This window comes from Hemiscyllium ocellatum, chromosome 23, assembly GCF_020745735.1.
Source record: "Hemiscyllium ocellatum isolate sHemOce1 chromosome 23, sHemOce1.pat.X.cur, whole genome shotgun sequence".
Classification (NCBI taxonomy): domain Eukaryota; kingdom Metazoa; phylum Chordata; class Chondrichthyes; order Orectolobiformes; family Hemiscylliidae; genus Hemiscyllium; species Hemiscyllium ocellatum.
The window spans coordinates 12315892-12387980 of NC_083423.1; the positions used below are offsets into that span (position 1 = coordinate 12315892).

At 43.6% G+C, this 72089-nt stretch overlaps 1 protein-coding gene across 3 annotated transcripts; it reads right to left on the reverse strand.

The window, feature by feature from the left end:
* Positions 1 to 16619: 16619 nt before the first annotated feature.
* LOC132826660 (ankyrin repeat and SOCS box protein 13-like) lies at positions 16620 to 54939 on the reverse strand. Of its 3 annotated transcripts, none has more exons than XM_060842692.1 (6): positions 54896 to 54939; positions 37872 to 38059; positions 28793 to 28982; positions 26764 to 26898; positions 25800 to 25991; positions 16620 to 20456 (listed from the first exon to the last, which is right to left on the reverse strand). In XM_060842692.1, the coding sequence occupies exons 1-6, from the start codon at positions 54918 to 54920 to the stop codon at positions 20329 to 20331; spliced, it is 858 nt and encodes a 285-aa protein (XP_060698675.1). In that variant the 5' UTR covers positions 54921 to 54939; the 3' UTR covers positions 16620 to 20328. The 3 variants fall into 3 exon arrangements, with proteins under 3 accessions (XP_060698675.1, XP_060698676.1, XP_060698674.1); XM_060842693.1 differs by lacking the exon at positions 54896 to 54939 and adding an exon at positions 53794 to 53877 and having other exon boundaries at positions 28793 to 28943; XM_060842691.1 differs by lacking the exon at positions 54896 to 54939 and adding an exon at positions 53794 to 53877.
* Positions 54940 to 72089: the final 17150 nt, after the last annotated feature.

Consider the following 72089-nt stretch of genomic DNA (forward strand, 5'->3'; position numbering starts at 1 on the left):
CTACACACAGTAATGCTTATGGAAGTGATTTGTGGAAAATGTGCTTTGGAACACACGCAATTTGTTTTGAACACAAATATGAATTAATTGGGATACTCCCAGGCTGTTCCAACCAGCCAGCACAAGCTTTGAAGTTTCAATGTCAGCCTGACGTAAGCTAACTATTGATGAGACATTGCTGTATTTATCCACGCAGCCCGTTGTAGGCAATGGGTTTATCTCAGCAATAATCATTCTGTACACAGTATGAGGAGTGTTAAATGTTCCTATCAACATTGACAATAAGTTACACTCTCAGAATCATTGCATGGCAAAACACCCTGAAGTCAGTTAATTCATTTGGCTGGATGGTTGATTTACAATAGAGTAGAACCAACAGCCTGGGTTCAAAACCCCCACCAGCTGAGATTATCATACAGATCCCAACTTTTCAACCTCACCTGAGGTGCAGTGACCCTCGGGTTAAACCATGACCAGTTGACTCTCTCTGTCTGTCTGTCTGTCTGTCTCTCTCTAAGGAAAGAGCACTCTACGGTCTGTTCAGCCTATGGTGACTTGCCTATACCTGTTTTGGCACTTGTCCATACTTTCCAACTGTTCAATTCAAACCTTTTTAAAGGTCATCTTTCCCATCCCTTCCCCCATCCATCCTAGTCTTGACCAATGATGAATTAACTTAATATTCCTTTATTAATTGTTTAGCTCTGACCTTTAATCTCCACACTACTGCAAGAGTAACTGCCTCACTAATTCTTACTGAAAAAACAAAGAAAATATAAAATAATCAGAAAATAGACCTTTGTCCCTTTGAATTTGATTGTGTGATGGTACTTTTCAAAGCCCACACAAAATGAATGTCTTTTTGACCAATTTTGGAATCCTTAAGGAAAACAGTACAGCAGGCTTGGAGCGTTTAAAGATGGAAAAGCAAGCTGTGGGTAACAATAGGAGAGGTGATTGAAGGTGCACTGGCAAAGGGACTTTATGGCAGAACGATTTGCACTTACATACAACTGTTTATGAACACCGGCAATCTCAAAGTATTTTATAGCTAAGGAAGAACTTCTGAAGGCGATTAAAGTAGCTAAGCAGGAAATGTGGCAGCTAATTTACACAAAGTTAAAAATCACACAATACCAGGTTATAGTCCAACAGGTTTAATTGGAAGCACTAGCTTTCGGAGCAACGCTCCTTCATCAGGTGGTTGTCCTTACACACAGTAAGCTTCCACAAACAGCGTTGTGAATAACACCCAGAGAATCTGATTTGTGATGTTAGTTGGGGGATAAATATTAGCCTGAACAATGAGAAGAACTAACCCTGCTCTCTATGGGACCTATTACAGTCACTGGAACAGAACAGTGCAGCCTTGGTTTCACATCTGCCTGAAAAAAAACGTGATGAGGGGTCAGCTGGAGGGGTTTAGGAAGATTTTCAGAAAGCAAGACTCAAATGGTTGTATGCTTCTTGCACTCCTGAATGTGAAAAATAGGGAGGGAAAGGCATACTGCATAACCATTCAGAGGGCGGAGTGTGAGTGGTGTGTTGTAGGAGAATGGGATGGTTTAGGTGGAGAAGGTGGTTAATTGCATGTGTGACAGAGCACAAGATACATGGGTGAGGGAGAGTGGCAAAGTCACCCCAAAAGAGTCCTGAAATTGTCCTGGCACATCATTAATTGGGGACAACCAATCAGAGAGAGGAGCGAGGAGAGAGAGTGGACGAGGAGCTGCTCTCCACTCAGACTGACTCTCTCTCTCTTGCTCTTCCCCCCGCTCTGGGTCCACTAATCACAGATTTCCTCTCTCCTGCTCTTGCTGCTCCTCCCCTGAAACAGGTCATGCAATTGGAGGAATGGCAAGGGCTGAAGAGAGTGAACCTGTGATTGGATGGAGTGTTGCTATGGTTGGACCCGAGGCCCACTGTGGAGCAATGCTTCTGGAAGCTGGAGTGGGAGGCAAGGAGGCATGGGAGCAGGCCAGAACTCGGGGGGGGGGGGGGGGGGGGGTGGAGGTGGGGGTGGTGAGGGGCATTGGTGCTAGAGGGATACTGAGGGTGGGAGAAGAGGGATTGATTAACACGGGCTGCCATGTGGCTTTAGACAAAGGATCTGCAGTGTTTTTAAATAATATATAGACGGCATGGTGGTTAGCACAGTAACCTCACAGCACCAGGGACCCAGGTTTGATTCCATCCTTGGGTGACATTGTGCTATTAAATGGGTCTAGGACAGGGGTCAGTCTTGAGGAGTCAATTGACAGATTCTTGCTGTCATGTTAGTATCATGTGAATCCTTCCAGGAATTGTGGGGACAGAAAATATTTAAGCCTAAACTTGCATGTAAAATCCCAACTACTCAGGCCCAATGTGAGAAGCAAAAGCTTTGTCCTTCATTTAAAAATCAGCCTAGTGGATACCACCAGGTATGGCAGCACAGTGGCTCAGTGGTTAGCACTGCTGCCTCACAGCACCAGGGACCCAGGTTTGATTCCAGACTTGGATGACTGTCTGTGTGGAGTTTGCACATTCTCCCCGTGTCTGTGTGGGTTTCCTCCAGGTGCTCTGGTTTCCTCCCACAGTCCAAAGCTGTGCAAGTTAGGGTAGATTGGCCATAGTGTCCAGGGATGTGCAGACTAGGTGGATTGACCATGGGAAATGCAGGGTTACAGGGATTGGGTAGAGGGGTGGGTTTGGGTGGGATGCTCTTGGGAGGGTCAGTGCACACATGTTGGGCAAAATGGCCCTGTAGGCATTCTATTCTATTCTACCCTAAATCCATGCACATCTAGAGATCCAAGCCCTCTGTGGCTCTTGAGTTTTCAAGAATACTGAGCTCAAATTTAACTTCTTAGGTGAAGAATTCAAATTAACTCCAAAAGATAGCTTTACAGCATCAGCTTAGGGGTCTTGGTCATATTGTAAAGTCATCGTATCTTGGCACTGCACAGGGACGCAAAGCTTACCAAAGACATTCATGAATGAACCGTCAAGTGGAACTGCTGAACAAATCTTCTCTAACAAGAAGCTTATTGACAAATTGTTTACGCTGAAGCAAAATGTTGCTGACCCTGAACCAAGGGAACTTCTGATTATTGCTGGTAGTTCTACACATGATTATATTGATTAAGCCAGTGTGGTTGTTGGGGTCGGGGTGGGATGGTGGGGACTGATCATATGTGTATATGATCCCATCTTGGAAACAGAGAACGGGCATTTATTTATAATATTTTTTTTAAAGTTCAATGTTTTAAAAATATCGCATTTATAGATTCAAGTTTATTGATGCGGCAGTATCCGCATTATCCTGGTTTTCTAGAAATCCCTGATAAAAATATGAAAACAATAGCACCATCTATCAAGGGAGTTAGCAAAAGTGAATAAAATAGACCCTGAAAATTCTAAAGGTCTCCTTGAGAACATCTCAGCAAGAGCCCGTGGATAAAAATAGATTTTGACCTAAACTCTGAGCACTTCTACACATTCCACTTGTTCTGGTATTTTCCCTCTTCACAAATAAAATGGGGTTTAATAAAACTTGACCTACTCTTGGGAAATAAGGCAGGGCAGGTGACTGAGGTGTCAGTGGGGGAGCACTTTAGGGCCAGCGACCATAATTCTATTCGTTTTAAAATAGTGATGGAAAAGGATAGATCAGATCTAAAAGTTGAAGTTCTAAATTGGAGAAAGGCCAATTTTGATGGGGTTAGGCAAGAACTTTCGAAAGTTGATTGGAGGCAGATGTTGGCAGGTTTGTGAGCCCATTCAGTATTCTAACAACAGTAGGGTCGAAACTGTTTCAAAACTGACTGGTGTGTGTATTCAGGCTTCTGTACCTTCTCCCTGATGGTAGAGGTTGTAGAAAAACATCGCCAGGATAGGATGGATCTTTGAGAATGCTGGCGGCCTTTCCTTGACAGCGGGCCTGGGAGATGGATTATATAAATGGGAGGTTGGCCTTTGTGATTGTCCAGGCCGAGTTCACCACTCTCTGTAACCGTCTCCGATCTTGAATGGTACAGTTGCCATACCAGGTAGTGATACATCCAGACAGAATGCTATCAATGGCGCACCTATAAAAGTTAGCAAGGGTATTCGCTGTCATGCCAAATCTCCTCAGCTGCATGAGGAAGAAGAGATGTTGTTGGGCCTTTGTAACCAGTGCGTCGACATGAAGAGTCCAAGAAAGCTTGTTGTGGATGACCACTCCCAGGAGCTTGACACTCTCCCCTTGTTCCACCTCTGTGCTGTTAATGTGTAGGGGGGTGTGAGTAACATCCCACTGAAAGTCAATAATGAGTTCCTTGGTTTTGCCGGCATTGAGAGCCAGGTTGTTCTCAATGCACCATTTTTCCAGGTCTTCCACCTCCCATATGTAGTCTGTTTCATCGCCATCTGAGATTTGGCTGACTATGGTGATGTCATCAGTAAACTTGTGAATGGCATTAGTCTGGTATTTGGTGATGCAGTCATGGGTATAAGTGAGTACAATAGGGGGTTGAGTATGCACGCCTGGGGGAGCTCCAGTGTTGAGTGTTAGTGAGGATGAAATATTGTCCCCTTTCTTCACTGATTGTGGCCTGTGTGTCAGGAAAACTGAGGATCCAATTGCAGAGAGTGGGGCTTAGTCTGAGATCACTAAGAGAAGCAAGCCATTCAGCCCCTCGAGGCTGCCTCTTCATTCAATATGGTTACGGCTGATGTTAACTGAGTAACCGATCAGTGTTTTGCAGTATATTTATTCCTCACACCCTCTCTACCCCTGTCTACCAACTCAGTACAGCCCAGTAGAGCCCACAAAGCAATGTTGCGCAATATTTCTTCACTCTCCGGGTTTAATCAGTTTAACTGCTGACCAAACTTCAAGTGATGGATTTTTTTTTCTCAAATCCCCTTCTCATTCGCCTTAAATTCCCTTGAAACAAAGTCAGAAATCACTGGAAAAATTCAGCAGGTCTGGCAGCATCAGTGGACAGAAAACAGAGTTAATGTTTCAGGTCCAATGACCCTTCTCCAGAACTCGTTTTTTTACTTCCTCTGACCAGACCTCGTACATTACCGCACCAATCTTACTGTGCCTGGCAGCTTATAGCTATCAAGTGACATTAGGAAATTGGACCGGAGAAGGCGTCACAATTACTCAAACTTGGGCTTCAGCCTAGGTGCATACACACAGACACACACATGCAAGCTTACACACAAACACGCATACGCATACACATACACATACACATGCAAGCATACACACAAACACGCATACACACACATGCAAACACACATGCACGCATACACACAAACACACATACACTCTCATGCACGCATACACACACATGCACGCATACACACACACATACACTCTCATGCACGCATACACACTCATGCACGCATACACACACACACTCATGCATACAAACACGCATACACACAAACATGGATACACACACACTCATACACGCATGCACACATACATACAAACACGCATACACACGCACACATATGCTCGCAATCAGGAACACAAATCTTTGCTCCTGATCTTCTCTTCCCTCCTCTCCTTAGAAACTACCTGATGTGAAATCAGGTGGTTCAGCTGAGGCTGGGAATCTTATCTGGGATCTTACTGAACATAGATCTCACACTGCTGCTGCATGTAATAAAAATGAAGCATTGTGTGACTGTGCACGAACACTCTGTTAAATCTCACCAATGGAGTTCCTCCTTTTGCCTGTCCAGATAAAGCAATGAGACTAAATAGAACAGGTCAATCTGATAAAATGTGAGTGAAAGGTAAGACCCACATTAGGCTCACTTGTTTGTCAGATTTCAATGAAAAGCTATTATTGTGTCAGTGGAACAGTCTGTAAGGGATTCTTCACCCTCATAAAAATATTTAAATGGAGACACCCCTTTGGTTGAGAGTCAATTGCCCACAGCCCTCCACACAACCCAACCTTTGTCTCTTAAAACTGCAGATGGACAATTTGAGTTGGGGTGAATTTAGGTGTGAGATTTATTTACCATTTTACTTCCACATGAACCTTTTTTGGGCGGGGTTAACGCTTCCACTGTAAGGTTGCGATTATTTATGTTACATTGGCTTAATGCCAAGGTCGGGTCTACAGATCAGAGAGATTCCAGTATTAATGCCAGCCCTAAGTTAGTTGATTTCAGGTTATGCAGGGAGACAGCAAAACATTGAACAGGTTGTCAGCTCCTCATCGCCATCCAGTGGAGACTGCTGGTAAATCCACATGTGTGGACCAGTAATTGGAGCAAATCCTAAATGACTTCGGTTTGTGTAGTGTGCTAACCCTCAGCAGACTGTCAGGAAGATTCACAACATCATGTACACAGCACATGGGGTCTTTAAACATGAGTTCTCCGAAAAGCAAATTACACATATTGGCAACTGTGAAGTTATGGTGCACCGTCAAGTATTTCAGAAGAGGGTTGAAAAGCAGATAAGAAATGAACGGAAAGTGTTTTGATGGGACAGTGTCAAGGGAGCTTTACTTATGGTTTAAAAGAGTAGAGAGAGCTTTACTCTGTATCCAACCCTGTGCTGTCCTTGCCCTGGGAGTGTTTGATGGCAACAGTGTGGAAAGAGCTTTACCTTCTGTTTAAAATGCGTTTGTAGGCTGCCCTCAGTTGATTAAAGTAAAAAATGAGGTCTGTAGATGCTGGAGATCACAGCTGCAAATGTGTTGCTGGTCAAAGCACAGCAGGCCAGGCAGCATCTCAGGAATAGATGCTGCCTGGCCTGCTGCGCTTTGACCAGCAACACATTTGCAGCTGCCCTCAGTTGATTGTCAGCTGTAATCTCACTGGTACATCTGTCCAATTCAACTACAACATATAAGTCTGGAACCACATACAGCTCAATAAGGATTCATGTTCAGCTCCAGACCTTGAATAAAGTTTTGAATCAATCTTATTTATGCAAATATTAATATGTCCATCTTCTGTTTTGGGCATTCGTTGCATTTTTTAAAACTTTTTTTAGCCAACATAACACCTTTAGGTTTTTTGCTTTAAATACAATGACATTGCTACTAATTGCTAAAATGTGAATATAGAAGAACTCGGAACAGGTCTAGGCAATTCAGCCCCTTGAGCCAGTTTTGTCATTTAATACGATCATGGCTGATCTCATTTTGGCCTCAATTTTACCAACAAAACAGTTAACAAAATGCATGCAATATAAACATTTACAAACAAAAAATACATGCATCTATGTAACTCCATTCATCATCAGTAATATTTGAGCACCAAACTGCATTTCCTCACGAACTGACAGGGTTGATTAGAGGCCACCACAGCAGGTTGTGTGTGGAGTGCTTTTCATTGGCTGAATGGCCCATATTTGCAAGAAAATGTTTCTGTAGTATTGGATGACATAAACAATCTGTTTGCAACACTTTTGTATGATCTTATCAAATGCCTACAATATGGAAGTAGGCCATTTGGCTCATCAAATCCGCATCAACCCTCCAAAGAGGGTCTCACCCAGACGTCCCTCCCCTCCGACCCTACCCCTGTCACTCTGCATTTCCCATTGCTAATCCACCTACCTATACATCTTTGGACCGTGAGAGGAAGCCCACACAAACACAGGGAGAATTTGCAAACTCCACACAGTTTGAGGGTGAACGAGGCAGCAATGCTAACCACTGTGCCATCTGGTGGGCCTCAATAATAAGCACTCACTCTCCACATATTTCCATTCATAAGCAGGATGTTATGCATCTGTGCCTCATCATTTCAAAGTCACACATCAGAACAGATGCCTAGAAGACTGATGTTTTAAATCAGCACGTCTAGAGATGTCATGAAACAGCTCTGGAGCAGGTGGGACTTGAACCCAATTCTCCTGGTCCAGAGTTAAGGACATAACCATTATGCCACAGCCCATGTATATGATATCATAGTACTCCTGAGTGTAAACACATGTGGACCTGAGTTGGATGCAGTTGTGATGGCTCCTTTAGGCAAATTGCACTTAAAAGCTTTTGGCTAGTGGTGATACGTACTAGTCCTTGTTACTTGATTACAACCTCCAACAGCCTTCAAATCCGATGATGGTAAATTACCTTCACAAAGAGGGTACACAGAATTATGATCATACTTCCTTCATTTCTAGATTTTCACATCACATTTTTAAAAAAAATATTTTTATTGAATAAGAGATTTTTAAATATTACAACAAATGCGAAACAATACAAAGAAAAAACACAAACAAACTTTAAAAACCCAAAATGCCCTCATGTACAAATGTGTAAATATGTATAAAAATACATTTAAAAAACCCAACTAACTACTTAACTAACTAAATAAAAACTAACAACAGACTAATAAATAATATTAATACAGCTCAACAAAACAAAACACTAACTCTCGAATATAGACAGCATTAGTTTTCACCTGTTCATACGTTCACAGTTCTCCCTCTCTAGAAATTGGACTCATAAAGCACACTTTATACAGTTATATAAAAGCCCTTATTAGAGTGGCAGACAAATCTCTGTCTAGGCATTCCAAAAAGGGCCACCATGTTTTATAGAAATTCTCAGTTTTGTGGTGTACCATACTTGTAAGAAAATCGAAGGGGATATGCTCCATAACAATCTTATGCCAACCGACAGGCCCTGGGGATTTTCACACACCCAACCTAACAAGATATTCTTTCTTGCGCAGGAAGTGAGGATGTTGAAAAGTTTTTTCTTATGCGCCTCTACAGGGTACACACTGGGCAAGCCAAGAATAGAGATCAGGTCCTTCTCCACCCTTACATCCAAAATCCCCTCCACTGTACCCACCATAGCGCTCCAGTATGTTTGAAGCCTACCACAGGATCAGAGACAATGGGTAAGAGTGCCCGATCCAGAGCCAAGTGGAGCCTGTGGAGAATCTTCAAGTGGAAAGCATGGGTCCTATTGCAAATTGACATCTTTGTGGCGTTTTCCCAAATATCTTCCCATGCCTCTGAGGAGACCTCAATGCCTAACTCTCCCCCCACACGCTGCAGAGTCGACTGAACTCATCTGAGGGGGCCGCCCCCCAGTTGTTGATATAAAGTGCAGACAGAAAATGTACTCTTAGCACTGAGCACCCTCTCCTCAATGTTGGATAAGTAGGTATCAGTCAGAAGTGTAGTCTTTTTTTGAATAAAGTCCCTAACTTGAAAAAAATGCAAGAGGTCCCTGTTAGATAGCTTGTGTTTCCACACTAACAGATCAAAGGACAACATCATGTCTCCCTCAAGTAGATCGCTCATGCAAGACACACCCCTAGCTGCCCAATGTTTGAATCCTGAATCCATCATCGCCGGTTGAAAACCCGACATACCCACAGTCGATGTAAGAAAAGATGTTTTGCCAATATTGCCTTCCCTCTGCCAAATTACCCTCCATGCTTTAACAGTATTGATAACCACTAGATTATGGCAATATTCCCTAACTCTCCTCATTTTGTCCAAAACAGCAAACAAGTAGGGGGGCACCTTGCTGAGAGGTTTCAATATCTAACCACATTGAAAGAGGGTCCCAACAAGCCCAATCACTCACGCAAGTTAAAAGCGAACTTAGCTGATAGTTTTATTGTCTGTGAGATCCACTCCCCCCAGTCTGTGAGGCAATCGCAGTTTAGCTAATTTAATAAGGAGCCACTTATGATGCCAAATAAAAGTGCTGAACCAGCTATTTAGTCTCCGTAACGTTTGCTTCTCAAAAACTGGGAAAGTATCTGTATAGGATCCAACAAGCGAGGGAGAACATTCGTTTAATAAGGACCATCTGACCTAACCATGAGACCAGAAGCATCTCCCATCTTTGAAGGTCTTGTTTGATTTTGTCGAATAATTGAACAAAATTAGCTTTAAACAACCAATCGAGAACTGGTGTAATGAATATGCCCAAACACATAAAACCCCACCATGGTTACTTAAATGGGAATTGAAATTCACTCTCAAGACCTAGCACCTTCGTAAGACCACCCATAGGCATAACCTCTGGTTTTGCAAAATTAATCTTGTACCCCGAAAAGTTACCAAACAAGCCGATGCATTGTATCAAGCGAGGAACCGAAACAGCTGGATTTGACAAAAAAAATGAAGACATTGTCCGCGTACAACGGAATCTTATGTAATTTTGACCCCATTTCTGGAGCCGATATATTGGGATCCCTACGAATGCCCTCCGCCAATGGTTCAATCACCAAGGTGAAAAGCAATAACAAAAGGGGACAGCCCTGTCAGCTGACCCCAAAAATATTTAAATTGCTTGATCGTAGCCCATTGGTGATGACCGCAGCGAGGTGGTCACTGCAGAAAATCTTTATCCATCTTATAAAGGCTTCGCCCAAGCCAAACCGCTCGAGAGTATAAGAAAGATACAGCCACTCAACTCGGTCAAATGCCTTCTCTGCCTCTAGAGAAATCACCAATCTCTGTATTGACTGTTATTGATACACTTGAATTACATTAAGCAGCTTCCTAACATTATTGGAGGATCTGCAGCTCTTTATGAAGCCCGTCTGGTCCTCTTTAACCATAGAAGGTAACGCAGTCACCAGCCTTACCGTAAGAGTCTTAGAGAGGATTTTAAAGTCAACATATAAGATTGAAGTGGGCCTGTAAGAAGCACAGTCCTCCGAGACCTTCCCTTTTCAAAGAATAAGCGAAATATTGGTCTCTCTTGGAGATGGTGGGAAATGATCATGACTGTACCAGTCATTGAACATGTTGAGCATTGGGCCTGAAAATATGTTTGTAAATTCCTTATAGAGTTCGCTGGGCAGTCCGTCCGGACCAGGTGCCTTTCCACTCTGAAGCTGCTTCACAGCCTCCTGCACCTGTTGCTCTGATGAGGGGACATTGAGAAAAGACCTTTGCTCAGGAGTCACATCCAGGAAATCCAGATCCTTGAAAAAGGATACCATCTTGGCCCGCCCCTCCTCACAACCCTCAGATTGGTATAATTCAGAGTAAAATCTCTGGAATGCCGCATTAATCTTTTTGGAATCACACATTGGGTTCCCAGACCCTTCGCTAATTGACATGATGACTTGAGGGGCACTCTTTTTTCCTGACAAGATATGATAAGTGTTATGAAGATGTGGATGTACTATAAGAGAGCTAAAAGCAGCAGAACTACCGGATGCAGCACTAAGTATTCTCAATAAGGCAACAATGTTACACTTGCTCGAACAACTCAGTTAGCTGGTTGCCTGTAGCCAAAAACAAATTTGAATTCAGCCAATCAGTGTAAATTATACCCCGAGAAATATCAAACTCCTGTCAAGTTTGAATTGAGTATATTGACAATCTTAAACGCCCGTGACATGATCCAATGCTTTGGGGGTATAAGACTGGGGAAAATTGAACAGTTGAGAGGAGAACAGCCAAACCCAGCATGTAAATAGATTGCCTGAAAAAATAGCTCTCTTAAAACGTTTTTGATCAGTAACCTGTGATGAAGAAATTCATAAGAAGAAGAAAAGAAGACACAGGAAGATCTGAATAGATGAACGAAAGCTATCTGGTTCTGAGATAAGTCTTGTTTTGTAAATCTTAATTGGGAGTTTTATCGGACTAGTATTATAGAAGGGAAGGTAACAGATAGGTTAGAGTAAGGAATGGTAAATAGTTGTTAGCTAATTATTCTCTGTTATATTTTAAGAAATAAAGTTGTTAATTTTTACTTTAAATAGTCCTTGGCCACTCGAAATTTGACAGATTACTGCACAGGATAAATCTTTTCTGTGTTGCTGGTTTTAAATTAAGCAGGAGGGTTTACCCCGTGTCATAACACTAAGTACTTGCCTGGTTTGTCACCATGCTCATGCAACCTTTGCTTTGTGAATGTAAGCTCCTTCTTTGCTGTCTGTGTGAGCACAGAATTCAATGCAGACCGCAGTACTGTAATCCTCTGTAGCTTGGCCAATGAGGGCCTGTCAAAATAAGTCTTCTTGGCTGCCTTCAACTGTACTTCAAGGAGACATTGCTGCTCACCCTTCTGCTGCTTCCTACTGGCAGAGTAGGAAATAATAGACTCTGGCAGTTCCCCAAAGGGCAGATGGACTACTAACCAAGCCTGAGTTAATGTCTAGGAAAGCTCGAAATTCCCTACAGAAATACTCCACAAACCTGTGATCCTTGAGGATAAAGGGATCTATTCATCAGTGCCTCAAACCCCCTGTAATGTCCTTAATCTTAACCAACAAATACACTGGAGCATGATCAGAGATGGTAATATTACCAATCGTACAATCTGCCACCAAGTCCAGGGTTTCCACGTGGGTCAGAAAAAAAAAATCAATCTTGGTGTGAGATCTGTGTGGATTGGAAAAATATGCAAAATCCCTGCCTCCAGATGTCCACCAACCCTAACTTCACACACAGGCCCACTCATTGTTTAGTTTGTACAGAGGGTATCGGAGGCCTTTGGGCAACCTGTCTACTGTGTAATCCATAAGACAATTAAAATCTCCCCCTATAGTGATATGCCGCGACTCGAGACTGATCAATTTAGAGAACGCATCACCAGAAATTTGAGGGGATGGGCCAGAGGGTAATAGACATTTAAAACATCATATTCTTCCATCTTTATCAGGGCTTTGAGAATTACAAACCTCCTGTGTGTGACTTTAACATACTCTAGTAACTTAAATGGGTGATTTCTCCTAACAATACAACCACTTCCTTACTTCTGGAATTAAAAGAGGAAAAGTAAACCCGATCAAAACCATTCTGCTGTAGTCTCAAATGCTCCCTATCATCCAAGTGTGTCTCCTGTAACGAAGCAATATCCACTTTTTACTTTCTACGACTTGAGTACCTGTTTCCTCTTAATTGGTAGTAACTCCCCTTGATGTTCCAGGTACACCATTTACTCAAGTCATTCGCCATAACCTTCTGGAACAACATTTAGATTCCAGAGAGGAGGAACTCAAACCACAAATCAGCAAGCCTTAGTGTCGCAAGATTGTTTGAACATAAACACTACATAAACTAAACCCACTACTGGTAACAAACCAACAAAGCTATTAAAGAATACATGCAACAAAAACAAAAAAACATATAAAATGCCAACAGCGTTGAATAGGGGAACTCACCCCCTGCCCAAAGGGGGCATCTACATATCCCAAAACCCAACCTCCCATCCTGCTGCCAAAACTGCAGCCAGGACATTTAAATACCTGAACCGGGCATAAACTGCCCATAAGTAGGCATCCAGCCATCCCAACCATTTTCCCTCCTCCTAGCTAGAGCCACATCGCAAACACAAAGAAAGAAAATACACAATGGAATGACAATGTGAACAAAGAAATTTTTTAAAAAATGGTAAGTACCCCACCCAGCCTTTGGTATAACTTAGAAATTGAAAGCGCGCATCCCAGCCACCCCTGAGCATAGTTTAGACCAGATTATTACCAGTAAAAGGAAAAGGAAGCTCCAATCCGACTTCCTCTTTTTTTTAAGGAAAAACAGAGACAGCATGACTATTTGTAAATGCTAAATTGGTCAGATTAGTCTTTTGCCTTCTCCGATGTGTCAAAGAGATGTCCAGATCACCTGAGGTGATCAAAATACTGCCGGATACCTCAGTGAGTACTGAATCCCGAGCTCCCTCAGTCTTCTCTTAATGCCATCATAGGATTTCCTTTTCCAGATCACTGCTGCTGAGAAGTCCTAGAAGAACATGATCTTATAGGTATTTTAAACTAGGGCCTTTTGTCCTTCCCCTGGATTCTGGAAGCTTCCACGATTCCCTCCTTATCTCTATCATGATGAAACTGCACCAAGATAGGATGAGGATGTTGACCCAGACCTGACCTCCATACCATGACCTGGTGAGCCCTCTCAATCTTCAAGCCTCGCATTCCAGTTTCCACCTTAAGGAACTTTGGCAACCAGTCGTCAATAAATTTCACTGGTCGTTCGCCTTCCAGCAGACCGACAATCTGAATGTGTTTTCTCCTGACCCTGGTTTCGAGGTGATCAACCTGGTCAAGCAAATTACAGACCTGCATCTCCAGGGCCTAGATCCTACCATTGGAGAAATCGGTATCAGCTTCCACCACTGTCACCTTGCTTTCTACCTCATTCATCCTTTTCTCCAGGTCTCCCAGCTGCTGTTCATGCTTCTGCAGCAGGATAGAGATTGGGGCCCGCTTCTCCTCTGTCTGCTTGGCCAACATCTCGCGAGATTTTGCGAGCTCCTTCACCAGGACCTGGTAGGAAACCGTGTCTGAGAATCCTGCAGGCTGGGCCAGGGCCAGGCCTCAGACATACCTCCTCCCTTCTTTGACATCCCTGGACGGGTTGCTCTCTGACCATTTCCTGGGCCTCCACGACCTTACCAGAAGCCCAGGATATGGTGGCAGTCTGGGTAGGGCAGGCTAGGACTCTGTCCCACTTGTGATGCAGGGGGGAGCGCTGCAACACGATCTTCCTAGATCACCGCCATCTTGGATTCCCCCTTCACATCAGATTTAGCCCAGCCTGATATGTCAACTCCCTCCCTATTTGTGTCTCTCACATTCTGGTATCTGGGGCAATGGATCCTATTTTTTTAATTTCTTCTTTTGCTGCAACATCGCTAACTGGTTCCTGATTGCCTTTGAGAAATTGGTGGTGATCTGTTTTCTTGAATCACTGCAGTCCATGGAAGGCAAGGGCATCCAAAATGCTCTCAAGAAAGGTTCCAGGATTCGGATCCAGTGACAGTGAATGAGTGTCGGTATAATTTCATGCTCAGATGGTGTGCGACTTGGAGCTGAGCTTGCAGCTGGTAGTGTTTCAAAACATCCTTCATCCTTCTAGTCCCTGGCTTTGAAGTTGCATTTTTGCTTTTATCCAAACTCCAACCCCCTCAGATATACGAGCAACAGCAAAATCATGTGCTGAAGAGAAGACCAAGTCAGCTTTCTTTCTGCAGTAATTCCGACCCAAGGATTCCTGCCGTTGACCAACATCATTAGATACAGGTTAAGCAATAATTAGTTTAATTGGCAGTTGGTACGGTCATGCACTATATAAGCATTGCTCACCTACCCTCCAACAGTCCCTGCTCTTCAGAATGTTATTGGAATTAAAGAGCATTTACTAGCGTTGAAGAGCAATGAGACATATCTGTTGTGTGATGGTGATGCTCCTTTCACAAGGTTATGCTGCCCTTGGGTTTTTTCAGGAGGGGTTGTAAAAGGCAGAAGTTCTGATTTGTCTGGGTTTTGGGATCTTTGCTAATGGCTAACAGATACTGCCAAAGGCAACAATCAGGGAAAAGGCTTTTAGGTTTTTTTAAAGCAGTTGTACAGCGAAAGGGCAGTGGCCAGTTCTTCCAGTTCAGGGATTTTTATGGTTTGGTTTAGTCTCAGCAGTTAGTTTTAGCTGGGGACAGAGAAGCTGCTGCAGTGAAAAGAGATTCCATGCTTCAGCACATGATCCCTGGCTGATCCTCTCTCTCTCTCTCTCTGACCTCGCTCCTGTAAGAACCTGGGTTTGAATTTACATTTTGGCCAAGGGTTGTGTTTATGGAATGCTGCAGGACATTGGAACAGCTCTTTATTAAGTTGCAGGTAATATCATGTCTGTCAGTTTTTCCAAATCATGGTTATTATAAATTCTGTTTTATTTTGTTTGCGTTTCCATTGGTTTGTGTTTCCTTCAGTGATGTGTAAATAAATTCTGTTGTACTTGACCAGTTGCATCACTCCTGGGATATCCAGCTTACATCTGCCTGAAACTCAAAAAGTTAGGCTCTGGGCTTCCTTAAAATGCTTTGAGGGGTCTGGCCCAGTCTGTAACAGTTGTAACCAAGATTTATCTTTCAACTGACACCAAAAGCAGCGAGTCCCTTTATGATGATCCTCTGCTGGTTATGAGACTAGTGGTTTATGTTGCCATCAGGCTTAGAGTTATGTTCAGCCCAACAGAGAGACGGCATTTCCAGCCAGTAATGGTTTCCCCTAAAGTGACTGCTGACCAACTCTCAACTTCTACAAACTCTTTACTTACACTATTTTTCATAATACTACTGCCTGGATGTAAATCTCTCTCAAGTACAGGGTATAGAATGACACTGGTATCTGTGGAATAGTTTTCTGCAGTTTCAGTTATTCGCAGTTTACCACAGCCCGAACATATTATCAGGAACCTTCTGGAACTAGTTCAGAAGATAAATTTCCAGTTTAAATGGATGGGTTCGCACCTATCCGTGGTTTCTGGTTTCTGTGACAGGTCTTGGAATGTATTCGTCGGGGGTGGGGGAGATTACTATATACCATTCTTTCATTATAATCTCTTTTACATGTCTGAAGTCACTGTAACATCATGGTATGCACCACTCATTACAATATCTATTTGCCTTATATGACATAAAAACAAAAAAAAACTGTAGATACTGGTTGTCAAACAAAACCAGTAATTGCTGGAGAAACTCAGCAGGTCTGGCAGCATCTTCTGTTTTTGCACGTTATATGACAGTTTCTTCTGATTTTCCATAGATGCAGTGAATGATTTTTACCTCCACTGGGATGTGTGTACCTGAAGAATTGATACTTAGGTTAGCGTCTGGTGTATAAAGAACTAGACATGAGCAACTTGCTACTGAAAGATTCAACAGACATTTATTACAGCCATTGGTATCTACATATATTACAGTTACAGACACTTTCATGTCTGGGCTAGTGCTGAGCAATTCAGTTAAATCTGTAGCACAACTCCTTCAGAGTGTCATTCTGCAAGTGGATCCAGTAAGATAGAGACGGAGACCTTTCTACCATCAGGTCACATGCTATGCTATGGCGATGACATAATGAGCATGTCTCTTAGATACAAGGCATGCTAGCTGAGACACAACATAGCCAGCCTAAGTAGATAACTAGCATCTGATGATTCAAAGGCAGCACTGTCCTTTTAGAAATAGTCTACCTTAGGTACAACTTACTTGGTGCCTAGAAATGGCAGGAAATTACGAAGCAGAGAAAGGATTAGTTTGTCAGTTTCTAACATTTATGAGATGATGTCCTGTCAGTAGATTGCAACCCTATATCGAAACAGAGACCTGACTTTTTCGACAGGCCAGATTTTCATTTCTTGGAATGAGAGTGCAACAGAATTCCTGGTGTAGCATCCTCTGAATGAATTTCTGGGGAAATTGAAGCTTCTACGGGGCAGTTCCCCTATGCCTGGAATTCTCTGAAAGTATCCATTAAAAATCATAGAGGTCTTCTGAAGTTAAGTAAATAGTTATTCAGGACAACAACTGTCAAAGTGATGGTTTGTAATGCTGGACCTCAATTTACAGAACATACTGCTGGGAAAAAGGGGGCGTGACAAGGGGCCTGTCAGAATGGAAAGGGACCTTCACATTTCTGAAGGAGCCAGTGTTGGGGTCTTCCATCAGCAATACAGAATACTTCTGCTTTTGTTATATAAAAAAAAAGTGGAGTGGAAATCTGCCCAAGATTACACTCGTCAGAGAATCCAGCTCAGAATGTGAGCAGGACAAGGCAGGAATAAATGTACACAGCTTATCAAAGATTGGAGTTACACTGACAGTGACTGACACCTTATTGTGTTACAGATTGCAAATTTATACTCCCTGTCACACAAAAACAAACCACACAAGCACCAGCCAGGGATTCCAAAGCAAGAAAACAAAATGTGTTCTTAAATGTTTTAAATACTTTCATTTCAGTTTGGAAAGCGTTCATCTGGAATTCCGGTAAGCCCAAATATTTTTGAAAAATGGTTTAATATAGGGCAGCCCAATCGCTCAGTGGTTAGCACTGCAGTCTCTCAGCGCCAGGGACCCATGTTCGCTTCCAGTCTCGGGTGACCATCTGTGTGGAGTGTGCACATTCTCCCAGTGTCTGCGTGGGTTTCCCCCGGGTGCTCCAGTTTCCTCCCACAGTCCAAAGATGTGCAGGTCAGGTGGATTGGCCACACTAAATTGTCCATAGTGTTTAGGTGCATTAGTTAGGGGAAATGTAGAGAAATAAGGAAATGGTTCAGGGTGGGTTCTCAGCTCTCTTCGGAGGGTCAGTGTGGACTTGTTGGGCTTAAGGGCCTGTTTCCACACTGTAGGGATTTTAAGTATTGAAGGAAATGGAGTGGGAGGGGTTGACGGTTAGTTAACTGTTGTTATGATCATGACTACATAATACAAAAGTTTTATTAGGACTTTATTTCAACTGCCCTGGAGCTGACTTGTCCTCATTTTTCACAACATTAATCACAAACCTTCATTCAGCAACCGGAAAGATTAAAGATTGGTGGCGCGAAAACAACATACTGCAGGTGCTGGCAATCTGGAAACAGAAAATGCTGGAAATATTCATCAGGTCTGGTAGCGTCTGTGGAGGGATAAATAAAGAACACTGTGCAAATTTAAGATACTGGAGATGCCAGAAATAGTTTCTAATGAAAGATCACAGCTCCAAAATATTTACCCTCCACATGTTGCTGAACTTTCTGTTTTCATTTAAAAATACTCTATGTAATATTCTGCAGTTGTAAAATATTTTACTCCACATCGTGTAAGCCACCGACTCTCATCAGTCCTGTGAAACCACCAGTGAATATCCAACATGAAATGACTGCAGATTACCATTGTGTGTTTACAAACCAGAATGGCCAGATGTTCCAGGAAGACATTGAGGTTAGTGGGCAGCAATACAACTATGCTCGAATGGTTCCTAACGGGATCGTCAGGCAAAACGAGCATTGCAACAATTACCCTTGAACTAAGTGACTTGCTCATCCTTTTGTTTTCAAATTCATTCTTGGGGTAAGGTCATCTCTGACTAGGCCTACATCCATTGCCCATCCCCAATTACCCAGAGGGCAGATAATAGCTTACCACATTGCTGTGGGACTGGAATCTGAACTTTTGGATGCTGACTGATGGCAGTGCAATGCTAATGCCACTGGCTAGTAATCCAGAACCTCAGGCTAACGTTCTGTGGATACAGACTCGAATCTAACCCTGGTAGATGGTGACACTCAAAAAATGGAATTGAAAAAAAAAATCTTGAATAATGGCAACCATGCAAACACTGCAGATTGTTGTAAACACTCCATCAGGTTCATCATTCCCTTTAGGAAGGAACTCCTACTTTATACTGCAGTTAGCTGGATGGCTGGTTTGTAATGCATTGCGGTGCCAACAGCATGGGTTCAATTCCTGCACTGGTTGAGGTTACTATGAAAAGATTCCAGCTTCTCAACTCTGCCTCTTGCTTGAGGCATGGTCACCCTCAGGTTAACCCACCCCCAGTCTTGTCTCTCTAATGAGACATGGGACTACAGTGACTCCAAGCAGAAAATGTGATACAGAAAACAAAACCCTGAGAAATCTATTATATTAGCGAGCTTTGAGAAGGTTGATAACTCAGGTTGAGGTTCTGGATGTAGGGTTACTTGTTAAGCTGAAGGTTCATTTTCAAATGTTTCGTCACCCTACTAGGTAACATCTTCAGCAAGACTCCGAATGAAGCACTGGTGGTGTAGCCTGCTTTCTATTTATATGCTTGAGTTTCCTCGGGTGGGTGATGTCATTTCCTGTGGTAACATCATTTCCTGTTCTTTTTCTCAAGGGGTGGTAAATGGGATCCAAGTCAATGTGTTTGTTGATAGAGTTCCGGTTGGAATGCCACAATTCTAGGAATTCTCATGCATGTCTCTGTTTGGCTTGACCTTGGATGGATGTGTTGTCCCAGTCAAAATGGTGTCCTTCCCTCATCCGTATGTAAGGATACTAGTGAGAGTGGGTCATTTCGTTTAGTGGCTAGTTGATGTTCATATGCCCTGGTGGCTAGTTTTCTGCCTGTTTGTCCAATAGCATTTACAAAATACCATGCAAGAACTGTAACAAACACTACATTGGACAAACAAGCAGAAACTAGCCACTAATAAGCTTAGGGTTGCTGCTGTAAACACTGTTGCTGTCAAACGTGCCTCGTTTCATACTCCCTGATGGAACACAGTGGTGTCCAATAGACAATCTGTATTCATACATGGTAGATTTCCATGGAGCTAAGCTTAAAAACAACCGAATTGTATAGATGGGGTTTAAATTTATCCTTGGGAACAAGTGGGTTAACAGTATGTTCTGTTGCCATTAGGAAAGGTTCAACAATTTTCATGGCTAACAGTCACCATTTGCACTTGGAGGGAAATGTTGGAGGTTACTACCCAGTTTAATATATTTTGTAGTCTTCTGCCTCTTGTTGGCATCAAATGTAAGTGTATTAAATGTGTTCATAAAAATCATCAATTGGGCGTTTACATAAATACATCAGATGTGTCCGTTAATATTTTGAGTTTCAGCTTCAATCATAGCAGAGATAGTTGATGAGTCTTGGAGCAATGTTCAACTGGTGAATCACATGCAACTTTTGAGGACCAAGAGCTTTCCTTAAGACCATTCTGCAGTGGTGTGATAAACTCAGCGGCATTCCTAAAGTAAAATAAAAATTGTTTAAGAACAATTGCTAAAAGACAGATTGACACACATGCACCATCCTCCCAAAATCCACAATATTTGGTAAGAACAGGAGTTAGAGTCACAGAGATGTACAACATGGAAACAGACCCTTGGGTCCAATCCGTCCATACCGACCAGATATCCCATCCCAATCTAGTCCCACCTGCCAGCACCCGTCCCATATCCCTCCAAACCCTTCCTATTCATATACCCATCCAAATCCCTCTTAAATGTTGCAATTGTAACAGCCTCCACCACATCCTCAGGCAGCTCATTCCATACACGTACCACCCTGTGTGTGAAAATGTTGCCCCTTAGGTCTCTTTTATATCCTTCCCTTCTTACACTAAACCTATGCCCTCTATTTCTGGACTCCCCGACCCCAGGGAAAAGACTTTGTCTATTTATCCTATCCATGCCACTCAATTTTGTAAACCTCTGTAAGGTCACCCATCAGCCTCTGATGCTCCAGGGAAAACAGTCCCAGCTTGTTTAGCCTCTCCCTGTAGCTCAAAATCATCCAACCCTGGCAACATCTTTGTAAATCTCTTCTGAAACCTTTCAAGTTTCACAACATCTTTCCAATAGGAAGGAGACCAGAATTGCACGCAATATTCCAACAGTGGTCTAACCAGTGTCCTGTACAGCCATAACATGACCTCCCAACTCCAGTACTCAATACTCTGACCAATAAAGGAAAGCATATAAAATGTCTTCTTCACTATCCTATCTACCTGCGACTCTACTTTCAAGGAACTATAAACCTGCATTCCAAGGTCTCTTTCTTCAGCAACACTCCCTAGGATCTTACCATTAAGTGTATAAGTCCTGCTAAGATTTGCTTTCCCAAAATGCAGCACCTCACATTTATCCGAATTAAACTCCATCTGCCACTTCTTAGTCTATAGGCCCATCTGGTCCAGATCCTGTTGTAATCTGAGGTAACCCTCTTCACTGTCCACTACACCTCCAATTTTGGTGTCATCTGCAAACTTACTAACTGTACCTCTTATGCTCGCATCCAAATCATTTATGTAAATTACAAAAAGTAGAGGATCCAGCACCGATCCTTGTGGCACTCCACTGGTCACAGGCCTCCAGTCTGAAATACAACCCTCCACCAACACCCTCTGTCTTCTACCTTTAAGCCAGTCCTATATCCAAATGGCTAGTTCTCCCTGTATTCCTTGAGATCTAACCTTGCTAATCAGTCTCCCATGGGGAACCTTGTCGAATGCCTTACTGAAGGTACACATAGATCATATCTACTGCTCTGCCCTCATCAATCTTCTTTGTTATTTCTTCAAAAAAATTCAATCAAGTTTGTGAGACATGATTTCCCCCGCACAAAGCTATGTTGACTATCCCTAATCAGTCCTTGCCTTTCCAAATACATGTACACCCTGTTCCTCAGGATTCCCTCCAACAACTTACCTACCACTGAGGTCAGGCTCACCAGTCTATAGTTCCCTGGCTTGTCCTTACCACCCTTCTTAAACAGTGGCACCACGTTAGCCAACCTCCAGTCTTCCGGCACCTCACCTGTGACTATCGATGATACAAATATCTCAGCAAGAGGTCCAGCAATCACTTTTCTAGCTTCCCGCAGGGTTCTTGGGTACACCTGATCAGGTCCTGGGGATTTATCCACCTTTAACCGTTTCAAGACATCCAGCACTTCCTCCTCTGTAATCTGGACATTTTCCAAGATGACACCATCTATTTCCCTACAGTCTATATCTTCCTTATCCTTTTCCACAGTAAATACTGATGCAAAATATTCATTTAGTAACTCCCCCATTTTCTGTGGCTCCACACAAAGGCTGCCTTGCTGATCTTTGAGGGGCCCTATTCTCTCCCTAGTTACCCTGTTGTCCTTAATGTATTTGTAAAAACCCTTTGGATTCTCCTTAATTCTATTTGCCAAAGCTATATCCCCATTTTGCCCTCCTGATTTCCCTCTTAAGTATACTCCTACTTCCTTTATACTCTTCTAAGGATTCCCTCGATCTATCCTGTCTATACCTGACATATGCTTCCTTCTTTTTCTTAACCAAACCCTCAATTTCTTTAGTCATCCAGCATTCCCTATACCTACCAGCCTTTCCTTTCACCCTGACAGGAATATACTTTCTCTGGATTCTTGTTATCTCATTTCTGAAGGCTTCCCATTTTCCAGCTCTCCCTTTACCTCTGCCTCCAATCAGCTTTCGAAAGTTCTTGCCTAATACCGTCAAAATTGGCCTTTCTCCAATTTAGAACTTTACTTTTATATCTGGTCTATCCTTTTCCATCCCTATTTTAAAACGAATAGAATTATGGTCACTGGCCCCAAAGTGCTCTCCGACTGACACCTCAGTCACCTGCCCTGCCTTATTTCCCAAGAGTAGGTCAAGTTTTGCACCTTCTCTAGTAGGTACATCCACATAGTCAATCAGAAAATTGTCTTGTACACACTTAACAAATTCCCCTCCATCTAAACCTTTAACACTATGGCAGTCCAGTCGATGTTTGGAAAGTTAAAATCCCCGACCATAACTATCCTATTATTCTTACAGACAGCTGAGATCTCCTCATCAGTTTGTTTCTCAATCTCCCTCTGACTATTGGGGGGGTCTATAATACAATCCCAATAAGGTGATCATCTCTTTCTTATTTCTCAGTTCCACCCAAGTAAGTTCCCTGCATGTATTTCCGGGAATATCCTCCCTCAGCACAGCTGTAATGCTATCCCTTATCAAAAATGCTACTCCCCCCTCCTCATTGCCTCCCGTTCTATCCTTCCTGTAGCATGTGTGTCCTGGAACATTAAGCTGCCAGTCCTGCCCGTCCCTGAACCATGTTTCTGTAATTGCTATGATATCCCAGTCCCATGCCCTGAGTTCATCTGCCTTCCCTATTAGGACCCTTACATTGAAATAAATGCCGTTTAATTTATTAGTCCTACCTTGTTCCTGCCTGCCCTGACTGTTTGACTCATTTCTGTTCTCACCTGTACCCGTCTCGGATCAATCTCTTTCCTCACTATCTCCCTCGGTCCCACCCACCTACCTTACTCATTTAAATCTTCCCAAGCAAATTTCCCTGCCAGTATATTAGTCCCCTTCCAATTAGGTGCAATCCGACCTTCTTGTACAGGTCACTTCTATCCCAAAAGAGATTCCACTGATCCAAAAATGTGAATCCTTCTTCCACACACTAGCTCCTCAGCCATGCATTCATCTGCTATATCCTCCTATTCCTGCCCTCACTAGCTCATAGCACTGGGAGTAATACAGATATTACTACCCTTGAGGACCTCCTTTTTAAATTTCTGCCTAACTCTCTGTAATCTCCCTTCAGAATCTCAACCTTTTCCCTTCCAATGTCGTTGGTTCCAATGTGGACAATGACCTTCTGCTGACCCCTCTGCCCTGTAAGAACATTCTGCACCCTCTCCGAGACATCCTTGATCCTGGCACCAGGGAAACAACACACCATTCTGCTTTTTCTCTGCTGGCCACAAACGTCTGTCTGTACCTCGGACTACAGAATCCCCGAACACAATTGATCTCTTGGAAGCCAACGTACCCTTCGTTGCATTAGAGCCAGTCTCAATACCAGAAACGTGGCTGTTCGTGCTACGTTCCCCTGAGAATCCATCACCCCCTACACTTTCCAAAATACCTATTTGCAATGGGTATATCCACAAAAGACTCCTGTACTAGGTGCCTACCTCTCTTACACTTTCCTGCAGTTAACCCATCTAGGTGACTGTATCTGAGACTTTCCCCCCTTCCTATAACTGCCATCCATCACATACTGTTGCTGTTGCAAATTCCTTATCGCTTCTATCTGTCTCTCCAACCGATCCACTTGGTCTGATAAGGTTCACATCCAACAGCATTTATGGCAGGTATAATGCACAGTAACCCTTAAACTCTCTTTAAACTCCCACATCTGACAAGAAGCACATATCACTGCAAAGGCCATTTTTGCTCCTTCACAATCTACAGACCCAGAAAATAACACCGTCTAATTCCTCTACAAACACTGCCCCAGGTTAAACTAATAGTTATGGCTTATATTTTAAGTTTAATCAAGAGACTTATCTCCAAAAACATATAATCAAGAAAGAACCCACTGTACGCACTAATACAGCCTTTCTCTTGGACAGACTTGAAACAACAATTAGCTTATCTGATTCTGTGCTGTGAACTTCACCCAACAGTTCCTCCAAGATTAGTTGTGAATTTCACTGTTTGTTCATTTTCCCAGATGCACTCCGATGTCCAGCGATACACAAATTCAAACAGCAAAGGCAGTAAATGTGCAGGTTCTCTCTGTCCTGCACTGTCTTCACCATGTTCTTCCTTTTAAAACTGCTGTTGTTTTGACTTTTTTTTCCAAAGTTCCAAAACAATGTTGACAAACAGGATCCAGCAATCTCTCTTTGATTTGTTCGTGCAATGTTTTCAAATGTTCTACCTCAGTACCCTATTCATTACATTTCACTTCCAACAAATCATAAAATGCAACAAAATTGATCAACAAACAAGCAGGAATGACACTAAACAACATTAAACACTTAGCATGTTCTGATACCTCAAATTAAGCGACCAAGTGTTCTCTATTTCCTCTACTGGCCACACTGTGGCAGAATGTTCACATATTACAATAACCACTGATCTTGTATAGCCCTGATTCAACCAAAGGGTTGTATCTTATTGGAAGGGGGTGGATCAGAGTGACATATTGGCTGACAGCTGGTTTGCCCCCATGTTCTACATCAGTCTTTTAAGATTATGCCAGAATGGGGCTAGTGGGTAGCTGATTTGAATTAGAATCATTTGATTAGTAACAAGACACCCAGATTATGCCACAGGGATAGGAGTTCAAATCCACTATGGCACCTAGTGGGATTTCAATTCAAATAATGAGTGTGGAATTGAAAGCTGACAATGACCATTAAATCAAATTGTCATCAAATGTCTTTCAAACCCATCTGGTTCACTGAAGTCCTTTAGGGAAGGAAACTGCCATCCTTACCTGGTGTGGCCTACATGAGACTCCAGACTCTCAGCAATGTGGTTGACTTAAACTAACCTCAGGGCAATTCAAGATGGTTAGTAAATGGTACCCTGGGCGATGACACCCACATCCCGTGAATGAATATAAAATGTCCAATATCAATGAAAGGATTTTAAAAAAAACTCCCAGCCCAAATCAGTTCTTGGGATCTTCCCGATCTGAGAGACTGGGTCCACACTGAGCAGTGTATTCAGTCATCACTTTCAAAATCCATGGCACATCATTTCTTTGAATAAATATTCTTACTCTGGTAGTACTCCAGACACGCTGAGGAAGGTGATCCAGATTGCGTATAGTCCAAAGGCAGCCTCCCTCGGTTGTCCTGTGCATAAACATTGGCTCCATAGTCAATGAGCAGTTTGATCAAATCCACGTTCTTGGTCTTGGCTGCGAGGTGAAGTGCAGTTTCGTGGAGTTTAGCACTATTCACATTCGCCCCTGAAACAGAACAACCACATTCGGAAACAGAAGGGTTTGGAGGGATATGGGCCGGGTGCTGGCAGGTGGGACTAGATTGGGTTGGGATATCTGGTCGGCATGGACGAGTTGGACCAAAGGGTCTGTTTCCATGCTGTACATCTCTATGACTATGACAAGCCTGCGTTTGAATTGGGCATCCTCTGGCCGAACGCGGTTTGGCATATTCTATAATATTAGAATCAACGCAACTGGACTATCAAGGAGACGGATCATGAAGGACACAATGCACAGAGCAGACAGATTCAATTTGCTTTGAGGGAAGGACTGCGCTTCAGAATTTGCAATTCCGATAGCTCCCCGTGACAGAACAGGGAAGGAGACCCTTTCACATCCAACCTGCTCTACCACCAGCCAGGAGTTACATAGATAAAGCCCAGGTGTCTATGGGGTTGTGTTTTCATTAGAGACACATATAACTGGTGGTGGTTTAACTCCAAAAGGTGACTACACATCAAGGTGAGGGGAGAGGTTGAGGAGGAGAGTCCTTCATGGTGACCTCTCAGTGCGGGAATCAGACCCACGCGGTTGGTGTCACTCTGCATCGCAAAACCAGCCTTCCAGCCAACTGAGCTAACCGGGCCCAAATCAGGAGTGAGACACACATGGTATGCAGAAATGAGAAGCATGCGCGACATCTTAAGTGGCACCAAAATTAACCTCCAAGGAATCTCTAAATTTCCAACATGCCCACGGGAACCACATCCGTCAGGGCTCACAGAAAAACACGCACCTGCATTGAGCAGCAGCTTTGCGCAGTCCACGTGTGGTCTTGCACAAGCCACATGTAATGGGGTCCCAAAGTGGCAGTCGTAAGACTCCAGGTTTGCTCCGACGTCGATGAGCAGTTTCATGCACTCTACACTTCCTGAAAAAGGAAAACGAAGAGGCTGTAGGAATCAAAAACAAACCAGTCTTTTAGGTCCCCAATCCCCATTGTCCTTTCTACAGCTGATAGCACAATTGCATCTGTTCAGGGTGGACTTCTGTCGAACCTGGCCCCTCTCTGTATCAGACAGTCTGATATGATTGCTAGTCCGCGCCGCTGACACTGCCTGCCTCAGAGGTCAGTAACGCGCATCACGGAGTATCGTCAGTGAGAACGATTATATTGTGGTGCTGCCTCTCCCACTGACATCCAGTGCACTCATCAGCCTCCAACAGCGCCCCAGTACAGAACACAATCAGCAGAGACCCTCCCGTTATGCTAATGAGGAAGATGACATTTAGCTTCAACAATTTCCAATGACACACAATTTTTAAAGGCACAATCAGGCAAACCATGAGAAAAAAAGTAAAAAGAAATTTCAGGGAAGATGAGGTGCCACGCTATTGGTGGAACTGCCAAATTTATACCATATTTTGGACAGATTCAGGAAAGTGCTGAATGATCACATCATAATGATGGTTTTGAACAAGGAGTCATTGTCATAAAAAACAGAAGATAGTGTCAGCTGTTTCTAACATCATCCCATTCTCCATAACCACTTCTAATTGTGTTCCTTCAATACTGGCCACTTACCCATTCCTACTTTAAATCACTCCATTGCTGTTGTGAAGTAATCCTGAAATTCCCTCTGTAACCCTCTGTGCTATCCCTCCCTCTCCTCCAGGAATAAGCCCCTTAAAACTTTGAGAAAGCTTTCATTAATCTGTCTCACATCTCTGACTCGGTGGTGAAATGTTGTCTGACAGCATTTAGCACTTTGTGATATTGACGCTGCATTTGCTGCCACATGGGATGCATTGACCACCCTTGCAGCCACAATGTCTAGCACTGCCAGCGATGCAGCTGCCTACAGGAAGGAACATTGTCCTCAACGTGTGCGAGTGCTGTCCTGACCTCTCACTGCCACATGTACCATCGCATTTGGCGTTCTGCTCACCTCCTATCTGCGGCCCTTCTTGTCCACCCTCGCGTACTCCCTACCCTCACCGCCTTATGTACTCCCTCCCTCACTGCCCTGTTCTCCAAAGTACTATCTTTGCATGTGGGGGGGGGGGTTTGAGGTGGGGTTGTGCCAGTAAGGGGCGGTGATGGGGGAATATTGAGAGAGAGAGAAATGGTGAGCAAGATGAGTATGGGGAGGGAGTGTGGGTGGGGGAGAAGAAGGAACGGACTGGGTGTGGGTGGGGGGGGGGGGGGGGGAGGGGATGGTGCAGAGGGAGGAGGGATGAGCTGCCTGCAGGTAGAGGGGTGGGTATGGGGCAGAGGGAGGAGGGATGGACTGGGTGTGGGCGGGCAAAAGGGGGCCGGGGGAGGAGGGTCAAGCCCAGTTGTGGGGGGGGGGGGGGGGGGGGGGGGGGGGGGGGGGGAGGTTGCAGTGCGGGTGGAGGGGAAAGCTGGGTTTTGGAGGGGGGGGGGGGAGAAGAAAAGAGGAGCGTGAAGAGAGGGTAGGAGAGGTGTTTGGAGGGAGAAATGACAAGCTGGATGTTGGGGGGAGGGAGGTGAGGGTGGGGTGGGGTGGCCTGTTGGATGGGGAAGGAGTGGGTGAGAGATGTGCAGAGGGAGGAGTTACTAACTGGGTGTGGGGTAGGGGTAGGGGGCAGCATGGAAAAGGAGGGGAGGAGTGACTAACTGGGCAGCAAGTGAGGCAATGACATCAGCAGCAGCAAATTCCAATTCTGGTACGTCAAAGATGCTACATAAATGCAAACCATTGTTGTTGCTACTGACAGGCGCAAAGTGTCTCCACTGTGTGAAATACATTTGAGTTACTGATTAATAAAAGAAAAAGAAAGGTCTGCAACTCTGACCTTACCGATCATACAAGCCTCATGCAGTGGTGATGCTGCAAACAGCAGGGGGTTCACACTTGCTCCGTGGCTCAGTAATAACTTCACACATTCAATGCTCCCAGCAGCACAGGCATCACAAAGTGGGGTGCTCCCATCAATATTCCTGGCATCAACCTGAGGCACAGATTGGAAGTGAACAGATTCCTTTTTACACTGCAGTTTTAAAACCGGATGGGAAGGAGAGTCAATTGCAACAAATAGAAGAAAAACGGATTTAAACATGCAAACCATTTTGGTCACAATAACACTCCAATCAAATTTGTAATTCAAGGAAGGGAGGTAGGTTGTTATAACACTGGAGAGCTTTGGAACTTTAGACTATTAAACAGTACTAGCAAGAATAAGGCTCTGTTTGTCTGCACGCTCAACAATTTGCTTGATGACATGATGGTTATACAATATCAATGAAGTTAAACACAGCAAGATTTTAAGCAGACATTGTCTATTCTTAAAATAGCAGATTAACAAAATGGAGACTAGGCAAACTCAGGAAGTTCCTTCAAGGAGTGGTATTCTGAATGATTTGGTTACTTACAGCTCACGTTCCCAGGAGTTCTTTGCTCAGGATGTTTCTAAATTTTAACTGATGCTATCCCCAGTCATTTCTCATTCACTGCTGAGGGCATCACATTAATACACAAAGCACATTTTGAGTTTGTACTCAGTGAGGAAATGCCCTGAAGCAAAATACATGTGAACAGTACTTGCTGTTCATAAGTGCAAAACATATTGAATATTGAGGTTTATTAACAGACTGCAGAAATTCTATTGATAGCCTCCAGTATTAACAAACCCGGTCTTAGCATCTTGGGGCAGGCATCGGAGAGAGGACCTTCCATCTCACATCTGTATGCTGTTCTAGAACATGGAACATTACAGTGCAATACAGGCCCTTTGATGTTGCACCGACATATGAAACCAAACTGAAGTCCATCTCTCCATAATATTTTGAAACAATATAAATAAAGTTATTGATCAGACATGTTCCTGTCTTCAGCTGTCATGAATCTACCATTTAAAGGGTTAAGGATCATCTCTGCAGATTACAGTTGATAACATCGCTGAACAGATTCATTAAAAGATATGACATATCTCTGGAGTGGGTGGGACTTGAACCTGGGTCTCCTAGTCGAGAGACAGAGACACTGTCAAAGCAGCATAAGAGTCCCTCAGGGGTTCCAATCAACTAATGAAACTCCAATGGATTTGTCTGTGGGTTACTAAGCACAGAAAGTAATAGATGGTGCTCATAAGTTGATATTTTAACTGGTGACTTAAATGATTTGGTGGATAGCTTTTCAAATCTAAACAGAAGATAATTCAAGGAGAAAGTGGTCAACTGCATCTGCAGTCCTCGGAGATCAGAGTTCAAGAGTGTGGCTCTGCAAAAGCACAACAGGTCTGGCAGCATCAGAGGAGCAGGAGGGTTGACGTTTCAGGCATAAGCCCTTCGTCACAAATGTGGCTGGGGTGAGGGGAGAAGGGAGCTGGGAAGGCAATAGGTAGATGCAGATGGTGGTGGTGGGGGATGGGGGGTAATGGTGATAGGCTTGGATCTGGGATGAGGTGGGGGGTGGAGGGGTGATGAGGAAACTGGTGAAATCGATGTTGATGCCGTTTGATTGGAGGGTCCCATGGCGGAAGATGAGACGTTCTTCCTATTCAAGGAGAGCAGGAGAGTTTTCCCTGGAGAGGTACCTAACATTTGTCACAATATTCAATACCACAAACAGAATACTGGGTCACTATCGGGAAGTGTTTGGTCAGTCCCTGCTGGATATGTACACAGTGATTGCTTCGTTTCCTGCATTATAAACAGTGAGATGTACAAAGATCATAAAGTGTTGTGTACGATGTGAGGCCCCCTTTCGGATGCCTGCCCCCAAGATGCTAAGGCCTGGTTTGTTGGTACTGGAGGGTATTAGTGAGAGGTGGTTTTCTATCACTAATGCAGTCTGTTAATAAAGCTTCATATTCTATATATGTTTTCCACTTCTGAACAGCAAGGAGTAGTCATGACAGTTCCTGAGATCAAATCCCATACGTGTTTCGTGTCGCAACATGATACCCTCAGCAGTGAATGAGAAAACAACTGAAGATAGCATCAGTTAAACTCACTCTGCTGCAAAATATTTACGATGTACAAAGTTCACCACTCACGAATATCAGAAGCAGAGAAAAAGTTTCCTCCCATACACAGGCAAAATGAAACAACAGAGCCAGCCATGTCAATACTACTAGAGCAATTTCATCCCCTCACACCTGTCAGAATCTATGGGAGACATTGCTTTCAGGGTGCTGACAATACTGGGAAGACAAATTTCTGCCACAATAATCTGAAACCGTCATAATATTGAAGATGGGAAGGAGTGTGAAGCAGGTGGAACAGACTCTCATTGCAACTCTTTCTGAATTTGTATTGGGACTCTCAACCCCTGAGTACCGCAAACCTATCTTCACTATAACGTCGGCCAATTGGAAACCTCATAAATAGGGAATTTGTTCACTGTGCAACAGTGATGCTGGGATAGGGCACACCAAAGCCATCCTGTGGGACCATAGATATCCTGATCAGACCATTTCTTGCTGTACATCGTACAGACCCAGAGAAGGCCCAAAAGGAGTCACTCCTAATCCTGAGAAATTTCCAGTCTCAGATTACCCTGGAGGCGCAAGGTGTCTCAAGCATTTAGGGAACACATGAAGCTACATTCAGTCCTCATTATGTGATTAGCGACCTGTGGACCTGCATACTCAGACTCCACCACCACACCCCCTCCAACTGTCTTCAAACAGATTATGTGGTCCTTTGCAGTACAAACTGCCGTCCATGTTTTTTTCTTTGTTATCCACGGGAGGTCTGTTCTCCTATCCCTCAAAAGATACTGAGGACTGGGTGTAATTGCCTTACACTGCTGCTGTGTAGTGTTCACCACTAACAGGATACTGCCATTGAACCAAAAAGATGTTCTACCGATCACACAAATGTATAATGCGTGAAACGAATTTCAGAGCCTTTGTGATGCCAGGTATATCAGCTCTGTTCCCCAAAGTATCAAACAGCAGACCCCATCAGCTCTTCACAACAAGATAACAATCAACCTGAACCTGTAAAACTTGCGGAGTTTAATGTTAAACGTGATTGTGCTATTTGGATAACTATTTGCTGAGTGTGCAAGGGATTATGTGATCAATTTAAGATCAAAGTGTCTTAGAATCCCTGCAGTGTGGAAACAGGCCCACAAGTTCACACCAACCCTCCAAAGAGTGGCCCACCCAGACCCATTCCCCAAACCTATTACTCTACATTTACCGCTAACTAATGCACCCAACCTACACCTCCCTGAACACTATGGGCAATTTAGCATGGCCAATTCACCTAACATGCACATCTTTATATTGTGGGGGGAAACTGGAGCACCTGGAGGATACGCAGGAAGAATGTGCAATCTGCACACAGACAGTTGCCAGAGGCTGGAATTGAACCCGGGTCTTTGATGCGGTGAGGTAACAACGCTAACCACTGAGCCACTGTGCCACCTAAGTACTTCTTGCAAGTAGACAGAAAGAACATATACACACCTATTTTGTTCTGATCAACTTGTTCAGAGATATTATTACACACCTCTGGAGCAGGTGGGACTTAAACCCAGGCCTCCTGGTTCAGAGGTAGGGGCATTACGACTATGCCGCAATGGAGCCTCCAAAGAACAAACACACAATGCATCAGATTAGATTAGATTACTTACAGTGTGGAAACAGGCCCTTCGGCCCAACAAGTCCACACCGACCCGCCGAAGCGCAACCCACCCATACCCCTACATTTACCCCTTTACCTAACACTATGGGCAATTTAGCATGGCCAATACACCTGACCCGCACATCTTTGGACTATGGGAGGAAACCGGAGCACCCGGAGGAAACCCACGCCGACACGGGGAGAATGTGCAAACTCCACACAGTCAGTCGCCTGAGTCGGGAATTGAACCCGGGTCTCAGGCGCTGTGAGGCAGCAGTGCTAACCACTGTGCCACCGCGCCATCCACTAAACTCAAAACAGGTGACAGCCTTCAATGGTTCATTTATCAAATCAATAAAGGGCTCTTGTGGTGCAGAGGAAAAGTCCCTACCCTTGGACAGACACACCTGGGTTCAAGTCCCACCTGCTCCAGAGGTGTACATCATCATCTCTGAGCAGGTTAATTAGAAAAATAGGTTTAAAAAAAAACAAATCAATGAACCAACCAATCAGATTCAACCTGCATGGCTTAAAAATTAACAAACCTGGTGGCTCATTGTCAATCAATTCTTCCAAAGCATACTTCCCAATGAATCAGTACTCCACTCTCTCACAGTATACAATACCTTATGGTTATCATCTTGAATTTGTATTCTTGCAAAACATCCTGATTTGAGGACAAAGAAATCTTTGAGATAAAGCAATTTGCACCTCAATTTGAATTATTGACTAGAAGTTTAAAATGTTCATGTCAACTGTGTCTTCAAGATTGAAACTTACATAATGGCCTATTTCTTCCAGCATGTGAATGATGCTCACCATTATTAATGCATTTGTCAGCCTACAACTTGCGGTTAGGTAGATATACAACCTGAAATGTGAATGTGTATATGTTTGTGCCACCTCACCAATAACTTCAGTAAGTTTTGGTGAGCACTGCTGCCTCACAGCGCCAGAGACCCGGGTTCAATTCCTGCCTCAGGCAACTGACGTTCTCCCTGTGTCTGCGTGGGTTTCCTCCGGGTGCTCCGGTTTCCTCCCACAGTCCAAAGATGTGCGGGCCAGGTGAACTGGCCATGCTAAATTGCCCGTAGTGTTAGGTAAGGGGTAAATGTAGGGGTATAGGTGGGTTGCGCTTCGACGGATCGGTGTGGACTTGTTGGGCTGAAGGGCCTGTTTCCACACTAAGTAATCTAATCTAAAACACCACTTCATAGTTGACCTTACCACTGTTTTTACGAATATATGAATATGATGAATATGCAGATTAATTGTTTATTAAACACAAGATGTTAAGTCTATTTGATAACTGTGCAATGATGGTAATATTGTGAATGTGTGTCTATGTGTTGTCCAAAATATGAACAATTAAAACTGTGGAGTCCCATTTTCTCATGTGGGGTGAAGTATCTTAGATTTCTCTTTTTTTTTGCGTAATCTCCCAAAATCTAAATTTAACTTCTCCTCTTTTTGCAATTGGGTGCCAAGTCCTTCTCAATCACTCCTCTGTTTACTACTCACTTGACTAACCTCAACGTTGGTTCTGTAGTTCACCAATGTCCCAGAGATCCTGTTGCCCTTACTGTGCTATTAAATGGGGTTAGGACACAGATCAGCCATAATTAATCAGTCTTGAGGATTCAATTGACAGTTTCTGGTTCTCATGTTCATATCAGTGAATTCTTCGAGGAATTGAGAGGGCAGGAAATATTTAAGCCAAAACATGCACATAAACTTTACTCAGAGTAGTAGGGGCGTGGAAAGCACTGCCTGCAACAGTTATATTCCGCCAATTACACGGTATTTAAATGGTGATTGGATAGGCATGTAGACGAGAATGGAATAGTGTAGGTTGGATAGATTTCAGATTGGTTTCACGGGGCAGCGCAATGAGGGCTGAAAGGCCTGTACTATACTGAAATGTTCTATGTTCTAAAATTCCAGTAAATACAGCCCAATGCAAAATATCAGTCCTTAATTTAAAAATCAACCTCGTGTATACTACAGTGGTTAGCACTGCTGTCTCACAGCATCAGGGACCCAGGTCTGATTCCAGCCTGTGTCTGTGTGGAGTTGTATGTTCTCCCCATGTCTGCGTGGGTTGCCTCTGGGTGCTCTGATTTCGTCCCAGTCCCACCACGCAGGATGGGTGATTGGCCACACTAAATTGCCCATAGTGTCCAGGGATGTGCAGGTTAGGTGGATTAACTGTGGGAAATGTGGGGTTACAGGAGTAGGGGGCTGATCTGGGTAGGATTCATTTTGGAAGGCCAATGCAGATTTGATGGGCTCAGCTGCCTCTTTCCACACTGTAGGGGTTTTAAATCAGGTGTTTAGGTCCGAGTGCCTCCTCCTCAGGGAGGAACTGGCTGCATCAGAAAGCTCCTGATTTTCCAAATACTCGCCCAAATGGTTCCATAATGCTGTACGATGGGAAGTGTCTGAAGGATGGGACATTTCAAGGAAATAATTACAGACACAGGATATAACGGGTGGAAGACACAGCCACTGAACATGCGAACCAAGTATTAGCTAAAGCGCACCTGCCATATTTCTTTTAATATGGTGTGCATTGGATGTGGACATCACTTGCTGGGCCAGCATTAATTGCCTGTCCCGCAAAAGAATTAGAATTAGAAGAATTAGTGTGGAAACAGGCCCTTCGGCCCAACAAGTTCACACCGATCCTCTGAAGGGCAACCCACCCGGACCCATTGCCCTAACCTACATTTACCCCAGACTTCATAACCTATACTATGTGCAATTTAACATGGCCACATCTTTGGACTGTGGAAAGAAACCCACGCACAGGGAGAATGTGTAAACTGCAGGCAGACAGTCATCCGAGGCTGGAATCGAACCCTTGTCCCTGGTACTGTGAGGCAGCAGTGCTAACCACTGAGCCACCGTGCCACCCATAATCCAGAGGTCAAGTAAGAGTCAGAGAATCATATTTCTATGAATCTAGAATTATGTCAGCCAGACCTGGTAAGGATGGCAGATTTTCTTTCCAAAGGACATATTTGAACACTTAGAACACATGTTTATTCCAGATTTTTTTAAAAATTGGAATCTAATATCAGCCTCTGACATGGTAAGATTTGAACCCATGTGCCAGGAATATTAGCCTGGGGTTCTGGATTACTAATCCAGTGACATTACCACACCTCGCACCTCCCTCAAATAAACACCATGTCCTGTTAACTTCGGCTTCCTATGAGCTAGACAAAAAAAAACTTCAGCAAACTGGTTCAGCAAATCACACAAAAATCTTTCTAAACCTCTGGTTCATCTCCTGTGTGCTTTCTCCAATAAAGTTCTACATGTTGAACCCGAAAACCACTCCCTGCAATTGATCAGTCCCACAAGAGGACAGGGGACACATTCCTGTTCCTTATTGCAAAGCTTCCCCTCCATTCAACCAGTATGAGAAACGCAGCTAGTTTGACAAATGTTCCAGAATGTTGCGGCTCAGAGCACATTAAAGCTATTCTGCAACAGCTGCCAAATAACAACAATCAATTTCACACTCTGTGAAGGGCTTTTGCCCGAAACTTCGATTTTACTGCTCCTCGGATGCTGCCTGAACTGCTGTGCTCCTCCAGCACCACTAATCCAGAATCTGGTTTCCAGCATCTGCAGTCATTGTTTTTACCAACATGTAACTTAGTTCACATGGCACTGGGTGCCAGACCACAGCTGAAACTGAAGCCCTGTGGAAGCCAGTGCAAAAACATGTTGACGAGAACAACCCTATTCACATTTGTGGGCCCTATTTATCCTCGTCAACATTTAATCCCACACTTGACACAAAAGCTCTGATCAGGCAACATTCCAATACCAATGGGATTATAAACATCAAGATTCAGGAGCCAGGAACAAATTACTGCAGGTGTTGGATTCTGAACTGAAAACAAAAAACACTGGAGATCACAGCAAGTCAGGTAGTATCCATGGAGCGCGAGCAAGACAACACTGAGTCTAGATGACTCTTCAGAGCTGACATGAAGTGTGGAGGGAACAGCATTTGTGCTATAGTGTTGGGGTAGAAAGGATGTGGATAGTCCAGATTAAGTGATCAGAATGTGAGAATGGCAGAACAACGGTGTCTCTAACTGCCAGACTTGAAAGAACTTGAAAGTCCTGAAAAAGGGTTACACCCAAATAATTGACTTCTTCACCTCCTAATATTGCCTGGCTTGCTGTGTTCTTCCAGCCTCCTGCTTGTCTACGTCAGACTTGAAAGAACAGATGATCCCACTGAGGTGAGTGGGGGTGTGGGAAGAGGACACTGTGACAGAGAATGTAACAAGTCAGGCTAAAATAAAAGCATAGTTTTGTGCTCCTATCACCCCACTTCCACTGGCTCAGGCCATGATTTGGGTTGGTTGCTGATTAAGAGTTGTTGATGTAATGTTCTTTCTCAACTTGCTAAAGGTGCTTCATGTTAAATGTGGAGATTTCTGACAGAATGGGTTCAGATGGAGCAGGGGCAGAATTAGTGAAAAGCTGTGCGTCTATTTATAATTACCTAACAGTTTGAGTAAACTTTAATCCACTAACATTTCCTCAGCTTAATCAAATCAAAACCCTCTAAAGTTTTTGACTTTAAGGGTTTTTTTTATTTTAAAGCGGATAATGCCAGACATGTGGGATCTGCCCATTGGGAGCTACAATTACCTGGGCAGTTCCTAGAGAGTTTGCTGCATTGGGGATTCCTCAGGGTCCCACATCATAACTCCAGCCCATTCTGCACCTACAACTCTGACCTCTGGGCCATTAAGTTAAATTAGATAGTAGATTAGTAGATTGCTTAGTGTGGAAACAGGCCCTTTGGTCCAACAAGTCCACACCGACCCTCCGAAGAGCAACCCACCCAGACCTATTCCCCTACATTTACACCCTGGGCTTGGGATAACTTTATAAGTCATTGTATAGAAACAAACCAGCAGCAACTGAAGCAGCATAGTAAGCTGGTGTGCATCGGTGACATTGCCAGCAATTGATTGGGTGATAGATGTGCAGATTACAAAAGTAAGAGAAAAAAAATTGAAACGAAGAAGTGCAACCAGCCTCTGTTTGTGTTTCAAGACCTTCCCTTCTGAGTTTTGAGACTTTGTCTTCCCTTATGAGCCAGGTATTCAAAACTCACCCAACTCTCACACTAAACTTGACAGAATCTTCTCTTCTACAACGTGATGCCCTGCACAACAAGTCATGACACTGGTCAAAAACAAAACAGCCTGTTAGGGGAATAACACAAACAATACGTGACTTTTAGTGGAAAAGTACCCAGATTATACCTGTGCTCCTGCAGCAAGCAGCATTTGTACACATTGGATTTGCCCCCGCAGGCTTGCCTCGTGCAACGGGGTTATGGAGTCTACGGTAACTAAATTCACACAAGCTCCATTTTCAATCAGCTGTTTCAATTTCAGGATCTCGCCTTCTTTGACAGCTTCATGCACAGGTGTGCGCTCGGCCCAAAAACCTAGAAATGACACAAAAGTGAAATCAAGTCTCTTTTAAAAAATAGACTGGAATATAGCACTTATAGTTCAGAAAACCAGATGGATAGATTTAAAACTTCACACACCTGAGCATTTATTCACAGCGTCGTACATTACAAGCTTGCAAGCCCGAACACAGTAAACACAGGTGGACTGCAAGAGTTTGCAAGACAGTGAAAGGAACACACAGACTAAGATGCTTTCTCTGTCACAGGCTGGATGTTTCTGCTACGTTGTCTGAACACAAAGCTGTAGCCACTTGCCCAGTGACCGGCCAAGAAATGATTACTATGCTAAGTACAACTGATCACACAAAATTGGACTGGGTTGAAAAATCAACCAAGGTCTGTTATTTGGAAAGAGCATCCCTGGACGGACATGACTGGAGCCAAAATGCATCTCCATCTTCTCCACAGGTTGGTGGTAGCTACAAGGTAGACTCAATGAATTCCAATAACTCTTCTTTTTATTTTAATGACTGGGACATTTTGCACATATTTTTTCCCATTTTTAAGTCAACAATCCAAAAGAAAAATAAAGTGATTTTCACAGAATAAAATATTATATTGCCAGATAGTCTTTGTTTTGGACCACTAAGAATTTATTTGTAAGAGATTTCCTTTTGTAAAGCAGGAGCTGGCGGCTTGAATACACCAATTTAATTTTAGACATTTCATTTCTCTCAAGCACGTTTCAAGCTAACATCATCAATTTGTAATCACTTTTGTTCACTTTCACAGAGTGTTATCCCACAAGGAATGATTATCTGTTCAATTCACTTGAATATTCACCTTCAAGGGTCATAGCACCATAAAAACAGACCCTTCAGTACAACTTGTCTATACTGGCCAAGTTTCCCAACCTAAACTAGTCCCACCCACTTGTGTTTGGCTCATATCCCTCCAAACCTTTTCTATTCGTGTATTTATTAAAATGTCTTTTAAAATGTTGTAATTGTACCTGCATCTACCACTTCCTCTGGCATATGAACCATCCTCTGAAAATGTTGTCCCCACCCAGATCCCTTTTAAATCTTTCTCTTCTTACCTTAAAAATGTGCTTCCTCGCTTTGAAATTCCCCATCTAACAGAAATGTCCTTTGCCCTTCATCTTATCTAGGTCCCTCATGATTTTACAAACCTCTATAAAGATCCACCCATCCATCACCTATGATCCAGTCAAAAAAGTTCCATCTCATATCCATCACCTTTACCTCTGGTTCGGTAACCAAAGTACTTTAAACAACCATTTTAAATTCAGAAGGAGCAGTTACGGAGTTACTTTTTCACACAGAGGATGGAGCATGTATGGAATGAGCTGCCAGAGGAAGTGGTGGAGGCTGGTATAATTACAACATTTCAAAAACGTCTGGTTGGGTATATAAAAACATCCATCAGAAAGTTTAGCATGTGAAATTTCACAAATATTGACTGGCTTCATGAATTTTGGGATAGCCAAGGTTGGAAACTTACATGTGAATTTCTCCAGATCAAATACTTTTAATGTTTTAAGGGCAAATGAAGCATTCTCCACGTTAAGATGTTTTATTGTAGTACTTAACTCCACCAAATCAAAACTAGCATCTAGTCTGAGCGCTGAAGCAGATTAACTGATTAATTATCTACCTAATTACTCTGTTTGCTCTTTAGATATCTCATCACTTCTCTGTGAGGACTTGGTTTGATTGATGAAGAGGGGAGCAATGCTACAAATACAATTATTGATTTGAAGTTAGTCCAATCCTACTCTACTTACTATCTAAAAGAATAGATTGAATAGCCCCACAAGCCAGCCTCCCAATTTGATAAGTACCCCAATTTGACAGATTGGCCACCATCCTGAAATTCAACCAATATTTGAATTGGCAGCGTACTGGATGAGTAGTTCAGGCACAAGGTGCTACTGAAGTTGCTAAGTCCATTGCCTTACCCACACTATCCTCATTACATTCAATTCCCTACTTGTAATTCACCAGTTTCAAAAATTTCTTGTTCTAGCTTACAAATATCTCTTGGCTTTATCGAAACATTCCTCCTGCAGCCTATGCAGTCTTTTCCAAGTGCTCACTTATAAAGGTACTTCGCCTCATTGCTTCCTTCCTCAAACTTTGATTCCTCCCTATATACGGGTGCCAATTCATCCATGTCGGGACTTTGTTTCTCAATAGTCCTCTCAACATGCTGTTTGGTTTAAAATATAGTCTTGGAAAGTACGTGTGTGCATGTGCGTGTGTGAGCATCCATGTGCATGGGCAGGCATGCCTCAGAGATTGTGTGCATTGCACGTGTTTATGAGAGGAAGACAGAATGAAAGAGATGACAAAGCAATTTAGATAAAAGTGAAAATTGGAGCAAATTGAAAAGTAAAAGCATGCAAAGTCATAAATGCAGTGGCAAATAAAAATTAAAAATTTTTTTTTTCCCTGGAATATGCCAGCAAGGTCTGCATTTGTTGACCGTTCCCTGATTTCCCTTGAACTGGTGGCTTGCTGGGATATTGCAGAAGGCAGTGATGAATTAACGTCACATGCAGTTTAAACTGGGTCAGATTGGCAGGTTTCCTTCCTTTATGGATATTAGTGAACCAGATGGGTTTTTACAACAAAGGTAGTTTCATGCTGACACTAGTTTTCAATTCGAGGTTCATTCACTGAATTTAAATTTGGCGAGATTTGAACCTGTAACTCCACAGTATTAGCCTGGGTCAGCACTGTTAGTCGAGTGAAATCACCACCACGTCCCTTGAAGTATTACAGATCCATTGAAAACAAGACACAGTGCTACAGAGAGACACAGAGATGGACAGAAACAGTTCTTGAACTTGGCTTTTATATGTAAAAGCCACTTATGGAATGGGGACATCACTGGGTGGGCCAGTATTCATTGTCCACATGTCACTTCCCGGCAATTGAGTGGTTTGCTAGGTCACTTCAGAGAACAATTAAGAGTCAAGCACATCGGAGTCATATGTAGGCCAGACAGGGATGGCTGATCTTTCTCCCGAGTGAACCAGCTGGATATTTACAACAACATAGTCAGCAACAGGTTAGGTCATAATTCCAGATTCTTAAACAGAATTCAGATTTCACCACCTACATGTTGGGATTCAAACCCATCTCTAGAATGTTAGTCAGATTACTAGTCTAGTCATATCACCACTATGTACCCAGCTGCGTCTCCAAAGATTGCGTCGGAACCTATGGTTCTTGTCATATCAAGCGAGACACACACACGAAGGATTAGAATGGAGGCTTTGTAAAAGGGAATTTCAGGAATTAGGAACAGGTTAAACAGAAAGATCTTAAGGGAAGTAATCAGAATTAATTCTGGTGCTATACAGTAACATATATACAATGAGATAAGGAGACAAGTGTCTGGCTGGTGAGATATCAGAGGTGGGAAGGGTTCAGATTTTTAAAAGATAGAGAAATGGAGAAATAAGTTTAACGCTAATAATCAAAAGAAAAAAGATGATCAAACAGAGGAAACATTGAAAAAAAAAGAAAATGAGAAAGAATAAGGAACATTTGAGACACTGAGCATGAGAGAGCAAGAAAGCGAGTGCACGCACTTACTATGAACAGTGTTACTACAAAGACAAAAATCAGAAATAAAGAGAATAATAAAGCAAATAGAGAGCCAGCTTAGACTCCTACAGCTCAGAAACAGACCCTTCAGCCCAACCTCCCATGCTGACCAAAAACCTTAAACTGAACTTGTTCCATTTGCTTGCATTTGGCCCACATCCCTCTAAACCTTTCCTGTCCATGTACCCTCCCCCCCCCCCCCCTACAAAGTCTTTTAAATATTGTAAATGTACCCGTCTCTATGACTTCCTCTGGCAGCCCTCTCCATATACTCACCACCTTGTGTGAAAAAGTTGCTCCCCACAATCCCTTTTAAATCTTTCCCCCCTCACCTTAGCATTATGTCCTAAAAATAAAAAAGCTGCTGATGGCAAGGGGGAGGGATGACAAAATAAGTGAAAAGTAACAGCAATTCAGTGAGAAAGATGGAGAAACAGTAAATTAAAAAGTGGAAAAGATAAAGCTGGTAAAAACAGAGCATATTGGAGGGGGAGGGGTGTGGGGGTGAGGAAAGGGGAGAGAGTGATAAAGAGAAAGAGAGAGGGTGGGAGGGAGAGAAACTGAAAGAGTAAGATAATGAAACTGAGAGTCAGAGTGAACATGCAAGGATGAAACTGAAAGTTGTGGCAGCAGGGATGGAAATAAGAAATCATGCCAGGCACAGAGACAATGAAATAAAAATAGAAGAGAGAATCTACAAGTGGCTGGCAAGAGGAGAGCCTGAATTACATACACTATGACAATAATGCATTATCTTCCCTCTTGGCCACACTGCAGCTTGTACAGTGGTTACTACATCAATCACCCTCCAATGCCTCTCACTGTTGGTGGAATGGCCTCACTCAGTGCCATTCATTCATTCTAATTGACCATTACAACACTTCACTTCAGGAATTCACCTTCAAGACCTCTTCCGTGCCTATGTGCTGCCCTCTGTAATATCACAAGATGACATGTGCCTTAGCCTCTGCTTCTACATGTATGCCCAACAGACCCGAATCTACCTCTCCACTTCTGCTTGTAGATTGCTTCCCTTGTACCCAACCTTGGACAAGGTGTTGTATTCGAGGAGAAAGTGAGGTCTGCAGATGCTGGAGATCGGAGCTGAAAATGTGTTGCTGGAAAAGCGCAGCAGGTCAGGCAGCATCCAAGGAACAGGAAATTAGACGTTTCGGGCATAAGCCCTTCATCAGGAAATTCATTCCTGATGAAGGGCTTATGCCCGAAACGTCGAATTTCCTGTTCCTTGGATGCTGCCTGACCTGCTGCGCTTTTCCAGCAACACATTTTCAGCAAGGTGTTGTATTCTCCAGCTACAGATTGGTAAGACAAAAAAAGTGATTGTCTTTTATATCACTAGAAACCTATTTATTCCAGATTCCCCCAATTCTCAACACTTTTCAAGGCTGAAACAGACTGTGTATAACAGTGGTCTAATAAATTCACTGTGTTGAGCTGACTAATTTATTCATCACAAAGGCTGAAATGACTTCCACCTGCATACCTCCCACTTTCACACTATTTCCCTCTGAAACCCTGCTCCATTTTTCCAGCTTCAACTGTGCCAAAGTTCTCTCAGTGACGTCCAATTTTTTTTTTACCCTCCATTACTAATTAATTCAATTAATTTTTGCCACATACCAATCATTGTGGCTCCCCACAATGTCTCAAGGCAGGAAGTGGGCTAAGAGAATGCTCACCTCTCAATGCAACAAAAGCTGCTGACAGTACAATCCACTCACTCTTGACCTCTGGTACAAAAGGTAAGTGTTAGAAATATTCACGGTGAGGACAGACTGGGGTGGGGTAGGAAGAGACCAAGAGAGGATGCAGAAAATTAGAAAGAGGAAATGGACATCGAGTGAAGAGTTACAGAGAGAAATAATAAAAGAGAAAATCTGAAAAGTATGGCACAAATCTGAAAGTGAAACTGCAAGATGGAAAGTGAAAATAAGTCAAAGACAGTGAAAGAATGAGAGCCAAACTTGAACACACTCAGTAATGGTTTATAAGTCATACAAACCAGTGAACCCATTTTATATTGCACAAATTTAAACTACTAGAGTGAATTCACTTACTTGTGAAAGGAAAAATTTCACAGATTTCTGCTGAGATATTCAAATTGGTATAAGTTTATCCCTTGAATTTCTATTATCTCCACACAAGTCCATTCACTCCATGAATCTGAATCTTTCAGAGTTATTAATCTCGCTTTGGGTGAACACCAGCCCACCATCAATAGAGATTATGTACACCCTTATTATCAAGTATTTATTTCTTCGCATCATTTATCTCCAGGACAAACAGCAGAACTATCTGTTATTCAGGTTGACTTGCACCGAAATAGAAATTTAAACCTGTTTGCTTCCGTGCTATTCTTTGTTGCCTTTTAATTCTAAGGATGATCACAAGTCAAAAGGTTACCTAGATTTGATTCACACCTCCCCACCCAGCACACTCTCCCCACCCACCCCCATCTCTTCACCACTAAGCCCATTTCCGTCCCTCTCAATTGGATATTAATTTGATGTATTTTAGGCCGACAGGTGCCAGGTTTCAGTAATGAAAGTGTTACATCAGCAAAGCACCTTCCATGACTTTGGAATACTTTAACTTAGCCTCCAGATGTTAGATTTGGCTTGTGATCTCTCTCTTGCCTCTGGGTCAAAAAGGTTTGGAGTTCAAATCCCACACCACCGACACGAGCACATGATTTACACTAATCTTTCAATTCAGTACTGCTTCCTTCCACATTTTGGACATTTTCCTAGTTAACCTGTTCATCACAGTTATTATACACATCTGGAGTAGGTTGGACTTGAACCTGGGACTCTTCTTAGAGATAATGGAAAGATATATTCCAGGGATGCTCTCTCATTAGAGGCAAATGACTCATGGGGATTTAACCTGAGCAAAGGTCAAGAGGGGGGCAAGGACATTACCACTGCACCACCAGACTCTCCTTCCATACAGTATTGAGAGCACACAACTGTCAGAGAAACCATAGTTTTTAAGACGTCAATATTATGTCTCATCAGAACATTCTCAGGTGAATATAAGATATCTCTTGGCACAGACTTAATGGCTGCCTTGGGGCTACAATCACTCAATGGAAAAGTGGGAGAATTTTCCCTGGTGTTCTGGCTTGCATTTATCCCTCAACAAACATCACATAGCAGATGTGTCCAGCCATTATTGCAATGCTGATGATGGGAACTTGCTTTACACAAATTGTTCTGCTTTGTTTCCTGCAGCAGTGACTTCAGTACCTGAGCTCATGACAGGCACTATACAAATGTAAGTTCTATCTTTCTGATGCCCAAACTGGCAAGATCAGATTCATTGCTGTGGATAGAATGAACAGTGATGGAGCAGTTATGCATTATTACTGCAGTAAGTTAACAAACTTCAATGTTCAACTCTATTGTGTAACCCCTTTAGCAGGCAACCATATTTTGAACTCCTCAACAACTCATGCCAGGCACAGAATTTGCTCAAGGTTACTCATTCACCTCATTCTGTGAGTGCAGTGGAGTAAAAGGATTCATCCAATGAAATTTCTAAGGATTGCATCATTCTGAATTACCCTGCAGTAGAACCATTTGATGACATATACAGCAAGGTATTTATTATGCATAAAAAAATCAGATTGCAAAATTTGAAACAAAGTTTTCCTTTACATTAATGGAGCCCTTCATTATTTGAGCATTACCTACTGGTAGATCCTGCTGTGCATAACTTGGCTATCTTGCTTCCCCACAACAGTGGCTACACTTCATAAAGTACTTAATTGACAAAGTACTTTCAGACATCACGAGGTTGAAAAACGCGTTATATCCTTAAAAGTTGGTTATTTCTTAGAAAATAAGGCTGTTAAGTGCACAATGTGCTTCATAAACAGCAATAAAATAATGAGCTGGTCATATTTGGTTGAGGGACAGATGCCAGCTAAGACACCAGGAAATCTCTGCTTTCTGGTCTTCAAAATAATGTCATGACACGTTTCCCAAGGGGCATCTTCTGAATTGTAGTCAGCATCAAGCTTTGTCATGGATTTGAACAGAGTATCATTCTAGTCAACCCCAATTCTGGTCTGCCCAATTCCCTCACTGTTCCGTATTCCAGCACAAGTGAAATCCGCAGTGTCTCTGATGACCTAGAAGCACGTTGAGCTGAGCAGTGCAGCATTAGCTAATGACAGCCGACAGCAGAATCATAATCAGCTTGTGATGATGCCCAATTTCTTTCCCTAGAAAAATGTCATTGAACTTACTGGAAATAAAAGGAATTGCCACTAAAATTCAAGTTCTCTTTGGATTTCTATTTAATTTGATGGGAATTCAAATTTTCACACAGCAATAGCGATATTTCCATTGACATTCTCTGGGTTGCTTTTGCCTGATAAAGGGCTTTTGCCCGAAATATCAATTTTCCAGCTCCTCGGATGCTGCCTGACCTGCTGTGCTTTTCCAGCACATTCAAATCTCAAATTCTCTGGGTTGTTAGTTCAGGTCCAGCAGCATAACCACAATGCTACCCCAATATCTCCATTTCTTAGAGCAGTCTGAACAAGAACAAATGACAACAAACAACCGTTCTTCTACTGCCTTCCCTTTTATAGGACACTGACTTCTACTGAGGCTTGGTTTCACAAGCAATACTCAAGTGGTATTATCGCTGGACTGTTAATGCAGAGACTTACATAATGTTCTGGGCACCCAGGTTCAAAACCCACCCCAGCAGATGGTGGAATTTGAATTCAATAATAAAAAAAATTAATGATGACCATGAAGCCATTGTCGATTGTTGTTAAAAAAAAATTTGGTTCACTAATGTCTTTTTGGGAAGGAAACTGCCATCCTTGCCTGGTCTGGCTTACATGTGACTCCAGACACACAGCAACGTGATTGACTCAATTACCCTCTGGGCAATTAGGGATGGGCAATAAATGCTGGTCTAGCCAATGACACCCTCATCCTGTGAACGAATTAAAAATAAATGAATGTTCACATGTAACCCAGCAGTCTACATCACCAAACTATCGGATTTGGATATATCACCTCCAAAACTTGTGCCCACACCTCCCCCCTCACTTCCCTCCAGGGCCCCGAGGGATCCTTCAATATCCATCAGAAATTCACCTGATTTTATTCTGTGGATTTCTGTGCGCACACACTTTGCACACTGGATATCACTGTGAAGGGGATAGTGAATATTTCTATAATGAGGCCAGTTGCTGCAGGAAAAGTTAGTTTGTCACAGGTCAGACCCGCCCTGGGGCTTCCCTGATCTGTCTGGCTCAATTCTATGCTTGTTGGTATATCAAGTGTACATTACCAAAAACATCTCAACCCCTTTTAATTAGAACTGCTGTACTCCACCTTCTTGAAGCAAGGAGGGAAACATTAAATCTACCTTGTGCTAATTTCTCTGCAACAGGTTCTTAGCTTAAAAATGTGTTGCTGGAAAAGCGCAGCAGGTCAGGCAGCATCAAAGGAGCAGGAGAATCGACGTTTCAGGCATAAGCCCTTCTTCAGGAATGAGGAGGGTATGCCAAGCAGTCTAAGATAAAAGGTAGGGAGGAGGGACTTGGGGGAGGGGCGTTGGGAATGCGATAGGTGGAAGGAGGTTAAGGTGAGCGTGATAGGCCGGGAAGATGATTGCAGGTCAAGAAGGCGGTGTTGAGTCTGAGGGTTGGGACTGAAATAAGGTGGGGTGGGGGGGGGGAGGGAAAATGAGGAAGCTGGAGAAATCTGCATTCATCCCTTGTGGTTGGAGAGGTTCCTAGGCGGAAGATGAGTCGCTCTTCCTCCAGGCGTCGTGTTGCCATGGTCTGGCAATGGAGGAGGCCAAGGACCTGCATGTCCTTGGCGGAGTGGGAGGGGGATTAAAGTGTTCAACCACGGGGCGGTTGGGTTGGTTGGCGTGGGTGTCCCAGAGGTGTTCTCTGAAACGTTCCGCAAGTAGGCGGCCTGTCTCCCCAGTGTAGAGGAGGAGACCACATCAGGTGCAGCAGATACAATAAATGATGTGTATGGAGGTGCATGTGAATTTGTGATGGATATGGAAGGATCCCTTAGGGCCTTGGAGGGAAGTGAGGGGGGAGGTGTGGGCGCGGGTTTTGCATTTCTTACGGTTGTAGTGGAAGGTGCCAGGAGTGGAGGTTGGGTTGGTGGGGGGTGTGGATCTGACAAGGGAGTCGCAGAGGGAGTGGTCTTTCCAGAACGCCGATAGGGGTGGGGAGGGAAATATATCCTTGGTGGTGGGGACCGTTTGGAGGTGGCGGAAAAGACCAAGGATGATCCGATGTATCTGGAGGTTGGTGGGGTGGTAGGTGAGGACTAGTGGGGTTTTGTTCTGGTGGCAATTGGAGGGGCGGGGTTCAAGGGCGGAGGAGCAGGAAGTGGAGGAGATGTGGTGGAGAGGATCGTCCATCACGTCTGAGGGGAAATTGCGGTCTTTGAAGAAGGAGGCCATCTGGGTTGTTCGCTATTGGAATTGGTCCTCCTGGGAGCAGATGCGGCGAAGGTAAAGGAATTGGGAATACGGGATGGCATTTTTACAGGGGCCAGGGTGGGAAGAGGTGTAATCTAGGTAGCTGTGGGAGTCAGTCGGTTTATAGTAAATGTCCGTGTTGAGTCGGTCGTCCGAGATAGAGATGGAGAGGTCTAGGAAGGGGAGGGAGGAGTCTGAGACGGTCCAGGTAAATTTGAGGTCGGGGTGGAAGGTGTTAGTAAAGTGGATGAACTGTTCAACCTCCTCGTGGGAGCACGAGGTAGCACCGATACAGTCATCAATATAGCGGAGGAAAAGGTGGGGGGGGTGGTGCCAGTGTAGCTGCGGAAGATGGACTGTTCCACATATCCAACAAAGAGGCAGGCATAGCTGGGGCCCATGCGGGTGCCGATGGCTACTCCTTTGGTTTGGAGGAAGTGGGAGGATTGGAAGGCGAAGTTGTTAAAAGTGAGGACCAGTTCAGTCAGTCAAAGGAGGGTGTCAGTGGAAGGGTACTGGTTGGTTCGGTAGGAAAGGAAGAAGCGGAGGGCTTTGAGGCCTTCGTGATGGGGGTTGGAGGTGTATAGGAACTGGATGTCCATGGTGAAGATAAGGTGTTGGGGACCGGGGAAGCGAAAATCATGGAGGAGGTGGAGGGCGTGGGTGGTGTCCCGAACGTAGGTGGGGAGTTCTTGGACTAATGGGGACAGGACCATGTCAAAGTATGCAGAGATGAGTTCGGTGGGGCAGGAGCAGGCTGAGACAATGGTTCGGCCGGGGCAGTCAGGTTTGTGGATTTTGGGCAGGAGGTAGAAACGGGCGGTGCGGGGTTGTGGGACTCTGAGGTTGGAGGCGGTGGATGGGAGATCCCCTGAGGTGATGAATGGTCTGGGAGATGATGGTTTGGTGGTGGGAGGTGGGGTCATGGTCAAGGGGGCAATAGGAGGTGGTGTCCACGAGCTGGCGTTTAGCCTCAGCAATATAAAGATCAGTGCGCCAAACTATCACCGTGCCTTCCTTGTCTGCCGGTTTGATGGGGAGGTTGGGGTTGGAGCGGAGGGAGTAGAGGGTGAGAGATTGGAGTGGATGAGTGGGGTGAACAGGTTGAGGCGGTCAATGTCACGGCGGCAGTTGGCTATGGAGAGATCGAGGGCGGGTAAGAGGCCATCATGGGGTGTCCAGGGGGATGGGATGTATTGGAGGTGGGAGAAGGGGTCGTCAGAGGGTGGGTGGGAGTCCTGGTTGGAGAAGTAGGCGCGGAGGCGAAAGCGGCGGAAGAATTGTTCGACGTCTCACCGCGTGTTGAACTCATTAATCCGGGAACGTAGGGTGTCGAAGGTGAGGCCTCTGCTGAGGACTGATCTTTCATCCTCAGAGAGGGGGAGGTCTGGAGGGATGTTGAAAATACGGCAGGGCTGGGAGCTAGGACCTGGTGTGGGGCTGGAGCTGGGAGTGGGGACGGGGTTAGATGTGGGGGTGGGGTTAGGTTTGGAGGTGGGTTTAGGTGCGGGGGCAGGGATTAGGCAAGCGGGCAGAGATCGGCGCGGGGGCAGGGTTCGGCGAGGGGGCGAACTCGTCCTCACCTACCACCCCCACCAACTTCCAGATACATCGGATCATCCTTCGTCATTTCTGCCACCTCCAAACGGACCCCACCACCAAGGTTATCTTTCCCTCCCCACCCAAATCAGCGTTCCGGAAAGACCACTCCCTCTGTGACTCTCTCGTTAGGTCCACACCCCCCCACCAACCCAACCTCCACTCCTGGCACCTTCCCCTGCAACCGCAAAAAATGCAAAACTTGCAGCCACACCTCCTCCCTTACTTCCCTCCAAGGCCCTAAGGGATTCTTCAATATCCATCAGAAATTCACACACATCATTTTCTGCATCCGCTGCACCTGATGTGGCCTCCTATACATTGGGGAGACAGGCCGCCTACTTGCAGAACGTTTCAGAGAACACTTCTATGTCACCCACACCAACCAACCCAACCGCCCCATGGCTGAACACTTTAACTCCCCCTCCCACTCTGCCAAGGACATGCAAGTCCTTGGTCTCCTCCATCGCCAGACCGTGGCAACACGATGCCTGGAGGAAGAGCGACTCATCTTCTGCCTAGGAACCCTCCAACCACAAGGGATGAATGCAGATTTCTCCAACTTCCTCATTTTCCCTCCCCCACCTTTTCTCAGTCCCAACCCTCAGACTCAGCACCACCTTCTTGACCTGCAATCTTCTTCCCGACCTCTCCGCCCCCACCCCCTCTCCGGCCTATCACCCTCACCTTAACCTCCTTCCACCTATCGCATTCCCAACGCTCCTCCCCAAAGTCCCTCCTCCCTACCTTTTATCTTAGCCTGCTTGGCACACTTTCCTCATTCCTGAAGAAGGGCTTATGCCCGAAATGTCGATTCTCCTGCTCCTTTGATGCTGCCTGACCTGCTGCGCTTTTCCAGCAACACATTTTTAAGCTCTGAACCCCAGCATCTGCATTCCTCACTTTCTCCTAGCAGGTTCTTAGCATCTGGTAAGGTGGTATTTTTGTTTTTTTGAAAATGATGAAAAGACATGACAGAATGAAAAAAACGATGCAAATTACAAGGGGAATGTATCTTCTGCAAATGTCAGCCTGGTAACGTCTCCATTCCACATCTCCCTTAATTCACCTCCACTCTAAGTTTATCACTCCATCCACCCAAAAGCACCTCGTTGGTTGTCCTGTTGACAGGGAACGCACTCACCTGGTTCCATTCTTCTCTATAGCAAGATAATCTGAAGAACACCTACAATTGCTTCCTTGCTCACTCCTGTACCAGTATCTCTCCAAGCCATCTATCCTTCTCTGTTCCTACTTCTCATCCACACACTGGTCTTTGATGGCATCATCCAAAAACACCTCTACATGGACATTGATGCCATCCAGCTCTACCTCACAACCAAGAGAGAGACAGGAAAGCCAATTTGCATACAGCAAGCTCTCACAAACTGCACCGAGGTAATGATCAGATCGTATACTTTAATTATTCACTCACTCATTCCATGTGCTCACTAGAGTAAAATGATTCATTCACCAAAACTTCTGAGGATTGCATCATTCTAACTTATTCTGCAGTAGAATCATTTGATGGTGTATACAGCAAAGCATTTACTATGCATAAAAATCACAGATTGCAAAATTTGAAACAAAATTTCCTCTACATTAATTGAGCCCTAATATCATGAAAATTATTTGGTTTTTATTGAACAGTAGATTGATGAGAGAGATCCTGCTGCGCATAAATACGCTGCCATGCTTCCCTACATTACAATAGTGACTACACTTCATAACGTCCTCAATTAGCATAACATACACAATTCACATAACATACTTTTGGACATCTTGAGGTTGTAAAAGGTTGGTTGATTGACATACCAGTTAGGACATCCAGGATAACTCCCCTGCTTTTGGGAATGGGAATAGGCCATTCAGCCTCTTGAATCTGTTCCAATGAGATCATTGGCTGGTCAGTTGTCTAATTCCATATATCTGCCTTTGGCCCATGTCCCCCTGAATAGCCTTACTTAAAGAAAACCTCTGACTCAGATTTAAAACTAACTGACCTAACATAACTGCTGTTTGTGGAAGAGAGTTCCAAATCTCTATACCCTCTTTTTCTATAGAATAGCCATGGGATCTTTTACATTTACACGGGAGGATAGATCAGGGTCGCATTAAATCTTTTAAAAATTCTGATTATAATATACTTTTGTAATCATTAATTATAAATTAGATTAAATAGTTTGATCTTATGCAGGAAAAGGCTGCATTATGAACAGCAGACGATTTTGACTGTCACCGTCCCAAGCTTTTGAGGTATATGTTGACCAAAGGAAAGTATTGTTTCTTAATCGAGTAAGACCATTTATTAATGATTCAGGCAAGGTGATGGAGGTGAGTACAATTACATTTAAAAGGCATTGGATGTGAAAATTAATAGGAAGGGTTTAGAAGGATATGGACAAAATGCTGGCTAACAGGAACTAGATAAGTTTAGGATATCAGTATGGACGAGTTAGACCAAAGGGTCTGTTTATGGATGAGTTAGAACGAAGGGTCTGTTTCATGTTGTATAACTGTGACTCATCTGAAATATGGAACTTGCAACAGTTGAGCCTTTCTTCAGCATTGTACTATGGTGTCAATCACACAAAAAGGATATATTAAAAAAAGATAATTTTATCTTCATCCAAAACGCTGCCCAAGTTGTACTGAGTCCCAGTCACCTTCTCATGCTTATAGATCAAAAAAAGATACCAGGTTCATCAGCACCTTGAATTTCAAATTTTCACTTTCTGCGCTTAAAAACATTACTGGCACTGCCTCTCTCATCATCCCTACACCCCGTTCAATAACCTTGCCCAATCCTTCAAACATTCAGGAACTCTGCAATCCACCAACTCAGACCTCTTCTGTTCACCCGATTTCCATCCTTCCACAACTGAAGGCCTTGCTTCTGCTACCTGGAAACCAAGCGTTGATATTCTTTCCTAAAATCTCTCCTTTTCTCTCCTGCACTTTGACCAGAACAACATATTTATTCAGCAGCAAAATGAAACATCGCAAGGTGCTTCGTGGGAATGTTATAAAATAAAGTCTGACACAGAGGTGCATTAGGAGCAATCAGGTCAGATGACTTCTTTTGTCAAAATAGTAAGACACATCTTGAAGGAGGAAAATGAGGTAGAGAGATGTAGGAAGTGTATTCCAGAGTACAATCTGAACAACTGAAGATACATCCATAACAGCTGTACAGAAAAGAATGATGGATGCTCAAGAGACTAGATATCTGAGGCTTGCAAGGAGGAGATTGTAGAGGGAAGGAGCATACCCATTCAAAAACGAGATTGAAAATGTTAAAATCAAGGTGACTCTTGATCAGGAGTCAACCCAGGTCAGTGGACACAAGAGTGATGAGGAAAACTGGGCTTGCTGGGAATTAAGACAGAAGCAGAGTTTTGAATGTAGAATATGGGAGAAATAGCTAGGAATGTGTTTGAATAGTCAACCCTTGAGATAGTAAAGGCACAAATAATGGTTTCAGTAGATGTGCTGAGGTATAAAGTTGTGTAGTGGTAGAGAGGTAGGAACAGACAGTTTCAGGGTATGAATATGAGATCCGAAAAATTTCAGGGTCAAAATGTAACATTTAAGATACAAACAGACTGGCTTAATCTTGGGCAGCTGACAATGGGAGGGATGGAGTCAACAGCTTGAGTTTCTGTAAAAGGCTCACTGGATCCAAAATGTCAACTCTGCCTCCTCTGCACAGATACTAACCTGGTAAGCTTTTCCAGTAATTAGTGTCACTTGGAAAAACAGGACTTTATCGCCTCCCCTGATACCTCCTATGGAGCAATTACAGTGAGTGTTTTTGTTCTTATGCTGTTGTGAAAGGAATGGATGTTGCATGAATGCAAACTATCATTGCTATTCACTACATAAGCACAAGCTGTCATCGCGACAACACAGGGTTAACAGCCCGAGTTAAAACCAAAATAATGCCGCTACAGCACAGGTATCCGCACAGACAATCTCAGTCAGGAACCCCAGTAATTGGTTGTATGACCCTGATTCCAACACTCTGATACTCACTGATGTCTCCCATTCCTCTTTGCACTGCGCGGCCACTTTCCATCTTCAGATCAGCTGGGCGCCATCACGTGACGCGGGCAACTCGCTACTTTACGATTGCAACATTGCTCGCGATCTGCGCATGCGGGAAATGGCTTGTTCTGCGAAATCCCGATACGGAAGCGGGTGTGTGTGTGACAGAGAGAGAGGGGGGGGGGGGATGGTGTCAGCATGCAGCATGCAGCATTTTAATGGGCGGAGTTGTGTTCATTAGTTTGTGAGGATTAGCGAGGGAAGGATTTACGTTGAGTCTGAGTAATGAGTCAGCGCTGCGTAAGTTCCTTCCTCCACCATCCACGCAGAAAGATTTTATAGTAAGAATGCCAGAGAAGATTATCAGGTTCTCCTTACCTCCATTTTAGTTACAGCCAGCTGGTATTGTTTCACAGTTATTAAGGAAAATCACAAGTTATTTTTAAACAGCTGGATTTCACAACATTAAAATAGAAATATTGCAAACACTCAGCGGATCAGATGCTATTTTTGGGGAAGAAATAGGATATGCGGGAAGAATTTGGCGCATTTGGATTTGGAATTTGGAGAAACTGTACCATCAAATCGTAGAGACATAGAAGTTGTTATCGTAGAGACATAGAAAATCGCAGCAAGTTGTAGGCCATTCAGTCCTTCACAACTGCTCCGTCACTCAGTATAACTATGACTGATCGTCCAACTCAGAATCCTGATTCCATTTTCTCCCTAATTCGTTTGATCATAGAATGATAGACTCTCTACAGTGCAGAAAGAGGCTATTCAGTCAGTCGAGTCCCACGTAGCCCTATCCCAGCCCCCCACAAGTCCACATGGGACTTTTAATCCACCCCCCCCTGCACACGCCCGCACAATACGGGGCATTTTGTTTAGTGTGCTAATCCATCTAACCTGCACATTTTTGGACTGGTCCTTTTAGTATTCCATCTGCCATTTCTTTGCCCACTCTCTTAAACTGTGCAAGTCATTCTGTAACACTACCCGTCCCTCCACCTATCTTTGTGTCACCTAGAAACTTAGCGATAATGTCCTTAGTTCCTTCATCCAGATCATTAATGTATTATATGAATACCTGTGGCCCCAAGGCTGATCCCCATGTTGCTCCACTAGTAATTGGCTGCCATCTTGAAAAGAATTCTCTGTCCCCATTCTCCACCCTCTGCTAGCCAGCTAATCCTTTATCCATGCAATATTTAGCCCCTAACACAACAGGCTGTTATTCTTACTTAGCAGCCTTCTGTGTGGCACCTTGTCAAATGTCTTCTGGAAGTCCAAGTTGATCACATCCATTGACTCTCCTTTGTCTAACTTGCTCCTTACCTCCTCAATGAATTCAAACAGATTTGTCAGGCATGACCTCCCCTTGACGAAGCCATGTTTCTGGATTCTGATCATCAGGAGCATCTTCCCTGAGTTTACCTTATGTAGTTCTGTGAGAATTCTATAGGTTTCAATCTGACCCTTCCCTCATTTTTCTAAACCCCAATGAATATATTCCTAACCAATTCAGTTTCTCTTCAGACGTCTGTCCTTCCATCCCAGGAGTCAATCTGGCAAACCTTTGTTGCACTTCCCCATAGCGAGAACATACTTCCTCAGGTGAGGAGATCAAATCTACAAGATTTCCTCCTGCAGTCCCTGAAAATAATCATCCCTGGAAATTAGTTGTTTGAATATCAATTTCCCTGCTGAGCTGTTAAAATAACATATTCCAAAGAACAGTCACACTTGACTTAAATATTAATACTGTCTATCTGTTCAGAAATGCTGTCAGACCTACGGTGTTTATTCAGCACATTCTTATTCCTGAAAAATTATGTTTTGCCAAATGAGGTGTAACTGCTTATTGTAAATATCAAATCAACACTAGACAACCTATCGGGCCTAATATTGTATTCATGGAGAAAGACAAATTTATACTTCATGATAAAAATTCCAGAATTTATTTTAATATGTTTTTTTTAAAGATGCCTTTCTGATACTTTAGCATTAGAATTTTTAGAATTAGATTTTATTATCATGTGTATTCAAGTTCAAAAGTACAGGAGTGTGGTGAAAAATGTACGCTATTGCCAACGCATGGTACCTTATTACAAATCTTAAGTACAAAAGAGATTAGGTGCAAAAACAGAAAAATAAACAAGCAAAAAGTTTAACATTACAGTTCTTCATAGTACAAACTTAGGAAAATAAAGATACAAAGTTAAAAGAGAGACATTATTCTTATATAGGATGTAGACATTGTTGGCAATACAACACGTGTGGCCCATCCCTAGTTGCCATTGAACTGATTAGCGCTCTTAGCCATTTCAGAGGCCAAATAAGAGTCAACCAGATTGTTGTAGGTCAGGGGTCATGCATAGGCCAATCCAGGTAAGGATGGCAGTTTCCTTCTCTAAAGTGAACTAGATGGGTTTTACAAAATATCTACATGGTTGCCATTAGACTAGCTTTTAATTCCAGAGCTTTTCATATTGAATTCAAATTTCCCCATGTGCAGGATTCAAATCTTCAGCCCGCATCTCTGGTTTACTATTTAACAGACAAAGGAAGCATATGGTGAGGACAGTGCAGGAGAGTGTGTGTGTGTGTGAGAGGGAGAGAGAGAGAGAGAGAGAGAGAGAGAGAACCTGCACAGTTACTGCCTTTGCTGTTTTGAATTCATGTATCGCTGGACATCGGAGTGCGTCTAGGAAACTTAACAGTGAAATTCACAACTAATCTTGGTGGAACCTGTTTGGGTGAAGTTCATAGCACAGAATCAGATAAGTTAATCGTTGTTTTAAGTATGTCCAATAGAAAGGCTGCAGTAGTGAGTTATATGTTTTTGGAAATATGTCTCTTGATTAAATTTAAAATATAAGCCATAACTATTAATTTAACCTGGGGCAGTGTTTGTACAGGAATTAGACGGTGTTATTTTCTGGGTCTATAGATTGTGAAGGAGCAAAAACGGCCTTCAGTACAGTGATATATACTTCTTGTCAGATGTGGGAGTTGAAAGAGAGTTTAAGGGTTAATGTTGATTATATCTGCCATCAATGCTGTTGGATGCAAATGCTATCAGATCGAATGGATAGGTTGGAGAGACAGTTAGAAGCGATGAGGAATTTGCAACAGTAACAGTATGTGATGGATGGCAGTTATGGGAAGGGGGAAAAGTCTCAGATACAGTCACATAGATGGGTTAACTCCAGGAAAGGTAAGAGAGTAGGCTCCTAGTACAGGAGTCTTTTGTGGATATACTCATTGCAAACAGGTATGCTGTTTTGGAAAATGTAGGAGGTGATGGTTTCTCAGGGAACGTAGCACGAACAGCCAAGTTTCTGGTATTGAGATTGGCTCTAATGCAACGAAAGGGGTACGTCGGCTTCCAAGAGGTCAATTGTGTTGGGGATTCTGTAGTCTGAGGTACACACAGACGTTTCTGAAGCCAGCAGAGAAAAAGCAGAATGGTGTGTGGCTTCCCTGGTGCCAGGATCAAGGATGTCTCAGAGAGGGTGCAGAATGTTCTCACAGGGGGAGAGGGGCCAGCAAGAGGTCATTGTCCACATTGGAACCAATGACATTGGAAGGGAAATGTTTGAGATTCTGAAGGAAGATTACAGAGAGTTAGGCAGAAATTTAAAAAGGAGGTCCTCAAGGGTAGTAATATCTGAATTACTCCCAGTGCTACGAGCTAGTGAGGGCAGGAATAGGGGGATAGAGCAGATGAATGCATGGCTGAGGAGCTGGTGTATGGGAGAAGGATTCACATTTTTGGACCATTGGAATCTCTTTTGGGATAGAAGTGACCTGTACAAGAAGGATGGATTGCACCTAAATTGGAAGGGGACTAATATACTGGCAGGGAAATTTGCTAGAGCTGCTCAGGAGGATTTAAATGAGTAAGGTGGGGTGGGGGGGGGGGGGGTTGGGACCCAGGGAGATAGTGAGGAAAGAGATCAATCTGAGACGGGTACAGCTGAGAACAAAAGTGAGTCAAACAGTCAGGGCAGGCAGGGACAAGGTAGGACTAATAAATTAAACTGCATTTATTTCAATGCAAGGGGCCTAACAGGGAAGGCAAATGAACCCAGGGCATGGTTAGGAACATGGGACTGGGATATCATAGCAATTACAGAAACGTGGCTCAGGGATGGGCAGGACTGGCAGCTTAATGTTCCAGGATACAAATGGAAGGATAGAAGGGAGACAAGAGAGGAGGGGGAGTAGCATTTTTGATAAGGAATAGCATTACAGCTGTGCTGAGGGAAGATATTCCCGGAAATACATGCAGGGAAGTTATTTGGGTGGAACTGAGAAATAAGAAAGGGATGATCACCTTATTGGGATTGTAATATCGACCCCCTAACAGTCAGAGGGAGATTGAGAAACAAACTTGTCAGGAGATCTCAGCTATTTGTAAGAATAATAGGGTGGTTATGGTCAGGGATTTTAACTTTCCAAACACAGACTGGGACTGCCATAGTGTTAAAGGTTTAGACGGAGAGGAATTTGTTAAGTGCGTACAAGACAATTTTCTGATTCAATATGTGGATGTACCTACTAGAGAAGGTGCAAAACCTGACCTATTCTTGGGAAATAAGGCAAGGCAGGTGACTGAAGTGTCAGTGGGGGAGCACTTTGGGGCCAGTGACCATAATTCTAATAGATTTAAAATAATGATGGAAAAGGATAGATCACATCTAAAAGTTGAAGTTCTAAATTGGAGAAAGGCCAATTTTGATGGTATTAGGCAAGAACTTTCGAAAGCTGATTGGGGGCAGATGTTTGCAGGTAAAGGGACGGCTGGAAAATGGGAAGCTTTCAGAAATGAGATAACGAGAGTCCAGAGAAAGTATATTCTAAAGAAATTGAGAGGTTGGTTAAGAAAAAGAAGGAAGCATATGTCAAGTATATACAGGCTAGATCGAGTGAATCCTTGGAAGAGTATAAAGGAAGTAGGAGTATACTTAAGAGGGAAATCAGGAGGGCAAAAAGGGGACATGAGATAGCTTTGGTAAATAGAATTAAGGAGAATCCAAAGAGTTTTTACAAATACGTAAAGGACAAAAGGTTAACAAGGGAGAGAATAGGGCCCCTCAAAGATCAGCAAGGCGGCCTTTGTGTAGAGCCGCAGAAAATGGGGTAGATTCTAAATGAGTATTTTGCATCAGTATTTACTGTAGAAAAGGATATGGAAGATATAGACTGTAGGGAAATAGATGGTGACATCTTGCAAAATGTCCAGATTACACAGGAGGAAGTGCAGGATGTCTTGAAACAGGCAAAGGTGGATAAATCCCCAGGACCTGATCAGGCGTACCCAAGAACCCTGTGGGAAGCTAGAGAAATTATTGCTGGGCCTCTTGCTGAGATATTTGTATCATCGATAGTCACAGGTGAGGTGCCGGAAGACTGGAGGTTGACAAACGTGGTGCCACTGTTTAAGAAGGGTGGTAAGGATAAGCCAGGGAACTATAGACCGGTGAGCCTGACCTCGATGGTGGGCAAGTTGCTGGAGGGAATCCCGAGGGACAGGATGTGCATGTATTTGGAAAGGCAAGGACTGATTAGGGATCATCAACATGGCTTTGTGTGTAGGAAATCATGTCTCTCAAACTTGATTGAGTTTTTTGAAGAAGTAACAAAGAGGATTGATGAGGGCAGAGCAGTAGATGCGATCTATATGTAACTTCAGTAAGGCGTTCGACAAGGTTCCCCATGGGAGACTGGTTAGCAAGGTTAAATCTCATGGAATACAGGGAGAACTAGCCATTTGGATATAGCACTGGCTCAAAGGTAGAAGACAGAGGGTGGCAGTAGAGGGTTGTATTTCAGATTGGAGGCCTGTGACCAGTGGAGTGCCACAAGGACCGGTGCTGGGTCCTCTACTTTTTGTCATTTACATAAATGATTTGGATGCGAGCATAAGAGGTACAGTTAGTAAGTTTGCAGATGACACCAACATTGGAGGTGTAGTGGACAGTGAAGAGGGTTACCTCAGATTACAACAGGATCTGGACCAGATGGGCCAATGGACTGAGAAGTGGCAGATGGAGTTTAAATCAGATAAATGTGAAGTGCTGCATTTTGGGAAAGCAAATCTTAGCAGGACTTATACACTTAATAGTAAGGTCCTAGAGAGTGTTGCTGAACAACGAATCCTTGGAGGGTAGGTTCATAGCTCCTTGAAAGTGGAGTCACAGGTATATAGGATAGTGAAGAAGGCGTTTGGTATGCTTTCTTTTATTGGTCAGAGTATTGAGTACAGGAGTTGGGAGGTCAGGTTGCGGCTGTACAGGACATTGGTTAGGCCACTGTTGGAATATTGCCTGCAATTCTGGTCCCTTCCGATCGGAAAGATGTTGTGAAACTTGAAAGGGTTCAGAAAAGATTTACAAGGATGTTGCTGGGGTTGAAGGATTTGAGCTATAGGGAGAGGCTGAACAGGCTGGAGCTGTTTTCCCTGGAGCATTGTAGGCTGAGGGGTGACCTTATAGAGGTTCACAAAATTATGAGTGGCATGGATAGGGTAAATAGGCAAAGTGTTTTCCCTGTGGTCGGGGAGTCCGGAACTATAGGGCATAGGTTTAGGATGAGAGGGGAAAGATATAAAAGAGACTTAAGGGGCAATATTTTCAAACAGAGGGTGGTACAGCTTTGGAATGAGCTGCCAGAGTAAGTGGTAGAGGCTGGTTCAATTGCAACATTTAAGAGGCATTTGGATGGGTATATGAATAGGAAGGGTTTGGAGGGATATGGGCCGGGTGCTGGCAGGTGGGACTAGATTGGGTTGGGATATCTGATTGACATGGACAGGCTGGACCAAAGGGTCTGTTTCCATGCTGTACATCTCTATGACTCTATGACTCTAAGTGAATTACCATCATGTCCCATACCATATTTTCATCCTTGTGCCCCAACCTTTGGTTCATTCTCTGTAAAGTTTACAAAAGGTGAATGAGAATTTGTGCAATTTATTTCTTGACTTGTGTTGTGAAATAGGTCCACAGTTTGCAGCTGGTTCTACCAGGATCTTCCTTGACTAGACATGCTGCCATCAATCCCTTTTGTTGGTACTACGCAGTGGATGATTAGCTCAGTTGGTTTGGCGACTGGTTTGATACGTGATAACCAACAGTACAGGTTCAATTCTTTTAGTAGAGGTTTAATAGGAAAGTCCCAGCTTCTCAAACTTACACCTCACCCGGGATGTGGTGACCGCCATGTTAAACTAGCACTGGTTGTACGTCTCCGATGAAAGAGTAGTCCAAGTCATCCTCGCCGTTACGGGACGGTGAAAGAAGAAGGAAAAGAGTCCTATTCTAGGCACTGACTAGGATTGATTTGAGAGGAATGACCATACAAAACCTGGGCAGAAGAAGCTCAGTCCTGGGTAACAAAAGTAACAAAACTAAGGAACAGGTTACAGTAACATTAGAATGGTTAACTTTATTATATTTGGTAAGAGATAGACCAGGTTAACCTAAGTTACATAATTGTTAACAGTAGAGGTGAAATTAACAGACTGAGTCAACAAGAAGTGGCTAGTTTTTCCCTGATACGGTCACTTATATACTGCTGGGCAGAGCCAGACAAAGATTTTGGAGTTAACCCTTTCAGGCTAACTATGCTGTTTCTCTCTCCACAGATACTGTCAGACTTCCTGAGTTTCTCCAGCACTTTCTGTTGTTTAGTCATATACAACATTTTGATTTCGGAGAATTCTTCAACAAGGTTGCATGCTTAGCTCACCTGATGATTTCACCTCTGTTGGACACCTGGAGATCTCACCAGAATTGAAATCTCATTGGGAAAGGGAAAATTCATGGCAGACAGACCACTAGATCTCTGTGGACAACTTTTTATGAGATCAGTGCCACTGATTACAAAATCTGGGCCAATATTTCATTAGAACTGGAAAAAGTTGCAAATACCACAGATTTTTAGTAAGTTTAAAACAGAAATGGTAGAAAGGGTCATAGAGTCATACAGCACAGAAACAGACCCTTCAGCTCAACTTCAATCCTGAAGAAGGATTATACATGAAATGTTGACTTCTCCACCTCCTGATGCTGCCTGGCTCACTGTGTTCTTCCAGCCTCCTGCTTGTCAACTTCGGCCTAACTTGCCCATGCCGACCAGATTCCCTAAACTGAACTAATCTCATTTGCCTGCAGAAGAAATACAAAGGGAGGACTGTAACAGGGTAGGAAGTAGAAGTCATTAAGTTATAACAGAGGTGATGGAGCAAGGCAAAAGGGGATGGCAATGAGGCAATAAAATTATTAAAAGACGAGTCTAGAGGAGCTGAAAACAACAAAAGCAGATTCATTACCAGAACACTGGTCATGCTGCTTTCCAATGAGATGACAGCATTAGATTAGATTAGATTAGATTACTTACAGTGTGGAAACAGGCCCTTCGGCCCAACAAGTCCACACCGACCCGCCGAAGCGAAACCCACCCATACCCCTATCCCTACATTTGCCCCTTACCTAACATTGCGGGCAATTTAGCATGGCCAATCTAAAATCGTTGAGCTCAAGAGTTTGAGTCTGACAACTTCTTAAGTGCTTAATCAAAAAGTATTGCTCTTCGTGCTTCCACTGAGCTTCACTTCAACAACATAGGAGTGTGAGGACAGAGAGACTTGAGTGGGCTGGGGAGCTAAATAATATATACGTCTTATGAAGCAAAGGGCAGAATCATGTTGTAATACAAGATCTTGGGCAAGATTTGCTGTAAGGAGCGAGTTAACAGTGCTGCACAATTCATTAGTCCCACATATGGACTTTTGCAGTAGAGGTTGGGATGATTAGAAACACATTTTGGTGCAATACCCACAACAGGGATGTAGTGTCACATGTGAACATGGTAAGCAATTGGGGCTGTTCCTAATCAAGCAGATTAAAGGACTGTTATTCAGCAGTGTTGTCTGAAGGAAGTTTATGAGTTAGAATATTTAACTCAATGCTAAATCAAATACAGTTAGTATAAAAATATACAGCAGGAAAGAAAGAATGGATTCAGAGGAAGATAAAAGTGACAGATAGAAAAATACTGTAATTTCTTTAAAAATCTAAATCAATACTCATGTAAGAATCAAATTTTTTATACTATTTTTAACATTAAATTTATGGGTTCAACTATTACATGGATACAACTTTTGAGGGGCTGAAATTCATGCTACAGTCCAAAATATTGTATTGTTAGCAGAAGCCCAATTGATCTCTAAACTAAAAAAGAAAAACAAACAAATTACGGTAATTACCAATAAATACAATCAAGACAAAAATGAATTAGTAAACTTTTATTTACACACACAAAAAGTAGAGTAGAAATATAATATGGCTTTAAATCACAATTGCATGTTTCATCCTAAATTAAACATGTCAAGTACAAAAGTTCACTAAAATCCTGCAAAATCATGTTGTTCAACACCTTCAGCACTGAATAAAGCTGCATAATCATCAGGATGAATTATATCATCATATGGATCCTCTTCCTCTCCACTGTTCATAGTTAGCAATAACACATCATCTTCATCAATGGCATCCCACAGATAATTGTCCTCTTTACTGTCCAATGCATTCAAAACCTCACATTTTCTGGATGATTTGAAAATAGTGTCAGCTTTTATGTCCTTCCATGAATTGTCGATCCAGCCACAGATCAGCGTCAGTGATGGAGCTTGCACACCACCTCCTTTTGTATGTTTTTTTTTCTCCATCACACATCTAGTTATTCCACTTCATTTTCATCATGTCCTTCAATGGCTTATTGATACCAACATCTACTAGTTGAAAAACAATTGTAAGTCTGCCAGGAATTACAGCTATGTCAGTGTTATGTGATTTGATGTTATTAACAATATTCTTCGCTAGATGTGATCTAAACTGGTCCCAGATGAGCAAAATCTTTTCTTTGCATAATCCATCAGGTCATAAATTCCAAACTTCCTTTATCCATTTTCTACACCAACCTTCATCCGTCCAGCCTTGTGGATGCATATGGATGATAATTCCTTTTGGAAATTTCTCCTTTGGCACAGTTTTTCTCTTAAAAACAGCTATTGGTTTTAATGTAGTGCCATCAGCCGTACAAGAAAGAACTGAAGTAAGAGTAACAAGAAGATGGAGTACTGGGCTAATGGTCGGATACTTGGTAGTGTGGATGAGCAGAGGGATCTTGGTGTCCATGTACACAGATCTCTGAAAGTTGTCACCCAGGTAAATAGTGCTGTGAATAAGGCATATGGCGTACTGGCTTTTATTGGTAGAGGAATTGAGTTCCGGAGTCCTGAGGTCATGTTGCAGTTGTATAAGATGGGTATGATCTGGTTGGTAGCTGGAAGGAAGGGTGGGTAGGTGGAATGGAAGAGAGGAGGCGGGGTGGAAAGGAAGGTTATTTGAAATTGGAGAATTCAGTATTGAGTCCTCCGGGCTGCCTAGATGGAAGACAAGGTGTTCTTTAAATCAGAGAAACCCTACAGTGTGGAAACAGGCCATTTGGCCCAACAAGTCTACACCAACCCTTCGAAGAGAAACCCACCCAGACCAATTACCCTACCCTATTACTCTACATTTCTCCTGACTAATGCACCCAACCTACACCCTGAACACTATAGGTAATTCAGCATGGCCAATTCACCTAACATGCACACCTTTGGACTGTGGGAGGAAACTGGAGCACCCGGAGGAAACCTACACAGACAAAGGGAGAACGCACAAACTCCGCACAGACAGTGCCCAAGGCTGGAATCGAACCCTTGTCCCTAGAGCTGTGAGGCAGCAGTGCTAACCACTAGCCACTGTGCTGCCCCATGTTCTTCCTCCAATTTGTAGTCTGATTCACTGTGGCAGTGAAGGAGGCTGAGGATGGACATGTTGAAGAGGGTATGGGAAGGAGATTTGAAATGGGCAGTAACTGGAAAGTCAGGCTGGCCCATGCAGGTCCAGCTGAGATGCTCAGTAAAACATTCCCTAAGTTTGCGTTTTGTCTCCCCGATGCAGAGAAGACCACATTGGATGCACTGGATACAGTAAACTAGATTGTAGGAGAGGTAGGTGAACCTCTGTCTCACCTGGAAGGACTGTTTGGGGCCCTGAATGGTAGTGAGGGAGGTAGTGTGCTGGTAGGTTTTGCATCTTTTACGGTTGTAGGGGAAGATACCAGGAGGTTGGTGGGGACAGTGGCATTAAATAAGGAGTGACGAAAGGAACAGTCCTTGCGGAAGGCAGAGGGGTGGGGAGAGGAAGATGTTCTGGGTGGTGGAGTCGTATTGGAGTTGGCGGAAGTAGGTGAGGTGCCAGAACACTGGAGGTTGGCTAATGTGGTACTACTATTTAAGAAAGGTGTTAAGGACAAACCAGGGAACTATAGACTAGTGAGTCTGATGTTGGTGGAGGGCAAGGTGTTGGAGGGAATCCTGAAGGATAGGATAAACATGTATTTTAAAAAGCAAGAACTGATTAGGGATAATCAACATGACTTTGTGTGTGGGAAATCATGTCTCACAAACTTGATTGAGTTTTTTGAAGAAATAACAAAGAGGATTGATGGGGGCAGAGTGGTGGAAGTGATCTATATGGACTTCAGTAAGGCGTTTGACAAGGTTCCACACAGGAGACTGGTTAGCAAGGTTAGATCTCATAGAATATAGGGAGAATTAGCCATTTGGACACAGTACTGGCTTGAAGGTAGAAGGTGGAGGGTTTTTCAGACTGAAGGCCTGTGACCGGTGGAGTGCCACATGGATCAGTGCTTGGTCCGCTAATTTTTGTCATTTATATAAATGATTTGGATGTGAACAGAGGAGGTATAGTTAGTATGTTTGCAGATGACCCCACAATTAGAGGTGTAGTGGACAGCGAAGAAGGTTACTTCAGATTACAACGGGTCTTGATCAGATGGGCGAATGGGCTGAGAAGTGGCAGATGGAGTTTAATTCAGATAAATGCAAAGTGCTGCATTTTGGGAAAGCAAATCTTAACAGGACTTATATACTTAATGGTAAGGTCCTAGAGAGTGTTGCTGAACAAAGAGACCTTGGAGTGCAGGTTCATAGCTCCTTGAAAGTGGAGTCGCAGGCAGATAGGATAGTGAAGAAGGCGTTTGGTATGCTTTCCTTTACTGGTCAAGAGTGTTGAGTAATCGAGTTGTGGGGACATGTTGCAGCTGTACAGGACATTGGTTAGGCCACTTTGGAATATTGCATGCAATTCTGGTCTCCTTCCTATCAGAAGGATGTTGTGAAACTTGAAAGGGTTGAGAAAAAATTTACAAGGATGTTGCCAGGGTTGGAGAATTTGTGCTATAGGGAGGGGCTGAATAGGCTAGGGCTGTATTCCCTGGAGCTTTGGAGGCTGAGGGGTGGGCGGCATGGTGGCACAGTGGTTAGCACTGCTGCTTCACAGCACCAGAGACCTGGGTTCAATTCCTACCCCAGGCAACTGTCAGTGTGGAGTTTGCACATTCTCCCTGCGTCTGCGTGGGTTTGCTCCAGGTGCTCCGGTTTCCTCCCACAGTCCAAAGATGTGCAGGTTAGGTGAATTGGCCATGCTAAATTGTGCATAGTGTTAGGTGAAGGGGTAAATGTAGGGATAGGGGTCTGGGTGGGTTGCTCTTCGGAGGGTCAGTGTGGACTTGTTGGGCTGAAGGGCCTGTTTCCACACTGTAAGTAATCTAATCTAATCTTTATAGAAGTTTATAAAATCATGAGGGGCATAGATAGGGTAAATAAACAAGGTCTTTTCCCTGGAATGGGGGAGTCCTGAACTAGAGGTCATTGGTTTAGGGTGAGAGGGAAAGATATAAAAGGGACCTAAGGGGCAATCTTTTCATGCAGAGGAGTAAGCTGCCAGAGGAAATGGTGGAGGCTAGTACAATTGCAATATTTAAAAGGCATTTGGATGGGTATATGAATAGTAAGGGTTTAGAGCAATATGGGCCAAGTGCTGGCACATGGGACTAGATTAGGTTGGGATATTTAGTCAGCATGGATGAGTTGGACCAAAGGGTCTGTTTCCGTGCTGTACGTCTCTATGACTATGACTCTACTGGTTGCAGAGACTTGTGGGGCAGAAAGTGAGGACAAGGGGGATTCTGTCATTATTATATTTGGATTGGGGTGGATTTAGAGCAGTGGAGCGGGGAATAGAAGTGGTGTGGTGGAGGGCTGTCTGAGGGAGGAAAGCACCTTGTTTAAAATAGACGGACATCTGGGATGTTTGCAAGTGTAACATCTTCTTGTCCAAGAGATGAGATGGAGATGGAGGAATTGGGAAAATGGGATGGATATGGGTTGGGAGAAGGTATAGTCCAGGCAATTATGGGAGTCTGTGGGTTTATGTCGGTCTGTAAACTGTCCCCAGAGATGAAAAGGGAGAGGTCAAGGAAAGCAGGAAAAGTAAGTATTTGCAAGGTCACTGAACATCTTGAAAGGTCAGTGATTTCCTTTCGATGGGAAACCTGCTGATGGATACATTAAATTCTGCTGTGACGCTCTTTGCCTGTTGAATAGTCAGTTAACACATCCTACCTAGAGTACAGAAGAACTTTGGTGAGAAACTGGTGTTACTGTAAGACCACCCTCAGGAAAGCTGCATTTTTAAACAAAATTGAGAGGACTCTCAAAAAGGAGTAAAACTTGTCAGTCCAGTTGTAACACAATCTCAAACAGTTCCCCTGCTCCTGCTCCACTTCATAACAACAGGAGGTGCATTCACCATTTTCTTAAAACTCACATTAAAGCAAAACTCTGCAGACTTAAGCAAAGTTGAATATTACTTGGAGAATTAAGACTAAAGTATGAGAATATAGACCATCCGAGTGATTTAAACAGGCAGTTGATCAAGCAGAATTGTATGCGCTTGGCAGTGTAGTTTGAAGCTTAGAATTATATAGTGCAGAAGGAGGACATTCAGCCCATCAAGTCTATACCAGCTATTTCAAACAGCATTTAGGAAGAAAATGCCTTCAACAATAACTGATATTAATGCATTTCATATAACACAAAAGTAATCAAATAGAGCAATCATGGGTTAACATATTAACTGAACTCATTTCTACCTACCTCGACACTGTCCTATCCCCCCTAGTCCAGGAATTCCCCACATACATTCGAGACACCACCCACGCCCTCCACTTCTTCCAATACTTCCGTTTCCCTGGCCCCCAATGCCTCATCTTCACCATGGATACCCAGTCCCTCTACACCTCCAAGCACTCCATTTCTTTCTTTCCCGACGTCCCCAACAGTACCCTTCCACCGACACTCTCATTCGTTTGGCCGAACTGGTCCTCACCCTTAACAATTTCTCCTTTGAATCCTCCCACTTCCTCCAGACCAAAGGAGTAGCCATGGGCACCCATATGGGCCCCAGCTATGCCTGTCTCTTTGTTGGCTACGTAGAACAGTCCATCTTCCGTAATTACACCGGCACTACTCCCCACCTCTTCCTCCGCTACATTGATGACTGCATTGGCGCCACCTCGTGCTCCCGCGAAGAGGTTGAGCAATTCATCAACTTCACCAACACATTCCACCCTGATCTTAAATTTACCTGGATCATCTCTGACACCTCCCTCCCCTTCTTGGACCTCTCCATCTCCATTAATGACGACCAACTTGACACCGACATTTTTTACAAACCCACCGACTCCCACAGCTATCTAGATTACACCTCTTCCCACCCTACCTCCTGCAAAAATGCCATCCTGTATTCCCAATTCCTCCGCCTCTGCTGTATCTGCTCCCAGGAGGACCAGTTCCAACACAGAACACACCAGATGGCCTCCAATTTCCCTTCCCACGTAGTTCAATATCCCCTCCAACGCATCTTGTCCACATCCCGCACCACCACCCTCAGACCCCACCCCTCCAACCGTAACAAGATCAGAACGCCCCTTATGCTCACCTTCCACCCTACCAACCTTCGCATAAACCAAATCATCCACCAACATTTCCGCTACCTCCAAATGGACCCCACCACCAGGAATATATTTCCCTCCCCACCCCTTTCTGCCTTCCGCAAAGACCATTCCCTCCATGACTACCTGGTCAGGTCCACGCTCCCCAACAACCCACTCTCCCGTCCTGACACCTTCCCCTGCCACCGCAGGATTTGCAAAACCTCCTTCCTCACCTCCATCCAAGGCCACAAAGGAGCCTTTCACATCCATCAAAGTTTTACCTGCACATCCACCAATATCATTTATTGTATCCGTTACTCCCGATGCGGTCTCGTCTACATCGGGGAGACTGGACGCCTCCTATCAGAGCGCTTTAGGGAACATCTCTGGGACACCCTCACCAATCAGCCACACCGCCCTGTGGCCCAACATTTCAACTCCCCCTCCCAATCTGCCGAGGACATGGAGGTCCTGGGCCTCCTTCACCACTGCTCCCTTGCCACCCGACGCCTGGAGGAAGAACGCCTCATCTTCTGCCTCGGAACACTTCAACCCCAGAGCATCAATGTGTACTTCACCAGTTTCCTCATTTCCCTTTCCCCCAGCTCACCCCAGTTCCAAACTTCCAGCTCAGCACTGTCCCCACGACTTGTCCTACCTGCCTACCTTCCTTTCCATTCCACCCTCCTCCCTGACCTATCACCTTCATCCCCTCCCCCACTCATCTATTGTACTCTATGCTACTTTCTCCCCACCCCCACCCTCCTCTCATTTATCTCTCCACCCTTCAGGCATTCTGCCTGTGTTCCTGATGAAGGGCTTTTGCCCGAAACATCGATTTTACTGCTCCTTAGATGCTGCCTGAACTGCTGTGCTTTTCCAACACCACTAATCCAGAATTTGGTTTCCAGCATCTGCAGTCATTGTTTTTACCTATATTAACCTGTGTCTATAACAACTCATCCCTGGATCTTCTTCCTCTTCGCATTCATCTTCCACCTGAAGGACATGTTTGCCTGCCTGATGGACATTGTCACCCAACAAGGACTTTACCATTTCTGAACACTTGCGAATGCACTTTATTTCTACGAAGTGGTAATGTTACTTTGTCAATCACCCAGTTAAACCCTTCTAGGATGAGCACCCAAATGACACAATGGCCCGCTCCCCACTTTGCCCACCTCTCAGCTTGAGGTCAGCTTTCATGATGCCACAAACATTTCCTGGCTTTTTCTAAACATTTGCCCACATCAAGGGATGCAGAAGGCTTCATCCTACTAATATTAACATAGAAGGCTGGGCCATGTAACCCATGTGTTTCCAGGATATCTTTCCGAATATGGAAGGAGAGAAAGTAAGTACTGTATCAGCTAATTCCATCATTTCTTTTACTTATGATACTGATAAAAGCAGTTCAAGAGTCCAATTTCTTGGCCAAAGCTGTATTTTCCAAGTAATGCGTGGGTGTATGCATGGCACTTCCCTTTGTGTTATATAGATAAACTATTCATGAGGAAAAGGGCAGGGTGACAATCCAGTATCTAATCATTTCTCATTGTTGCTTTGAAAGGAAGAGATACCAAGCAACAGGACTTTAGCATTTCCCTTTATTTTTCCATCCATCTCTGTGCTGATGGTAATGGTCAACACAAATCTCCTGTTGCCTTATTTCTCAATATCATATCAACACAACTTTATATTTTCCTTCCTCCTCATGTGTTCACCTAGCCTTCCCCTTAAAACATCTCTTTACTTGGTCGACTTCATGTGGTGACACATTCCACATTCCAACCAGTCTCTGAATAAAGAAGTTTCTCCTGAAATCTCATTGGATTTATTTGGCATAATTAAGATCATGAAGAATGGAATGTGGGGAACTTCTGAAGCAAGTCTCAATTTCTACTCGACTATGGTATATTGCCTCCCTGGTGTCAGGATCGTGAGTGGTTTACAGATGGGTAAACAGCCAAAAGTCATTGACCACATTGGCACAAATGACATATGTATGAAGAGTGACAAGTTCCTGCAGTGACAATTCAGAGAGTTAGATAGTAAACTAAAAAGCAGGACTACTAAGGTAGTAATCTCAGGATTATTTTCTGTGCCACATGCTCCTGAGGCTAGGAATAGAGACTTAGTACAATCGAACACATGGTCAAAGAGCTGATGTAAGAGGGAGGGCTTCAGATATGTGGATCATTGAGATGTCTTCGAGGGAAGGTGCAACCTGTACAAGAAGGACAGGTCGCACCTAAACTGGTGGAGCACCAATATCCTGGCAGGAAGATTTGATAGTACCACTTGGGATGGTTTAAGTTACTGTGACTGGGGTGGGGAGGGGGAATTCAGAGCAGCAAGTCAATCAGTATAGAGACTGGGAAAGAGCTTGAGACTAAGACGAATATAGTTAAGAGGAAGAGCAGTCAGGGAGAGGCTGCTAAGCTCAGTGGAACTGGAGGCTTGGACTGTATTTGCTTCAATGCAAGAGGTAATAACAGATAAACTAAATGAAATTAGAGCCTGGATTAATGCATACAATTATGATGCTGTTGCTATCAGACACATGGATGAAAGAGGGACAGGACTGACAACTTAACATTCTGAGATATTGGTGTTTTAGAAAAGACAGAGGAGGAAGCAAGAGATGTAGATGAGTTATATTACTGGTTATATAACTGAGTTATATTACTTGGGAACATACCACACCTGTGTTGAGGGAGGATAACCTGGAAGAATCTTGCAGTAGAGTTCAGGAATAAAAGAGCGTAATCACAATGCTGGGATTGTACTAAAGACCTCCCAGCTGCCAATGGAACATACAAGACATGTAGTCAGATTCTGGAAAGATGTTAAAATAATAGGGGTTGTTGTGGTGGATGATTTTAACTTCCCCCATACTGACTGGACTTCCCTAGTGCTAGGGGTTTGGATGGATAATCAAACAAGAGAGTTTGGATGGATAATCAAACAACAACTGAACCTGGCATTGGGAATGAGTCCAGCCAGGTGATCAAAGTTTCAGTCAGGGGACATTTTGGGAACAGTGACCATAATTCCATAAATTACCCAATACTTATGGATAAGGACAAGAATGGACCAGAAATGAAGCTGTTAAATTGGGGCAAGGCCAACTATAACTGAATTAGGCAAGAATTGATTAATGTGGATTGGGAGCGGCTGTTTGAAGATAAATCCACATCTGACATGTGAGAGTCTTTTAAGGACCATTTAATTAGAGTGCAGGACAGGAATGTTCCTGTTAAAATGAAGGACAGAAATGGCAGGATTCAGGAACCTTGGATGACAGGGGAAATTATTTTAGTAAAATGAAAAGGAAGCATACCCTAAGGTTTAGGCAACTAAAA

Bases quoted from the DNA above. Each gene is read 5' to 3' on its own strand.
- LOC132826660 (XM_060842691.1), bottom strand. From the start codon at position 53,836: ATGGAAAGTGGCCGCGCAGTGCAAAGAGGAATGGGAGACATCA. The intron at 28,983-37,871 runs GTATAATCTGGG...TTAAAACTGCAG, and splicing joins TGCTTGCTGCAGGAGCACAG to TGTAAAAAGGAATCTGTTCA. The intron at 20,457-25,799 runs GTAAGAATATTT...ATTTTACTTTAG, and splicing joins GTGTCTGGAGTACTACCAGA to GAATGCCGCTGAGTTTATCA.